Source organism: Leopardus geoffroyi, chromosome B2 (assembly GCF_018350155.1).
Source record: "Leopardus geoffroyi isolate Oge1 chromosome B2, O.geoffroyi_Oge1_pat1.0, whole genome shotgun sequence".
In the NCBI taxonomy this organism is placed as follows: Eukaryota; Metazoa; Chordata; class Mammalia; order Carnivora; family Felidae; genus Leopardus; species Leopardus geoffroyi.
The window spans coordinates 124,342,049-124,414,137 of record NC_059332.1 but is presented as its reverse complement, the minus strand read 5'-3'; the positions used below and the strand labels follow the sequence as shown (position 1 = coordinate 124,414,137).

The following is a 72,089-nucleotide window of genomic DNA, read 5'->3' as shown; positions in this document are numbered from 1 at the left end:
TCCCTGGAGAACTTCCATGTCTGTGCTATTTCAGCACACCCCTCCAATTTGCTATGGTCATTTTCGTTAAAAAGCTGGAAGGCTTAATATTAGAAAGCACACATATTATTAGGGCTGAAAAAGCAAACGTTGTTACCTTCCCAGTTGGGAGTGTCTTGATCATTAACTGATCTTCCCCCTCACCCCCCTCAATTTTATGAAATGCGCTTGGCTGCCTACTTTTTGTCTCACGTCCATCCACATATTCCTGAAAAAACAAACAAGCAAACAAAAATGCCATGTAGTCCTTTCATAACGTCATTTCCTCTCCAAGAATTCATTGGATTGGGGCTCATTTGTACTCCAGTGGAAGATGTCCAAGGAAACTTCCAGAGAATTCAGGAAATGCTGTTTTAGTTACTAAAGAAATACTAATTCAGCATTACGTGTTTTTTGTTTGAAGTGATTTATACATTATTTAGTCACCATAAAAGAGCATGTTTCTTCTCTGACAAGGACACCTCTTTGTGACCCAGAGTAAATCACTTAAGGTATCTCCCTCCAAAGTCCTCAGCTGCAAAAAAAAAAAAAAAAAAAAAAAAAAAAAGAAAAAAGAAAAAAAAAAAAAAAGGTGCCAGGCATGTTGAATTGATTATATGATAAGGAAGGTGACTGAGTTCTTGGGTATAACATATCCTGAATCTCAAAAGCCATATACGTACAACATAATTAGTAATACTCTGTAGCATTTGGTGTAACCTAGCGAATTAATGACCTTGAATTATTATGACTCATCTGCTGCATTGTTTTCAGTAAAGTCATTCTCAAAAATGAAAGTAACATGAAATAAAGCGTTGGCCCAACATTTTGACCACATAGCAAACTGAAAGAGGACTAAAGGAAAAATCTTCTTCAGTGGTGGATGTGGTTTCAGTAGACACAAAATAACCAAAAGGGCAATAGGCAGGGAAGACATTCTAAGTGCCTCCGAGACTCCACTTCCTCGGAGAGCCCCACTTTGCCCAACTTATGCAAGTTCTATGAGGTGGACCAGCTTATCTGCTCGGACACGCAGAAAACCCTGAGGAGGCATGGGTGGGAAATCTTTGGGGGAAGAGAAGTGCCAGGGACCAGGAAAGGAAATGATTTTAGGAATCCAATATGCTGAGGAGAGGAGCTGATGCCTTAGGGCAAAACTTTTGTTTTGTTTTCTTTCTTCAGAGCTTGATGTATCCATCAAGTTCATCCATCAAGTTCATGACGAGCAACCCCTGAACTCAGTCGCGTGCCCCGTGGACCCGAATATCCTGTACTCTTGCGTCTAGGCAACGATTCTTCTTCAAAAAGGAGATTTAAAACCCAGAACGCATTGAGCATGGTGAGTGAAAACAAACAACACAAAGTGTTCTGTAGCAGCCCTGTGACCCACTGTTAAGGGAACCAAAACCCACAAGCACAAGACGCGAGTCATTATGAGGCAAACAACAGTCGGTGACCTCAGAAGCTATTCTTGTGTAGCGGCAGCTGGCCCACTGCCCACTGCTGTGAATGACCCAACGTGTTCAGTGCCTGTTCTTGCTTCTCTAGCTCTTGTCATGAGTGGGGAAAGCATGTGGGTGTGCACATATGTTTGCTTTGTGTATTAATTCCAATTTCTTCCTCATGTTGTACGTCAGGAATGAGAAATAGTCTAGGAAGGGTTCCTGAAACCCAACTCTGCCCCCCGCCCCCCCCCCCCCCCACACACACATACAGAGTAAATCAAGAGAGACATCAAGTATAAAATATTAATACTTGTTAAAATCCAAGAGACTTGTGTGGAGAAGAATATTCATTACCATTTGCACTTTGTTGAGGGTCTAATGTATTCATCTTATTTATTTCAAATTAACTTCTTTGTGTTCTTTTTAGAGAGAGAGAGTGCAAGCGGGGAGAGAATCTTAAGCTCCAGGCTCAGTGCCCAGCCCAAGGCAGGGCTCGAGGCCATGACCCTGGGATAATGACCTGAGTGGAAATCAAGAGTTGGACACTAGCCACTGACAGAGCCACCCAGGTGCCCCTAAAATTAACAAGTAGCATTCCTTTAAATATTCACATACTGGGGCGCCTGGGTGGCTCAGTCGGTTAAGCATCCGACTTCGGCTCAGGTCACAATCTAGCGGTCCGTGAGTTTGAGCCCCGTGTCGGGCACTCTGCCGACAGTTCAGAGCCTGGAGCCTGTTTCGGATTCTGTGTCTCCCTCTCTTTCTGGCTCTCTCCCATTCATGCTCTGTCTCTCTCTGTCTCAAAAATAAATAAACGTTAAAAAAAATTAAAAAAAATATTCACATACTTACTGTCCAAATAAATAAAAATATAACTCCCTCAGCTGTTACACATTGATTATAAGCTTAAATGTATCTAAAATCACACGTCAGGTCTATCAAATTTTCTTAGTAACTCTTTGTAGTAGGCCTATTTTTGACCACCCAAAGATTTCAGGTCCTAATTCCTAGAACCTAAAGGTAACCTTGCAAAGAAAAAGGATCTTTGCTGACTTAGTTGAATGTCTTGATACAGGGAGATTATCATGGATTATCTGGCTGGGACTTAATCCAATCACAAGTGTCCTTATAGGGGAAAGACAGTGGGAGAGCAGACAGACACACAGAAGAGGAGGAGCCCATGTGACCACAGCGGCAGAGATTGGAGTGATGTGGTCACGTGTCAAGGAATGCCTAGAGCCAGCAGAAGCTGGAGGGGGCAAGGGCTACATTGTCTCCTAGAGGTCCTGGAGGCAGCCAGACCTTGATTTCAGACTTCTGTCCTCCTCCAGAACTGTAAGCGAATCCAATTCTATTGTTTTAAGTTTGTGGCGATTTGTCATGTAGACACAGGAAACTAATATACTATTTACCACCTTAGGAAGCAAACAGCACAACGCGAAATGTCACTGTGGTTACAAAACTATTTAAAAACCTTCTCATTATTCCTGATTTAAAAAGTTCAGATTTGATGTTGCTTCTCAATCTTATTATTTAAGATTTTTAAGAAGTCTGCCTTCCTAGGTGTTCAGCTATTGTACTGTCCCAAAGATTTTCAGATCAATGGAAACTTTCTTCACTTGGGTGGGTCCTTGAACTTGGTTGTACAGGCCATGGTGATTCAAACCTGAGCCACTGTTCAGACTGAGATCCTTCTGTGGCAGTGCTCTCTGGTTTCATCCAAGGAGTTTAATCACCTTTCCTACTGAGTTTAGTGGGAGGGGGTTCCTATTCTTTCCTTTCTCTTTCTCTTTTTCTTTCTTTCTTTCTTCCTTCCTTCCTTTCTTTTCTTTCTCTCTTTCTTTTCTTTTCTTTCTTTCTTTCTTTCTTTCTTTCTTTCTTTCTTTTTTTTTTGCAAATTGAGGTCTTTAAATTCTTATTGCCTATAACTATAATATAGTGACATCATCTATAGGATAACTGTATATGTTTTAAAGGTACTTCATTATACTAGTAAGGAAAATCCAGCAGATTCATTTTCTTGGATAGGCAGTTAGCTCTCTTTTTAATGATCTGAGAATGCCCCTGTTTTTTGTTTTTTGCTTTTTGTTTCAACTTTTTTTTAATGTTTATTTATTTTTGAGGGAGAGAGAGACAGCGCGAGCAGGGCAGGGGCAGAGAGAGAGGGAGACACAGAATCCGAAGCAGGCTTCAGGCTTTGAGCTGTCGGCACAGAGCCTGAAATGGGGCTCAAACCCATCAACCGTGAGATCATGACCCGAGCTGAAGCCGGACGCTCAGCCAGCTGAGCCACCAGGCACCCCTTGCCCCCATTGAGATTGCTTCTGAGCTGATTATTATACATGCCTCCTTGCTCTCAACTATTTCTACCTCGTGGTTGGGTGAGACCAGGGGCAGTGAGTGATCCTCCTCCTGCCACTGATACAGCTCCAGGACTCCCTGGAAGGTCTACAGTTTTATCCTCCTGGTCCTCGTTACCCTCCTACGAAGTCACTAAAGATGTAAACATACTCCACTGTATATATGCACCACCCGCAAGGGGCGGGGGGGGGGATTGGGTCTGTGACTGGAGGCCCTTCTCCTGCTCTGCATTCTCAGTGTGTGGACTCTGCTTGTGGGTCTTGCTTCATGGATTACAGATGTCTTGGCCCAGATGTTGTGCAGGAAGAAGCGCAACGATGGGCAACTGTGCCCTGTGGCTACCCTTCCGTCATGAAGGCAAAAGCTTTCCCAAAATGTGCTCCCCCAACACAGCAGACTTCCGTGTACCTCTCACTGGCCAAAAGTTTGTCATATGACCTGCTGGTTTCAAAGGAGACCGGGCACAGGTGTTTAGAGTTTCTAGTCTCTACTTGAGTGAGGTAAGCAAGGAGGGAAGGGTTGGGAAGGGTGATGGGTTAGCCAGCTTCCCACCTGCCGCACAACTTCTCTGCGCATGTTGGCTTTATGCTTCTCTCTATAGACAGACCTCCTTCTTCTGCTTCATCATTTGTTTGGCTAAAAACGTCCACCTTAGCTCTAGCGAAGCCCCCAGCCCAGAGGCCTGCTTCTCACTTTGTGATCTGTGGCATTCCCCTCTTAGACTCACTGGGGATACTTGTTAAAAGTATCCTGTAGGGGCGTCTGGGTGGTTCAGTCGGTTGAGCTTCCGACTCCGGCTCAGGTCATGATCTCGCGGTCCATGAGTTCGAGCCCCGCGTCGGGTTCTGTGCTGACAGCTCAGAGCCTGGAGCCTGCTTCGGATTCTGTGTCTCCCTCTCTCTCTGAACCTCCCCCTCTCATGCTCTGTCTCTCTCTGTCTCAAAAATGAATAAACATTAAAAATAAAAAATTTTTTAAAAAAAGTGTCCTGTGCTTCAAACCTGCTGCAGATACACCCTGAAGATCACAGATCCTGAAGATCAAATATTTTTCAGCTCCAGCCCCAAAGATATGGTTTTGGAGCTTGGGAATCTCACATGATTCTTGTGTACATTAAGCTTTGAGAGCCAATGAACTAGAGTCCTTGTGTCCCAGTTCCAGACCCGTGGGAGAGGGCTCCAGGTTGGCCTGTTTGGGTTCTGTATGTATAACCCTCAGTCCAATCAGTCAAGGGTGCCGTTAGAAGACAGGCAGGCTCAGGGCCCACGGCACCGACCTCCCATCAGTGACCTTAGGAGTAATCTCTCTAGGGAGCATGGTGGGGGGGGGGGCAAGAAAGGTGACTCTGTGAACTTCTCCGCTGTGGGGCTCCCCGTTCCCAGCATGCAATTTCTCCTTTCACAGGAGCCCTCTGCTGACCTCAGGTCTCACCCAGCAGGTTTCTGCTTATGCGGCTCTGGCACTGCCTCTGGCCCAGCGTCCCACCCTCCCCTCTCTGCTGTGGAGGCCAGCTCACCTCCCCTCCTCCCTAACCATTGCCTCATCATTCCTGGCCTCACTCGTTGTCGCCCAACTTTGAAATGCCGTGCAGCTTTCAGCCGGTGTATCGTAACTCAGGCCACGCAGCCATTTCCAAATGTACAGCCGCAAATCAAATATGAAGAAGTGTAACATTTTGAATTCTTGTGTGATTAACCTCAGCTCAGTTCCACTTGTCAACTTCACTTGTCCTGATAACTGATAACCTAAAGCTCTTAATAGTTCCACATTAAGGTAGCTCCTTACTTCCAGTTTAAGATGTTGCCTCTCTTTGTAAGGAGGCAGTCATAGTCAGAGTTTCTCCCCCTTTTATGCCCTAGGAGTGACCTCAGTGTGTAGGGGGCTTAGAAATAATCTGGGTTTGGGGGTGCCTGGGTGGTGCAGTCGGTTAAGCATCTGACTTTGGCTCAGGTCATGATCTCGCGGTCTGTGAGTTCGAGCCCCGTGTCGGGCTCTGTGCTGACAGCTCAGAGCCTGGAGCCTGCTTCGGATTCTGGGTCTCCCTCTCTCTCTGTCTCTCCCCCGCTGCTCATGCTCTCTCTGTCTCTCTCAGTCAAAGATAAATAAACATTAAAAGTAATAATAATAATAATAATAATAATCTGGGATTTTATGCAGTCCTTTGCCTTTGACGGCCACTGTGCAGTCATGCTCTGGGCTCTGGAGAACTATGGCTTGCATCCTTAAGGCATCTCCCCTCCTGCCTGGCCTTTGATGTGGAAGGCTAGCTGTGCTGTTGAGGACTCTGGGCTCTGACCTGACCCCCATCAACCATGAAGCCAACACTGCTGTGTCCTCCTGCCCTGCTCCTAGACCTCTCGTGACTTACCAGCTCCCATACTCCCTCTACACCCTTGCCTGGGTATTCAAAACTCTCAATTGCCTCTCCTTATTCTTCAGTGCCATGCAGGACTTTGCAAGGCTGTGCTAAGGCCTGTCTGCTCAGACACATCCCCCCATCATTGCCAATCTGGATCCAAGAGCCAAACTGCTCCAACGTCTTTCAAATTCAAAGCTTTTCTATGAGACTCCCTGTCCTCTTGGGCTCTGCCTTGGAAGGTGCTGTTAGAAGTCTCCTAAACCTAACGAGTGTCTTTACCACATTCCACATACGGTTTGACTGCCAGAGGGACCAGATTTTGCCATCAGTTACGTTATTCTTTTTAAGTACCCTGTCTTAATCATCTCTGAATCTCTTCCTCTGGCTCACTGGTAAATCTTCATTTCCTTTTCGGATGGACAGGTAGATACATCGACTGGTATTCCTTACTATTCTGTGGAAGTTAGTCCAAACCAAGTGCTCGTTCCACCAAACTTGGTTCTTGATCCCTAAAGCTCAGCTCTTAGAATTCCATGGAACCCATTTGTTTGTTTGTTTGTTTGTTTATTTATTTTGAGAAATCTAGTTCTTATAAGTAAGTAGCTCTTTGGCTTTCAGATGATTGTGCATGCTCTGCATTTAAGAAACCCAGTTAGAAATTTCACAAACTCCTTTGACTTGGGATGATTTGTTCTCCCCTGAGAGTAGTTCACCTAGAAGGTGTCACCAGTGCTGGCAACATGTAGGAGAAAAGCAACCGAGAGCACAGATCAAAACGCACACACACTGTTGTCCCTTTCACGCAGTTACGTTGCCTTTGCCTGTGTCTCATGTGTGTTAAGCGAGTCGCTCATAAACTAGATGCTCCCTGATGGCAGCACCGGGATCCTACCAGAGAAGAACAGAGGAATCTAACTCAAATCAGTTTGTCATGATGCCTGCCAGGCCAGCTTGGATAGCATTGGATGTGTCAAGAAAAATAAAACCCCGTGGGTGTTTCTCTCTCTCTTTTTTTCCTTCCAGAAGAAGGGATTTTAACTACACCTATCCCAAGATGTGAACCAGTGAAGCAGCACTTTATCTAGAATCAAGGACACTGTGCTTGCTCTATGGGTTTTGTCAGTATGGAAACCGTGTTTCTGATACTGCAACGGAATCATTACTTGCTTCTATCACATTTTGCTGACCACAGGCAAATCATAGTTTTCACTGAGCCAACCCTTGTGTGTCAATAAAAGTAGCTTAAGAGTCAGTTAAATAAAAGTTTTCAAGATCTAATTTCCTGAAAACCAGTGAATATCTCTTGTTATTGGGCTCAAACTTTTTTTTCAATTTAGCAAAACTGAATTGGACACTTCACATGATGCACTTTACATTATACCTGATATAAATATTATCTCCCAGGAGTGCTCCTGATCTCCAGCCTGTGTGTCTACCTGTCTCCTTGGCATCTCTACTTATATGTTCGACGATCCTGACATCAACCATGCCAACCCTCCTCTTTACTGTCATAATAATGGCATTACTGTTCAGTCTGTGGCTCAAGTCTAGGATCTGGGAATCAACCCAGGTCTCTTTCATTCCTTCACATCAATTCCTTGGAAGTCATCTCTCCCTCCCAAACAGAGCCTTAATCCAACCACATCTCACCCCCTCTACTGCTACTAGGCTAGTCCAAGAAGCCACTGTGTCTTAACTGAACTGCTCCAATAGCCTCCTAACTGGTCTGCTTGCTTTCACCCTCTCTCCACCCACAGACACTCCCCTTCATTCTTCATACATCACACAGAATCCTCTTTTTAAAGACTTTATTTAATAATATCACTCACCCTCCCATTTAAGTCCCTCCCATAATTTCCTACTATAATTAGAATAAAATACAAACTTTGTTAGGGCCCAAGGACTTCCCTGAGATGGTCCTGCCAATATCTTGGATCTAATCTTGTACCCCTTGTCCCATCACTCATTGGCCTTTAATTTGTCTCTGGAGAATGCAAAATTTGTTCTCGTTTCACAGCTTTTCTTTTTGCCATTTCCTTTGGTTGGAAGGCTTTTTCTCAAGATCTCAACGTACTCTGGCTTCCTTTTTCATCAGAAAAGACTCAGAGACGATGTGACCTCTTTAGAGAATCCTTCCCTGACTACTTAGCTAGACTAACTACACTTTGCTGCAAGATACCCTTTATTACTCTGATATTTTTTTAATAGGAAATATCACTCCCTGAATCTCCCTCCTACCTCTCCTTCTTCCCTCTCTCCCTGTCTTCCTCCCTTCCTTCTTCTCCTACTTCTTCATTGGCTATTTGCCCCCACCACAACGCACATGTCACCAAAACAAAGATCTCTTCCATTCGTCACTGTAATTTTAGCACCTAGAATCGTGTCTGGAGCATTGTAGGTGCTCATTGTAAATACCATTTATTGAGTGACTTCTGTGTACCCGGCACTGTTGTAGTTTCCTTAGACATCTATCCCTATTTCTCAAAGCAAGCTTTCAAAGATTTAAATGTGAGTAAGTTGAAGCACAGAGAGGTGATGTGACACAGCTAGTCAGTGTTAAACTAAGTTGAATCCAAGTCTGTCTGATTTCAAAGTCCACATTTTAAAAACATTTTTTTTTTTTAATTCAACATTGCTTCACTCTACTTGATTTTCAGGTTCCACATTGGTGACCAAGCATCGTTGTGTTTGTTTTTCACATTTGATTTTGCCAAATGATTGCCTTTATACAGCTACTGATATCTGATGTCATTTTGGCTAAGGTTGATATGAATACATTTGTGCATCTTTTGGATTATTTGCCTTCAAAGGTACAAGACAATTTTTAATCAAATACAATGAAACTGATGTTAACTCGTATGGAAATGAATTTTTTTTCCTGAGATATTAGTAGATATTAATAATTGTAATTTATCTTCCTTAATTGATTTCTTTGGGGCTGGCTCTTTTACAGAGAGGATATCAGCTTGTATACTTGCTTCCTCCTTTCTCCACGTAGTTTTTAATTTTCAATTTCAATGCATACAGAGCATCAACTTATAGACGTCAGGTCCTTTTTAAAAAAAAAAAAAATGGGCGTGGGTAGTGAGAGGAGGTAGGAGTATCAACCAAAATGAACACATGCATTTGGAAGCATCCTGGCAATCGAGCGATGTAATTCTGAACATCGTAAAGACAAACTTGGGGTGGGAGAAATGCCTGTGGTGAGTCAGGAGGACAGCGAGCACAGGGCTGACTGGACCGAGGGCAGGCGTTCCTGACTGGGGTTTCGTGTACCAGGTGTACCTTTACATCCCTACGTGGTGGGGCAAATCCAGACGCTGCCGAGAATGACCCGAGATTGGTGGGGCAAAGTGCAGATTTTGGTCCACAGACCTCCTCCTGCCCCTCTCCCTGCCTTCAAATACCCATAGACTCCCCAGTATCTTCTCAGTTTACTGCTTTCTGCCACAAGCCGGGGGATGATACCCGGGACCCCGGGTCCCAGCTGCCCAGTGGTGCCTGAATTAGTTGTTGTTATCTCTTGAGGGGAAGGGGGACCAGAAAACATAGAATGAGGAAATATGCAAGACCTAAGACTCAGTCTTTAGTTTGAATAAAACTATGAGGCCACACCATGGGCTCCCCAGGTACCCCCACTCCAGCTTCTTGACCATACAGCTGACCCATTTCCTTTGCCATCTGTCTTCCTTCTTTAAGGTCATCTTCTTGGGACCAGATCACACTCCTTTCCCTGTGCTTCCTGAGGCTCCTGTGAGCTACCCTCGCCCTGTCCCAACCCACCCACCCATCAGCCTGTCCTGACTCTCTCAGGTTCCTGTCGCTTGGGACCTCGTATCTCCAGCCTTGTCTCTTTCTGTCAGTGCATGAAAGGAAATCAGCCTGCCCATCTGCACTTTTTCAGTGAAGCCCACCTTCCTTTTACACCATGCCACTCCCATCCTCACCATTAGGTTTTAAAAACATAAAAACTAGTTCCCTACCATCAACAACGTTTGCGCACCTCCCCGATCAGCAAATACTGAAGGTCTACTGAAGTGGGGTTTCAGTGCCCTTTGCCAAAGAAATTTTATTTCATGCATAGGGTATGATGCAAAAAGAAAAAAAAAAAAAAGAGTGTGGGTAGTTCCCTATCTCTACTTTACAGTTTCAAAGCCTCAAGAAGTTAAAATTTACATATATTTGGTGCTCAGTCTATACTGACAGAAACTCTGCACCATCGAAAAGTGTTCCAAACCGTGAAATTCTGCTCAAAGAGGTTTTTCTTTTTTCCTCCAGGTAGTTAGGTCAGATAATAACCTAACAAAAATATTTAACTACTTTCATTTTTATCTATTGAAAGTAAACGCCAATGTGTATTGATCTGCTGTGTTAAAGAGTGTATGCGAATAATTATAGTTCCTATGTAGTAACTTTAAATTGTATAATTTTTTAGTTCCAAAAGGAAAAAAAAAAAAACCCAAGTTGTTTAAAAGTTAATAGAAAGGGTAAAATTCACCCTAAGTAAGTTATTTTCAATATTTCTAGACATTTCGGGTGACAGGCTTTTTAAAAAAAAATGTCGTAAAAGTGTTGTGAAAGAATATTTTTATATTTCATGAATCTCAATTATTTTTACAGTGTAACAGTGTATCATATTGCATGATTGGAAGCAATGTATTTGTTATGTAAAACAAGGCTATATTTTCCAGAGTAATATCTCTATTAAGCATAAATGTAATTTCCCTCAGCAAGTCCAGAGAACATTCTGGTAGGTTAGTCTGCTTTTTGTCATACCTTGATGAGTATTTTCCTAGGACAGTAAATATTCCTTGAAAACCTGATGTGTGATGACTGTATACTATGTGATTAAACACTGTTCCTGATTTTGTTGCTGTCTCATGAGATTTGGGTTGTTTCTTATCTTTCCATATTAAAAAAAAATAGCATTATGATTTCTTGAGTTCTTTTTTAACGTTTATATCTTTTTGAGAGACAGAGAGACAGAGCCTGAGCAGGGGGAGGGGCAGAGAGAGGGAGACACAGAATCAGAAGCAGGCTCCAGGCTCTGAGCTGTCAGCGCAGAGAGCGACACGGGGCTCGAAGCCGCAAACTGCAAGATCTTGACATGAGCTGAAGTCAGACGTTCAACCCACTGAGCCACTCAGGCACCCCAAGACCAAGTTTAAATGCTACTGCTGGATGCCTCAGTCCTTTCAGTCAGTGTTTGTCTTCTGGATGGCATGGGGAGTTTGGGGGTTTTAGATTTCCTGACAGATTTAGCCTACTGCTTCTTTTCTTCCTGGCTAAGAGCTGGGCCATCTGACCACAACTGGGTCAGGATGGGTAGAAACAGGAACAGCTGGGCTCTGAGTGGCCAAGGCCAAGCTGGAGGGGAGGTCCAGCTAGTTTCCTTGATTATTCTTCAGCTCTGGGCCTTCTTTTCCCATTGAGTAACGATTCTCCCCCTTCTTCCTTAGATCAGTCCTCATCTGGTACTACCGTTTGATAGTACCAGATGGTTTCTTTTAGTTCCAGTTCTCAAATTTCTCTTCAAGTAGCTGCATAGACAACTGTGGTATTGTGATTTATAATAAGAAATGGACATTTAGTCTTTGACCCCATTCCAGACACAGAGCTCATAAAACTCTAGGAATTTTTAAAGCGTGAAAGTGATAGAGTTGTCGTTTGTTATGTTCATGCGGGGGTGTTTGGCAAGCACCTCAGGATGGGAGCAGGTTGCCTGGGGAACCAACCAACCTAGCAATGAGAAGTTTGGAACTCAGTCCCATTGGCTCTGACCTCCAGGGAGGGGAGAGAGGCTAGAATCAATGGCCAATGATTTAATCAATCATGCCTTTGTAACGAAGCCTCCATAAAAACCCAAAAGGACGTGGCTCAGAAAGTGTCAGTGTTGGTGAACACACATAGATTTGAGGAGAGTGGTGTGCCTGGAGAGTTCACGGAAGCTCTATGCCCTTTCCCCATACCTTGCTTTATGCGTCTGTTCCATCTGGCTGTTCCTGAGTTATATTCTTTCATAAGAAACCAGCAGTCTAGTAAGTAAGATATTTCTGAGTTCTGTGACCTGCTCTAGCAAATTAATTGAACCCAAGGATGAGGTTGTTGGAACCCCCAATCCGTGGCCAGGCAGATGCACAGGCGACAACCTGACTTGCATCTGGCACCCGAGTGGGGATGGGCGGAGTCTTGTAGAACTGAACCTTTAACCTGTGCAATCTGACACCGCTTCCAGGCAGACAGCATCAGACTTGAGTTGAATCGTAGGACACCTAGCTGGTGTCCTACAGAGAACTGCTCGGTGACATGGGGAAGAAAGCCACACGCTAAAATCAGTTGGAATCAGAATCTTAACAACCTAGACTTGTTTCAGCACCACAGTCCATGTTGGGCTTTCACGTTCCACCCCCAGAACTGGATCCTGACCTGGCACCTGGTTCCTGCTCTCTGCCAAGAGCTTCTGGATACCTACTAACCCTGTCTGCCTCCCAGACCTGGGAGTTTCTTCACAGTGCCTCCATCACTGTAATCAACTCCTGTATGCTAGGGTTCCTTCTCCAAATGCCCTTTCTCTGAAAAGCAGAGCTCTCTTCTAGTGTCTGCAACTGTATCCATTCTGTAAGTACTTGCCCCATGCCCGTGATGAGGGCCAGCTCCTCCTGTTAGGAATCATCCCTTCTAATCCTGGTTCCTCTTTACTCTGTTGTCCTGTGACCCTGCCTCTCTGTGCCTCTACTGCATCGTTATGTGGAGATAATAACAGTACTTGCCTCCTAGAGTTAGGAGATGGCAATAAATTAACATGCGCAAACAGCTCAGAAAGTTGCTCTATACTTCAGTGTTTAATGCATCTTAGCTCCATACTTAGTGTTTAATGCATCTTAGCTTTATTATCTTAGCAAATTTCTCTCCAAGCTCTGTTATCACCAGGGATGAAATTCAGGCTGCTCTTTCCTTGAAGTCCCACTACAGGGACAGACAAAGTGAGGCAGGGTAAAGTTCTTGGACTGCTGCTTCTCTTTCTAGGACATCACAAATGGCCCAACAGCCCTCCTGCCAAATTCAGAGCCAGCAGTCAATCGTATTTCCCTTTTATCTTATTTAAAACAAGGTCCTAGGGGAGCCTGGGTGGCTTAGTCGGCTAAACATCCGACTTAGGCTCAGGTCGTGATCTTATCCGTGAGTTCGAGCCCCGCATCGGGCTCTGTTGTTGCCAGCTCAGAGCCTGGAGCCTGCTTCAGATTCTGTGTCTCCCTCTCTCTCTGACCCTCCCCCGTTCACGCTCTGTCTCTCTCTGTCTCAAAAATAAATATTAAAAAAATAATAATAATAAAAAATAAATAAAACAAGGTCCTAAAAAGAAATATTGACTTCTGAATTGTACACAATAGGACTCTAATGGGTGTTTGTTAAAGGGAGCATTCCATGTGTAGAAAGGGCTTGCTTTGAGCTGTATCTCTTTTAGTCTCATGTTCCAGGCTCAATGTGAGGTAAGAAGAGGCTGGGAAAAGTATGTCAAAATTCAGTGTATTATGTAACTCTCAAGAGGTGGACCACAGAAAACTGAATGCTGACAAATTCATAGAAACAGAATAGAATGGTGGTTGCCAGGGCCTGAGGGTGGGGGAAATGGAGAGACATTGGTCAAAGTGTACAAATGTTTAGCTTTAAGATGATTAAGTTCTGGGGCTCAGTATTCATTGTGGTGACTATAGTTAATAATATGTATCGTATACTTGAAAAGTTGCTAAGAGAGATCTTAAATGTTCTTACCACACAGGAAAAAAAATTGTAATACTGTCAGGTGATGGATGTGCTAACTAAATCTTACTATGGTCGTCATTTTGCAGTATACATGGGTATCAAATCATAATACTGAACAGCTTACACTTACACATTATATGTCAATTCTATATCTCACGAAAGCTGGGAGATCGAGGAAGGTGTGCTAAGAATGCTTCACAGGTGGGCCAGCAAGTTGTGATCCAATTTCCGAATTTATTGATTGCAAAATCAGTTTCTTTGTGTAACGTCTTTTAGCGATTGGTTCTCATTTCTGACTTGTTTCACCTTGGTTAGAGCCTATGAATCCTTCATATGTGTGCTTAAAGTCTTGTGCTGAATGAGAAAAAAAAAAAAAAAAAAAAGCTTGCCGCTGGAAGATTCTAAAAATGGGCAGGAGAGATCCTTCAAGTATATATTAAGCATGATTGGAAGTCCCACAACGCAGGTGACACGAATTGGAAATGACAAGGAAGCGTGTCAAGTGGAAAAACCATGGGTTAATTCCAAACTTCCCATTGTGCCAGCTCTGAGGCGTCACCAGAAATAGCTGTGGGTCCTGGAAGCTGTGGTCATAGTCTGAATATGCCATGAACATGGGAGGAAACGGGGATGAGGAGGCCGGTTATGCCTCATTCCCTTCCAGCCCCCCTTACGTACACAGGAAGTAATAGCCAGGACTGTCATCTTTTAGGACAAAGGATGATGATGTAAAAAGAGTCTGAAACATGAAGATCGCAGATGATCATCCATAAGTCATGTAAACTGACCGCTTGACCCTTCATCTGATATACTTTTTAAACCTGAACATCTCATTGTGTGATTTCCTTGCCTGTATATCCCCTTCTGTGCCCTGAGAATGAGACACACTCTTTTTCCCCAGCTAGTCTTCGGGGACCCCGAGTTATTTTTGAATGGTTCTAAATCCAGTTTAAACACAGAAAAAGGGAAGGTCTTAGAAAAGAAGTATTTTTGTTTGGTTTCCTTTTTTACAAAAATAGAATATATCAAGGTAAGCTAAACAATGGACTTAAGAGATCCCTTTCAGATCATGTTCATTCTGATAACGTAAAAGTTGGCGACTCTTATGCCCTCACTTTGATGCTGATGTTTGTACATGTAATACATTTAAATAGTTGGTGTTTGTTAGCTATTCTTATGCATAATTTCATCAACCACTTTTTAAAAACATATTTTCCCTTACATTTGGAACATCTTTCACTAACCATCAAGTTAATAAATTGAAGGTTTTGAAGTTTTCTTCATAAATGTCATTAAATCTTAAATAATTGCTTTCATATATACATCCCTTTAGGATTTTCAGAACACTATTAAAATAGTTGCTTTTGATAGATACCGTATTCAAGGCAGTAGCACCTAACATGTTTTTAACATCTGAATTCTTGAGGAGTAATTTTCTGGGTTATTTCCCTTTCATTCCTTTGAGAATTTATACAGGCAACCCGTGCTTTGCACATGTTGTGCTAACTGAAACTCATTTGTATCGGAACCGTGAGGAGTGAGGGCTGCTTTATGTTTGTTTGTTTGTTTGAACCTCATCAGGGTTCAAACATCACTTTTGGGAGACTAGAACACCTTGGTATTCTGATAGTAGTGTCGTTTTTCTCTAAAATTATTGAGAAATTATTGAGATTGCCTTTTACAGACGTATATTTCCTCTGTTAGTACCAGCCGCTGGTGACGCTTCCAGTGCAGGACAAACACAAAAGGATCTCTGTGCAGCTCAATGTTCCCACCAAGCTGTTCGGCTAGAATTCTGGTCCTTGGTCCAGTTCTTCCCAGCGTTCATGAAAAGAGCAAGGAGAATCCCCTAAGTGACCCTTTGTGTCCCACATGGTCTTGCGGGTTCCCAGCCACTGATGTAGCAGCCAACTATTTTCAAGGAGTCTGGTGAACCTGTACCACTGTCCCCAGACCCTCCTTAGCAGTAACCTGACACCCGTGTCAGCATGTGCCCCAAACTCACCCATGCTCGACTCCCTAGTTCCCCCCCCATCCCTGGCCCTTGGCAATTTATTCATCTGTACTGAGAAAAATGGAAGATACTATTAGTGTGTACCTCGTAGGGTTGTTTCAAGGGGGTAATGAAATGCCTACAGTGCACTTTGTGTTTTGCAATCACACAGTAATTATTCAGTGTTAGCACTTATTATTGTCCCATAGAGGATAATTCTGAGGCTTGAAGCCCTACTCTTAGGAGACATTAACTTTCACTTTTCAAGAGCCTTTGAAGCCTCCATTCTAATCTGACCTGGGCCACTGTATCAGTTTCCTGTAGCTGCTGTAACAAATTACCATAAATTTGGTGGCTTAAATTAGCATGGATTGATTACCTTATAGTCTAGAGGTCAGAAGTCCTACAATCCAGGAGCCAGTAGGGCTGCGTTCCTTCAGAAGGCTCGAGGGGAGAACCCATTTCCCTTCCTTGTTCAGCTTCTAGAAGCTGTGATCTTCCTTGGTTTGTGGCCCCTTCCTTCATCTTCAAAGCCAACAGCACAGCATCTTCACATGTCCTCCTTTGTCTCTGTGCACCTGCTACCATGATCCTATCTCTTGACCTATGACCCTGACACTGCTGCTTTTCTCTTCTCAGGAACACTGGGCCCACCTTGATAGCATGATAATCACCCCATCTCTCCATCACAAGATCACAGGTTTGGAACATGAGGATGTAGCCATAATTGGGGGTCCATTATTCTACCTACTAGTGCCACTTTTCAGATTTAATCTGATTTCTCATTTTTAATATAACCCAAATACTAGGTGACACTGAAGTGTTGAACTCAGCCAACTCAACTCTCAAAGCCATTCCTTGCTAGGGTTGTTTACACATTATCAGGTATCAGAAAGATCCAGACAAGAACTCTGGCAGATGTTGTGAGTTGGCTGATCCATCACCCATTTCTAACACTTTTCTCCTTTTATTTCCTCTACTCAAAAGTCTAGGGGTACCTGGGTGACTCAGTTGGTTAAGCATCCAACTCTTAATCTCAGCTCAGGTCATGATCTCACGGTTTGTGAGTTTGAGCCCTGCATCAGACTCTCTGCTGTCAGTATGGAGCCCACTCCATATACTCTGTCCCATTTCATGCTCTCTCTCTCTCTCTCTCTCTAAAAAATAATAAATAAATATTTTTTAAAAAGTCCATACTTTCTTGGAATGGCCAAGCAGCACAGTTTTTGCCAATCAGATATAAGTAAAAATCTGTTGTGAATTTTGAGAAACTTTGCTTGCATCATTAAAAAGGACATATATCTTCCCTTTTGGGGGATGTAAATCTGATAGTTGGAGCTTCAGCAGCCATCTTGTAATCATGAAGAAAAGGCAGGGCTAGGGAATCACAGAAACATTGGCCCTTCCATTGTTGCATTACTGACACAACTTCAGTAACCACACTAGCAACTTCTGTTATGTAAGAATAAGTCAACTCATATTTTGTCTAGCCACTGTATTTAGGTTCTCTGTTACTCGTGGTTGACCAAACATAATACCAGCTTAAAAACATTACCTAGCCTAACCATAAATGCCTCATCCCGCAGAAGCCATATGGAAACCTGACAACAGTGGGAATAAACACTAATAATATTATAATGGATAATGAACTTATGCTATTATATGATAATTTTTAGACTTATTAATGGAAAACCCCTCTTTTGAGTGAAACGAATAACTTCACAGAACCAAAATCAAATTGTTGGCTAATGTAAGCTGGCCAAGGAGACCTTGCCAAGTATTTTTCTTTTCAAAAACATCTCCCATTCTTGCTTTTAATCTTAGCTCCTGCTTGTCCTTAAACTCCTTATTTCTGTAATAAATAATAATTTTCTGCCTCTGTTTATACTAGACTTGGTTTACTTATTTTCTCACTAGTGTTATTTTGGGGGGTCGTTGAATTTTGTTCCTTTCAGTTCTGAAACGTCAAGGTTCTGTATCACTGCAGAAGAAAAACCTTTGTTTTTAAAGGCTAAAATACTTCTCTCAGAGGGGTTTTCCAGAAGAACTGAGTGGTGTACTCAGGAGTGCAAATTAGAGGGAAACTCCTTAGCTTCTCTCATCCCCCAATGGCAGCCAGTTTCCATGAAGCGTTGATTACAGACTCCATAAAAGTATGTGCCCATCTTCTGACCTCTGAAGACACAGACAATAAGCCAGAAGGATGTGTAATCAGCAGCATGTATGTAGGATTATGTGGAATGTGGGATGCTTAGTGAGAACCAGAAAAAGTAGAGAGAAGGTAAGAGAGAGAGGTTCAGTTGTTAGCCAGTCTTAGCAGAAGATTTAGTCTTTATAGAAAACTCTACAGTCTTATCTAAAACACATTAGTGGTGCATCTGGGTGACTCAGTGGGTCAGGCTCACAACTCTTGATTTCGGCTTGGACCATGGTCCTAGGGTTGTGGGACTGAGTCCCGCATAGTGTGGAGCCCTCTTAAGATTCTCTCTTTCTTCCTCTGCCCCTCTCCTCCACTTGTGCTCGCTCTTTATCTTTAAAAAAAAAAAAATTAAAAGTAAATAAAGTAAAACACATTAGTTAAATTATTAGAACTGTTCCCAATGTAATTCTTTAATGCTAGAAAACTCGTAGAAAATTCTGTAATTTTAGGTATTTCCACCATGAAATACATACATATATACATATACATATACATATGTGTGTGTGTATGTGTGTGTGTGTGTGTGTAATTTTAAGATGCTGTAGATTTTATAAAGCACCATCAATTTAAATGCAGCTTTTGTGTGTGTAAGGAAAAAAAGCAAATCACATTGAATGGACAAACCAATTCTTACACAGACTACTTTCAGAGAGACTTAATGTATGCAAAGCAAAGATTTTGGTCTTTGAAGAAAAGTCATTCTTTTGCCTCCTTCAGGAGAGATCCAAGCTCAGATTCCTCACTTGGAATGTGAGGAATGGTGATGGGGGTGGGGTGTTGGGGGGTTGCTAGGGAGAAAGGCCAGGAGAATTATGAGAAAAAAAGATCAGATCCCAACTTGGTAGATACTTACAACAAATGTAAAACTTGGTTGTCTTCAGAGAACAATAGAATTTCCTGAACAGGTTTTACTTATCCTGGTTCATTTGAAGATGAAACAGGGCCTGCCCTTGGCAATATTGTGAAAAGATGAAGACCTTTTATGGCTCATGGGAAAACACCCAGGATAATCAGGAATGTAAGTTTGGGTTCTAACTTTACAACTAATTTATGGTGTGACAGGAGCACGTTATTTAAGCTTCCTGGCCTACAATATTCTTTTGGAAAGTTAACACAATAGACCTTTGGTCTCCCACAAAATATCGGAGCCACCGGGAGCATAGAGATGGATTTCTTCAGGATTATCCAGTGAGTTATGGGCTGGAGTGAGACGGAGGAGTTCCCCCCATTGCAACAGAGTGTCCTTAGGGCCTTGGTTGGTGAAATGCAACTACTGGGGCCAGTGGGCAGCAGGTGCTGGGGGCAGGAGATGGCACCAGACATCCACCACCAATCTTCGAGCTCCTTAAAGACAGCCCACCAGGCAAAGGGGCTGATGAGGAGGGCAAAACCCCGGGAAGACCATGAAGACTAGCAGAGGCTGGGGGCGCCTGTGCAGCTCAGTCAGTTAAGCATCCGACTCCTGATTTTGGCTCAGGTCACCGTCTCACCATTTGTGAGTTTGAGCCCTGCATGGAGCTCTGCGCTGCCAGCGTGGAGCCTGGACTGTCTCCCTTGCTCTCTGCCCCTCGCTCTCTCTCTCTCTCTCTCTCAAAAATAAGCATTAAAAGAAAGAAAAAACAAACTAGCAGAGGCTGAAAGTAGTGAAGCACTTCCCTTTCCAAACTGTGTGACAAGGACAGGTGGTGAAAGCCAAGTGGTCAGTTTGTCTCTGCCTTTAAGCCTTAGCTTCCTGCCTATCCTGTCTTCACGGTTTGCTCTGAGGCACCAGTAAGCATGTTAACCTCATCCAGTCTGCTATGTGATAGAGCAGTGGGCAAGGAGAGTTTTAAGATTGCAAAGTGGCCAAAATGTGAGAAAATATAACAAACTGAAAGTGGGAGGGGTGTGTGGAATCTACATATGCAAATGGAATGAATCTTAAAATAGCGAAGAGGGGTACGTGTGTGGCTCAGTCCATTAAGCGTCTGACTTTGGCTCAGGTCTGACTTCAGCTCAGATCATGATCTCACAGTTCATGGGTTCGAGCCCTGCATCCGACTATCAGCACAGAGCCTGCTTCAGATCCTCTGTCCCCTTCTCTCTACCCCTTCCCCACTTGCTCTCTCTCTCTCTCTCTCTCTTTCAAAAAATAAATAAACCTTTCAAAATAAAATAGAAGAATTATGGAGAAGAAAGATTTATCATAGAACACAAGCTTATCAGTGTCCCATGCCAAGCAATCAACGGTGATCACATGTTTTCTACTTACAAATAAATAGACTTAAGAAGGATCCTTTAGAACATAATCTAATCATAGAACAGGACCTTTTGTTCTCATTCTAGAATGGTGTTTATTCAAAATATAGGTCACACTCACAAGTGTGTCATAAAATCAATTAGTGGGTCATGCATAGCAACTTTTCTCTCTGATAGAGTAAAGTAGAAAATATTGGGTTATATCACACAAAGTAAGTTCTGTGAACTTGAGTTTCAGGTGGGTGTGTGCTTGCGTGTGCTGGGGCATGATGTAAAATATAGTTTTTACTATGGGAAACTGTCAATAAAAATTTAAAAAAAAAGATCCTCGTGTGACATTACATGAGGCTTCCAGAAATTTAGGGGCAAACTCTGAGTTATGGGTTGAATTGTACTCCTCAAAAATATACATTGAAGCCCTAACCCCCAAGACTTATGAATGTGACCGTATTTATATATAGTGTCTTTGCAGACCTAACATAGGTTGATACAGTAGGGAACAATTTAAACATAATGGGGATTTCACATTTGATTATGTACAATTTATTCTGGAAGAAACACTAAAAAAGTGCATAAAACTGCACTGGCAGAATCAAACTGCGTAAGAAAACTCAAACTACAGGCACGCACCTCAGACACCTACCTGAGCCACATCAGTTCACTGTGTATTAGGATCCATCCTCATTCATGTCTGTCATTGCACCTTACCTGACTGATTTCAGAAAACTTTCTTTCTATAACATGACACTAACTCCCAAGCTACAACCCCTTTCACAAGCAAAGTTCATCTTTGTCAAGGTAAAGTACCGTGTTTATTGTAGTATTCATGCGTGTCTTATCCATTTCACGTGTGTGAAACTGTGCTACTGTTTTTAGCAGGCTCTCCTTTTTGTAAATGCACCAATGACGTGTGTGAGTTTTGTGCCCTAGTCACATTTGTCATTTAAGCCCCGTGGTTGTCACTGTGGGATTTTGCAGGGCACAGTGATTCTTAGGAATGCTATGTTGTGTCATAGCAGAACTGAGTGTATGGTATTTAAAACTGTGATAATGGATGACATCATCCAGTGGGTGAGTAGAGAAGAGGGCAAGGGTTGAGTCCAGGGGCACTCCAGCTTTAACAGATAGAAAGGAGGAGCCAGTGAAGGAACCATTTTGTGAGATAGGAAGAAACTCAAGAGACATGGTGTTCTAGAAGCCAAGTGAAGGCAGTGTTTCAAGGAAAGGTCTAATCAATTGCATCTAGTGCCACAGAGAAATCAAGAAACAAGAGCACTGACTGAGAAGTCACCACTGAATTTAGTAATTTGGTGGCAGAGTGGGGAAAAGCCTAACTGGAGAGAATATATTTTTTGAATAATCATGAAATAAATTTTATTTGATTTTAACACAAGTCTTTTTCAAGTGAGTTCTGCCACTAACATGCACATTTATGTCTTGTATGGTGTCTCATAGATCAAGTTCTGCTTACAATTTTTAGTATCGCTATGGAGTCCCTCCTAAAGGTCTGACAGTGGGGCAGAAGCACTGTTTAAGGGAACAGATTCTACAATTAAGACAGACTTTGTTGTACATTTCAGTGTCACTACTTACTAGTGATCTGACGCAAGCCTTACTTCAGATTTGCAAAGTGAGGTTCATATCCTACCGTGGTCATTGTCAGGACTGGGTAAGGGAAGTGCTTGGCATGGCATCTGACATAAGGATGCCTCATAAATGCTATTATTAATGTGTTTTTTTTTTTACAATGATCTATGTAATGTTTGGCCTTGAATTTACTATGAAGTTGGGGGGATAAGACACAAAAAAATTAAATAAGCATAAATGAATAGAACCAAAGTAACCAGGGAAAGTGATACTTCCAACAGGACTGAAAGGAGGAAGAGTGGTGAGAAGGGTCCCCTGGGCTTGCTGTGCACCTGCTACTCTGTAAAACCATAGCCACATGTCCTTGGTTGGTCCTCATATCACACTGTGATGAGGCATTCTCCCCAGCCCAAGGGTGAGAAGACCAACACTCTAGTAGGCTCATACCTTCCTCCAGGTCCCCGGTTAACAGGAGTGAGTGAGCTCATCTCTCAAATCCACGCTTGCGGAGACAGAGTGGAGCAGCAGAGAGGTACGGGGCTATGTCTCCACTCTCCGCCATATGCAAACACTAACAAGACAACAAAACAAAACCTGCGGCAAGCAAAGCTTCATTTTAGCCTGATATTTCCTCTAAAGAACGACATCTAAGAAACAAACCCAAGGGAAGCCTGTGGCATATTCTTACCCTGGACTTTTTCTTCTTCTGGTAGGGTTAATCACATGGTGGAGCAGAGTTCCAGGGAAGGCACGGAAGGAGGACAGCTGGAAATGAGCAGCAAGTGTGTATAAAGGGGTGCTTACAGGATACAAACACCGTGGTGTCTATTTCCCAACCTGGCTGATCCACACATTTACTCTGCAGTGGACTGTGTACCTGTAGTCTGTGTGGCTCCTGCTGGAGTAACTAATGGTGGGGGGGCAGGTATTTGGATTTGAGGATGTCTCCACACTAGTTGAGCCTCTCAACTCAAGCTGGCAGAACATGGGTGACTGGTGCCCTGCAGGGTATGGTTCAAGGAGTGGCTTATATCTCTCTCCTCTCATTGGCCATTAAGGGTTCTTAAAGTGCTTCCTTAAGCAGAGAGTAGAGTCTAACTGGAAGAGATAGGCTGTGCCCCTGGGCATCATGTTAGCTAATTGTGAACCTAGACGCTCAGTCTCCCCACGTACTCTCAGTGGGTAAAGGCTATGGCCTTGAAGGATAAACCCATGACAGGTATGTTTTGATGGGCCGAGGGAAAATGGAACATGAAACTTTGTAGAGCTCCGTGGGACTTGGAAGGAGAGCGTTGATCAAGGTGTGTACTAGTTTCCCAAGGCTGTCATAACAAATGACCACAACTGGGTGACCTAACCTACAGAAATTTATTCTCTCACAGTTCTGGAGGAGGCTAGAAATGTGAGATCAGGTGTCGGCAGGGTGGGTTCCTTCTGGGCGTTCGGAGAGAGAATCTGTTCCATGCCTCTCTCCTATCTGCTGGTGGATGGCTGGAAATCTTTGGTTTCCCTTGGCTTATAGGCGTATCTCTCTGCCTTCATATTCCAAGGCTGTTTCTCCCGCATCTCTGTGTCTGTGTCGTTTCCTCTCTTCTTACAAGGACAACAGTGATATTGGATTAAAGCCCTGTCCTACTCCATAATGATCTCATCTTAACAATGATCTATATCTGCAAAAAAAACCTATTTCGAAATAGGGTGATATTCTGAGATTCCAAAAAGAATATAAACATTCCAGCCCTTACAAGAGGGGAGCATAAAACCATTAGGAGTTACTGTCTGTGAGAGAACAGAGAGGAAAGGAGAGGAAGGTGTCTCTGAAGGAAGGCTTGAAAGGACACAGAATACCAGTGAAGCAGGACAGGGTTATAACAGGAAGCACATGTACCATATGGGGCAGCGGAGATTTTAAAGAAGGAACCATTTACAGTCAGCAGTGGGGTTAAGTAAAAACAAACAAACAAAACAAGAGGGTGACGAAGAGCTCCAGAGCTAGCACAAGCAGGACGCCATTTCCACTAGCCCTCTTGCCCTCCTCCTTCCTCCCACTACCACAGAGAAGGGTTCCACGCGGGCTTCTACCAGCTTCTCTGCCGCTGACCTGCTCTGCAATGCCTCTCTTATCCTGTGCTGGGGTTTCTCTGATGCAGCGGCTGGGCTGCCTGGCACTCAGGTATGCCCAGCCTGGAGATGGGGAGTTAGTGCCAGGGTGCCACCCTTGAGGAGGGGGGAGTGGAAGCCAGTTGATGCCCACTTCCCTATTTCTTCCCTAGCTGACTGCTCTGGGATACATTCCATAAGACTCCTCAGAAGATTCTGAGGGATTAAGCACCAACTGACGACAGCAGTGGCCAATTCAAGAATTCATCCTTGTGTTGGGGTTTACTTCCTTCGCCTTCACTCGCCCCACCTCTCACAACTGCCTCCTGAGATACATGCCCAAGCAAACACACAGGTACACAGCCTTTATTTCAGGCTCTTCTCTAAGGGAACCCCAGGCTGAGCAACCACTGTCAGCCAGCAAATTCAAGGGGGTTGAGGGATTTCTTGGAAAGAGTGAGAGAAAAGGGGGGTGGGACGGGAGGGAAGGATGGAGAGAGAGAAAGGGAGAACAGAGGAGGAAGAGAGGAAGAGAGAGGGAGGAGGAGGGAGAGGAGAGAGACAGAAAGAGAGCTGAAGCCGAAGAAGGCAAACTGTAGTCCTCTGAGCAGGAATACAGTCTCTGCCAACCCTCAGGCCAGTGGACAGCTGGGAGGAAAAATACAAAGTACAATCGCCTGCCACCCACTGCCCCCTGCCAGAGACTTCTGTGGCTGAACCAATTCCCAGAGGGGGAGGAAGGGTCAGCCTTCATGCAGTTCATAGAGGTCAGCCTCCCAGGGCACAGAATAGGTGAGAAAGATAGGAGATAGAACTGGAAGCAGACAGAACTGCCAGCACAACCACGTCTGCCCACACCCCAGTTTTCTCTCCTGACAGAAGAGAAATTCTTACAGAATTGGCCACAACATCGATATCTTCACAAAGCCATCTTTTCAAAGTGGTAAATGCTTCTAGGATGAGGTTGCTCTTGCAACCACGCAGAAATAACGTGTTGGCTACACATAATTTTGGTTTATCGCCATTGAGCATAATCATCATATAAACGCAGTCATCATCTGGATTTAGCAGCCTCGTTTGTATGAAGACAAGTGTGGACCTGCATTCAGAACATCCCCTGGTTCAAAGCCCAGCGCTGCTACTAACAAAAATTGGGCCCTGGAACGAGTTTCCTTAACCCTCGGAGTCTCGGTGTTCTCATCTGCAAAATAGGATTAAAATATCTACCCCACCTCACAAAATTTTTGTGGGGATTCAGTGAAAGGAGATATTGCAAATGGTGGCAAATGGACTTCGCTTGGGAGCGAAGAAGAAGGGACTTCTTGTCACAGGGCTCATCCTCAGCTGTGTTGAAAAAAACGTTCCGTGAGAAGCTATGACTTACGTGTTAAGGAAAGAATGTACTCTGTCTCAGGTGTAATTCATCTTGTATCTAAAAATGCATGATTCTATGAAATACAGCATACTTATTTCTCTCTCTCTCTTTGGTCCTTTGAGGAAAGTCTACCCATTTCTTCTGAAGTAGCACTACTATATAAAGGAAACGCATCTTTCTTGCCTTGTAAACAATTTTTCCCATTATTTTGTTCCTCTTTCCCAAACAGGACTTTTTTAGTGGGAATGAAGATAGAAGAAAAAGAGTTTAGTGAAAAGACAAACATGGATACAAATTTATGATCATACTCACCTTCTTTTTTTAAAAAAAATGAAAAATAATGAAGTTAAAGCAAATTGGATCACAAAGAAAAAATCAGATGTATTATGAAAATAATAATGTTTATGTTTTCTCTCTGGATTATGTAGTTGTTAAACCATATATTTCATTTGTTGACTATTTTGCGGTTATCACTCTGTTTATAAAAATGATTGCCAATTTCAAGCCTCATTCCGGAGAATGAGCCAGAGGGCATTGGGATAGGTGCGCACTAATCCTAAAATTGTGTTTGAACATGAGAGCTGGTTCTCCTTAGCAGGACTCAGGTGTTACAACCAAGGCTTAAGCCACAACAGAATTAGAAAACTATCCTTACGTGGAAATCTTTTCTCAGAGGGCATATATTTTGAATCTCTGTTTTCAATGAACAGAGCAAGCAGGGGCTGTGAAATGCATTTTCAGTTGGGGAGAGGGAAAGGGGCTTGTGGAAGGTGGCTAGTTAAGGGATGAATTAAATCTTTCTTTTAAAAAAAATAAATCAGAAAATCCATGTTTGGACCAGGCATTAGGAATACTATAGCCTTTGGTTCTTGGTCAACGGGAAATTTTAATCATAGATCCTTGGGAAATTGACCAGACTACTCATTGTCCCACAGTAGATGTCAAGTATCTACCTGTCATAGAATTTCCTCCACCTGTTAGAATTTGGATGCCACTCTTTGGGGAGAGGTGGGTCTCAGGTAGCACTCTCTCAGATGGTGCAAGTGCAGGGTGGGTTCTTGGCAGTGAGCATCTCCTTGTATTTTGCCTCTTATGTGCCTTGCTGTCCTCACCCTAGTGTTAGCCCTGAGAGGCACTCGACAAGGTCTGAGGGGTCTGAGAGTTAGTCAATATAACCATTCGGGCATCTCCCAGGCACGTGCAGATCTGGGAGAGCACACTGGCTTGGGTGCTGCAAGAGCTCCAGTAAAGAGAAAATGCTGGTTGCTATGCCTCAACCTCAGCTGTGTAAAGTGACAGTTTACTCCTCTGACCAAAATGTATCTAGAATGTTAGAAAGCGCCTGTGCCTGATGTGTCTCCCAGAGTCAGTCTACGCTGGTCTGCCTGCCTGCGTGAGCAGCTGAGAATGTATTTTCAAAGCTGTCTAGTGACTATTGCTCAAGTGGCTTACAGATGTCTGGGTTGGTCCTCTGGTAGATTCTCTCTGGAGCATTCTCTCTAATTCTGACCTTCTATCCCTACTCCAGGGATCTTGAGACCCACCTCTCTATTGTTTGGGGATGTGGCAATGATGGTTGATATTCTTCTGGTCAGAATGCCCAGATGCTGGTTCTCAGCTGTGTCTTCTCCATTGTAGGGGATGAAATTGTTCCTGGAAGAGTTTTAGGACCTGATGTCCTCACTTATTGGATTTTGCATATTTAGACAAAGTTTTTCCTTATGATTCCCAGATATGGCTCCTTCTCCTCTACTCCCCAAAGCACCTGGCTAATATCTGTTTATTGCTTTCTCTGCCCTGTATCCACAGTGCCTAGTGTATACATCTTGGCCTCACCAGACTATGGGCCCCACAAGTCCAAGGACAATGTCTTATTTAGCTCTGATTCTCCACAGCAGGTAATCCAGCACCTGAGGGTTGAGATGTGTCCCAGAAAGAATTCTTAAATGAATCAATGGGTAAATAATTGAATTTGTTACTCTGGAAGGGAATTCATCAAAAATTTTGCTTCTTTTTTAAGCATTTTAAAAAATTTATTTATTTTTGAAAGAGAGAATGCGAGCAGAGGAAGAGAGAGAGAGGGAGCCACAGAATCTGAAGCAGGTTCCAGGCTCTGAGTTGTCAGCACAGAGCCTGACACGGGGCTCGAACTCAAGAACTGTGAGATCATGACCTGAGCTGAAGTCAGACCTGAGCCACCCAGGCACCCCCAAAATTTTTGCTCCTAATGGGACAGAAAAGTATTCTTCTTGGTTCTCAAGCTTCTCTGTACTCATCAAAGTACTGCATTTGGAAGGTGTTGTGGTAACTGAGTGATGGCCAGAGGAAGCATGAAAACAGATGCTGGAAAGAAACATTACTGTGAGTCAAGCTTAGGTATTTGTTTAAATAATAAGGGGTAATGCCAGAGTTAGTAATGAGGGAGACTAGACACTTTAAAAAGTACAAAATGAAGAAATAATTGCTAGTTGGGATCCTGCTGCTTTAGAATGTCCCTGAAAATGTTAGCAAATTGTATTTATGTGGGATCAGATCCCTAGACTCTATTATTCCAAATATATTGTAAAATTGTTATGACTCAGGATCGCGTATCCATGTGGTTGATCCAGGAATGTCATGATGTGATAGAATGATTCCTCAACGTGCCCCTCTACCATTGTCTGGTTGGTTGTTTTTGAATGAGGCATTTAAATTATAGATCAATTTTTGTATAGAAAACAAACAGAATAGGCTAAGTGATGCCTATGATCTTTCCAATCTCTAAAATGTTACAATTTTATACTTTTAGGTGGTTTTGAAAAAGACACAATTATTCAGAGTGCTCTTTATGGGGAAAAAAAAAGATCCATACATATTCTTTTCCGTGAATATAATTTAAATATTTCAATGTAATATGGTATATGTTCAATGACTCATTTGAAAATATTAATATTTTAATAAAGAATATGTTAATGAAATCTCAAAATGTATGAACCGTTTAATTAATTTTTAACCTTTTTTTAAGTTTATTTTTGAGACAGAATGGGGAGAGAGGCAGAGAGAGGATCTCAAGCAGTCTCTGTGCTGTCAGTGCAGAGCCCGATGTAGGGCCTGATCCCACTAACGGTGAGATCATGACCTGAGCTGAAACCGAAAGTCGGATGCTTAACTGACTAAGCTACCCAGGTACCCAAAAACATGTTTGTTTGTTTTTTTTAATGTTTACCTACTTTTGAGAAAGAGCAGAGGAGGGGCAGAAAGAGAGAGGGAGACACAGGATCTGAAGTAGGGGCTTTGCTGACAGCAGAGAGCCCAATGAGGGGCTGGAGCCCACGAATTGTGAGACCACGACTTGAGCTGAAGTCAGATGCTTAACCAACTGAGCCACCCAGGCGCCCCTGGACTCTTTCTTAACACAATATCTGCATTTTTCTCAAAAACAAAACAAAAATACTTTCTACTTGAAACTCCACATCATGATGATATTCCCCTTACAGTTTGCTGAATGACATTTTGTTAGGGCTGATAGGAGGGGGTTACTCTCACAGTCCTGGAGTCATAGAAGCTGCCTGATGGGAAAAGTGATACGCACGTCACAGAGCATAAGTAGGGAAGGGATGGGAGGGGAAGAGTCATCCCTCATATTCGACTCCTTCCACAGTAATTTTCTTCCTACCACCACTTCTGTGGAGCCAGAGGAAGCATGAACGAGACAGAGGTGACTTACTTATGTATTACACACAAATTGGAAACCAACGGTTGCCCTATCCTTTCTGGCTCCAATTATTTCCCCAGCGCTCCCAGTTGTGAAATGGGGTGACCTTACATCAGACACAGAAGAATTTTGGCACCAGCTTAAAGAAAAGCTCCTGAAGAAAATAGAATTCTTTTTGCTTTACAAAAGTATATTAATTATGTATATAAAATAATTCTTTATGGTCTGGCTTGAGCATTAAATCCCATTGATGCATCACATGCTACATTCTTTGGTTCAGCAAAAGTGTGTTAAAAAATGAGATTTTGCAACTTTCTAAGTGGGTTTAATAATGAGGAAGGTGGTAAGGGCTGGCTTTTCTCTGGTTTAAATTAAAACAGTTTCTGATAAAGACAAACCAAACTTCCCTCCTCTGTGTTTCTCTTTTTTTTTTTTTTTTTTTAAGTTTATTTATTTTTGAGAGAGACAGAGACAGTGCAAGTGGGGGAGAGGCAGGGAGAGAAAAAGGCAGAATCCCAAGCAGGCTCCCCACTGTCAGCATGGAGCCTGATATGGCGGCTCAAACTCATGAAACCATGAGATTATGACCTGGGCTGAAACCGAGATTTGAACACTTAACTGACTGAGCCACCCAGGTGCCCCCATGTTTCTCCTCTTTCATAGCTTTGGGTCCTTCCAAAATACCTATCATCTCAGAATAGGGTAAGATGTCTTGAGAATGCCCTACACAGAGGAAACCACCTTTTTGGTGGTGCATTCATGATCACCACGCAAAGATATTTCTATGGGGTGAGGTCTCCTTGATTGAAACCATAATCTTATGTTCTTTCCTATCTCTGATTAGCCACAATTCGTTTCCAGGGAATTGTGCAACCGATCCAAGATTTTATTTCAGAGAGAGCCTGGGCTATGCATATATTCTTTGTGGACACATTGGCCCTGAAATCCCAGAAAGTCCAGAGATGAGTCATCGGCAATACGGTTGCCCTGGTACACGAAACTGTGATCAAACTCGTGTTATCTGGTGTGTTATCAGAGTGTAGATGAGGTGTAGGTGGCAGATGGAGGAAGAAGGCGATTTGACGAATGACAGCTATTAAATTGAAACCAGGGAGGAGCAGCTCTCAACTGTGGGCCAATCTATACCGCCATGTGAGGAGGGACGCTGTGTTGGCAGTGACAAGCTGGCAGGGTCAAGGAAATGAATTCCTGTGGAAGTGTCAAGGTTGGCCAGAGTTCCCTCCGAATAATAAAATCTTTACTGCACCATCAGTGCTCACTGGAGACAGAAAGGAGACGTTGAGTCAGTGCCCAGAGAAAAGCAGAATCAATTCTGTACACACTCTTGGCTAACACAGACCATCCCTGAATGCAGAGCCAGCCCCCTGCTTGAGAAAAATCACACCTGCGCCTCTACCTCTCCGACTTACTTGTATCTTCTACCAACTTCATGACAAGTTTGGTTTCTTCGCCTTGTAACACAATGTATTTTTCTCCTTTATTTCTCTGGTGGAGAAAAATATGGAGAATTAGAAAGAAAAGGAGTATCTCCACTTTCCCTTCAGATGCAGTCCTAATGCTGCTCTTGAAAAAGGCAAGCGTGAAAAAAAAAAAAAAAAAGTATCCAGCCTGTGCAAGTTTTTGTTTTAGTTTTGTCGTCTTTGTGGATGTGTTTAATAGTGAGGTACTTTGTGCGGGCTTGCAAAGTCACCGTATTGGGCATAAGGAAACTTGTACTGCTCTTCCCTAGGTTGGTCCTGTCCAGCTGAGGAAGGGCATACTGTTAGGAGAGGCATAATGACACTCACACCTTCTTGTGAGTTCCATTACTGTCACTAGTTGCTACTCCAGCTCTAGGCTATCTTTCAAATGCGTGCTCAAACACAGCCTTCTCAGAAATCCTTCTTTCACACATATTTGCTACTGTCCCACCCTCACCCCCAAGGAATCACTCACTATTTCTAGACTTTGTGCATATCTCACTCTACTGAAACCATTGATCTACCTTGTTTTCATGTCTCTCATACTAGAATGTGAACCCCTATGGAGAATAGATGGTATCTTGCCTAATAGTGAAAGGCAAATAGTAGGGACCAAATAAATGTATGTTTGACTGACTGACTGGCTGCAGTCCTTATCATGGGGCACACAGGCAGGGCAGGAGCTTACTGTTCTCTGAGTACAGGATCTATCACACCAATATTTTATTTATTTTCTGGCTCAGTACATTTCCCTTAAAGCCAGTTCCAGTCTATTGTGAAATGTCTTTCTCATGAGCCGCTTCCCCCTCCATCGTGTTAACACATATACACACATAGTCCAGGCAGAAGGTTTCTTTGTGGATGGGGAAATGAAAATACCATATTGCATTAGTTCTAAAACAGAGATTTTTTTTTCACCTTTTGAATTGAAATTAGGGAGTTTTTGCCAATCGATGGCATCTTACAGCTATGATTGGCAGTGCTTTTTGGAATCAGACCCAAAATGATGCATCTTTCAATGATGGCTTCTTAGATTTGTTAAAATATTGTACTTATGGAAAAAGCTGTACCAGGGGCCAAGCCAGCCAGAATTTATATGGTAAATTCTGGATATGTTCCAAATGCTACATTAAAAACAAACCAAAAACCGACTTTTCCAGAATAAAGTGAGAGGATCGGACTTAAGGATCAGCAAGCAAGGATCATGTGACAGTCATTGTTACACCTCTGGCATCTGATCTAGTACGTGCCTGGAACATATACATACTTACTGCATAAAGTTAATTGATAATAGTTTTTGAGTATTCACTCTGTTTTAGTCAGTGGATTTTAAGTGCTTTTTATGTTTAAGCTCATTTAATACTTAGGATATCACTCTGTGTGGGACTATGATCCCCATTTTTCAGATGCATAGAGTGAGGCTGAGGGCCGGAAGGTAATGTGCCCTATGTGCTATAAAGAGTACGCGGCAAAGCTATGGCTGGACCCCAGCTTCATTTGCCATCAAAAGCCATGCTCTTGTGCTCTATGCAGTGCTTTCGTCCCAGTAAATATTGATTTTGAATAAGTGATATTTCTACTGGTGGTCATTTGCTTGGTCAGTTGTCAGTTCTCAACTTTCTGTCCAAATTGTCCACTTTCCTGGGCCCCATATACTCCACTAGTCATCAAATGACTATCCTGGATCTAACATTTTGATGAATATTGTTTGGTGTAATAAACAGTCCATTGGAAAAATATTTCCTTTATTTAATGATTATAGGCAAAATCCTATCAAAACCCAAATGCTCTAAGAGCCATTTGTGATTATGATGTGGTTGTATTTCACAAACGCAGTATTGCGGAGGTAAGATAAATTCATTTTGGGGGTGCCTGGGTGGCTCAGTGGGTTAAGCATCTGACTCTTGATTTCAGCTCTGGTCATGATCTCATGGTTTGTAAGATCAGGCCCCAAGTTGGGCTCTTCATTGACAGTATGGAGCCTGCTTGGGATTCTCTCTCTCTCTCTCTCTCTCTCTCTCTCCCCCCCCCCCCCCACTCTTGCTCATGCTCACTCTCTCTCTCAAATAAATAAACTTAAAAAATTTTTTCAAGAAAAAGTCATTTTGTAAGTAGTAGGAAAAAAAAAACCCCACAATCTCTCTTTCGTAGGATTGCCATCATTGAGGTCGTGTAGAAAAAAATTAAATTCGGTGGGCTTTGATTGATGTCATCTTTAGGGCCTGAGACCTGTTTTTCTGACACCGAGACACTTAAGCATAATATTAAGAAAATCCTGAGGAAATTCACTTCAGGTACAAAAGATTCTGCTAGACCACCGTTTCCTCTTTGTAGTCATTGCAGAGCTCAGAATGAGGGGTGGTGCCCTGGCCACCATGTTGGGCAATGGAAGAAGCACGGGTCTAGGACCAAGCTCAAATGTGCACCCCAGTTTCCTGGAGGGCTTGTTCAAACACAGATTGCTGGACCCACCCCCACAGTCTCTGATCTATCAGGCCTGTGATGAGCCCTGAGGATTTGCATTTAAACAAGTTCCCAGATGGTGCCCATGCTCCCTATCCAGGCACAACACTCTCTGAACCACTAGCCTCAACATTAGAAGGCCAGAGTCTGGCTCCTGGACTCCTCATTTTCTCAGCTGTGGCTTAGGGAATTTAATGATCTCTTTTGACTCCTTATGAGTAACCTTGACTGAAGGCTACCTGTTGTATCCATTTTGTTTGTTTGTTTTTGAGAAAGAGACAGACAGACAGACAAACAGAGACTGAGCTGGGGAGGGGCAGAGAGAGAGGGAGACACAGAATCCAAAGCAGGCTCCAGGCTCTCAGCTGGCAGCACAGAGCCCAATATGGGCTCGAACCCACTAATCGTGAGATCATGACCTGAGCCCAAGTCGACACTTAACCCACTGAGCCACCCACGTGCCCCTGTTGTACCCATTTTCTAAGACTTGTGTGAAAAGAAATGAAACTAACATGTTTGCAAATTACTTAAAAACCTATTATTGTTGGTATTACTAATATTATTGTGAAAGAAGCTATAGATTTATGTCACCCCAGACAGCAGCTGGCAGAATTTTTGAGTTACACAAGGCCGAGGGGTAAAAGTTCCGATAATTCAAAATGAATGTTGTGCCCTAAAATAGCACATAGGGGCCTTGGGAGCCAGCATGGAATATAAGCGGTAAGGACACGGGCTCTGTTCTACTCATGTGTGTTCAAATCCTGTTTCCCGTCTGGAAAATCGGAATGGGAGCAGTTACCTTGCAGGCTTGCCGAGAGGGCTATTCAAGAGAATGCATTTAAAGAAGCAACACATGGGGCGCCTGGGTGGCTCAGTCGGTTAAGCGTCCGACTTCGGCTCAGGTCATGATCTCACAGTTCATGGGTTCGAGCCCTGCATCCGTCTCTGTGCTGACAGCTCAGGGCCTGGAGCCTGCTTCAGAATCTGTGTCTTCCTCTCTCTGCCCCTCCCCCACTCATGCTCACTCTCTCTCTCAAAAATAAACAAACATATTAAAATAATAATAATAAAGAAAGAAGCAGCACAGTGCCTGCCATACAGTAGGCACTCCGTAAATATTGTAGATTTCAGGTTGGTAACACAGCCATTAAGCTGTTCCATGGAAACAGCCAGTTCCTTGATCCTGAAAGTCTATATTCTAACTACACTGCTTTGAACAAGCAGTTGGACTCACTGACCTCTAAGATTACTTCCACCTAAGACTCTGATGTCAGCACAAAGCAGGCAAATCTGGCCAGTTGCCAGCAACCAGGACTGTTTTCCTGTCTATAACCGACAGCTTTACCACTCATGTCTTGGCCCTGCCCCACCCCATAATCGTCAAGCAGACTTTCTGGAACTCCCTAGCAGGCAAAGCACTAACAATAGAAAACTTAAAATGACACAAAGACTGGTGTTCAGAGCTCTTCACTTCCCCCCCTGGGTTATGTGACAATTGAATCAAGTCTAAACCAGAGAACGTGTGACAGTGCAATGAGCTCTTCACGAACAAATGCCAGATAAGCTTCAGCAATGTGCTCTGGGTGAGTGGAACTTCCAGGCTTGCAAAACCCTGTAGTTGATGGAGGCAACAACTGGAGCACAATTGCTGACCAAGTCGTGGAACCTGATACCATGTCATGGGGCTGGAATGCAGCTCATGGTACCCTGTTGGGCAGACTTTCCTTTTATACCTCATGCAGATTAGAAGTTATTCACTGAGGCTGTGTGTCTTCTTGCACAGCACAGGGACCAACACTCTGCCCATTCAACCTGACATCACAAGTGATGGGGGCGGGTAGGGCGTCCTTGAACATGCAAGCCCATTTCAGTGATGGCAAGTGACTGATTCAACAAACTTGGGAGAGAATTTGCTCAGTTTCCATCACTCTCTTTCTCACTGGGTTTAGGGTGACTGGGTGGGTCACGGGACAGGCAAGGAAAGATGACGGTAAGACATTTCAGTTTGATCTGACAGCATTAGTTGCCTCTTCTGACATTCCTTGACAGCAAATACAAAAAATATAATTCTTTACAGGAATGCCTATTTTAAAATCTTTTTCCTAATTTTAAGTTGGAAGTGAGAGCATTTTTTTTTCTTAAGGAAATATTTCATATGATTGACAGATAATGCACTATCCATTTTTTAGACAATTTTTTTTTCCCGACTCCTGGTAAACCTTTAACTTTTCTGTTTCTCTCTGCATCTGGGTCCCAGTTACCTCCAATTCTGAGAACTTTTTCTCACTTTCTTCAAAGCTCTCAGCCTCTACAGTACTGACTTCCTTTCCATATGATTCATTGCCAGCCTTCACGGTGACTTCCACATTCATAATCTTCCAGTCAGACGAGCACTGTTTTCATTCTATCTCAGCCACACCCCAGCAAGGCCACGTCTTACACTTGGCCACAACTCAGATATGCTTCACTTCCAGGATGGCAAATTCTGAAATCCCTCCTTTTTTCTCAAAGTCCATTCCTTCCTCTCTCCCTCTCCCCCTCTGCTTTTCCTTTCATCTCCGTTGAGACCTCTAGTTCATGACGCTTACCTACTTTACCTATCCATCACCTGGATTTGGTTTCATTGCAGCAACCTGAACCCATTGGCTTATCACATCAATTCAGCATCACCCATGATTCCCTCTGTGATACCCTTTCCATTCTTGCTGGCTCTCTAGAGAGCACTTGCAGGGATCTCCCACCTGGTCTCTCTTCCAATCTGTTCTGCTCTGTTCCATATTAGTTACCCCTTCTAAAATGTTCATCCTGATTTTAAAGCCCTGAGAAAACTTGTGTAACTCTTATCTTCCACAACCTTCTAGTTTTTCTTCCAAATCTTGCTCATGCTTTTTTTCATCTCCACCTGAAAGATACCGTCTATTGTATTAAAGTCCATCTCAAATAACACGTCTGATTCATCCACCTTCATTTGGTCACTTCTTAATGTTAGGTTTCTTTGCTAGCAGCAATGGTCTGCATATTTGTTTTATCTCTTTGCGGTGTGATTCAGGCTAAGGCACATGAGCACTGGATTTAGAGAGAGATCCAGATGAAGACCCTAGCTGTACTATTTACTGTATTAGTTGTAAGATCTTGGGTGAGTCTTTCCATTTGCCAAAGACCACACTTCCTCCTCCAAAAAGGGGATAGTACCACCTACTTGGTGGCATGGTAATAAGGATTCAATTAGAACAAAAGACTGCCATGTAAGAGTCACTCAAGAAATATTATTTCTTCCATTCTTCCCCATTCCTTGTGTCTTTGAAGTAGAAGACCACATCTTACTCATTTTGTTTCCCTTGAAATGTCAACAGAGTTTGGCCTTTCATGGGCCATCAGTAAATAGTCACTGAATTCCCATGTCTATATCATGTGTCCTTTTTTGTTGTGAAGGCTGGAGCTCCAGAGACAATGCATTTTTTTATCTGCATTCCGTTTCCTACTTAATTTTGGTATGTTTGTTTATTTACTTTGTTATTTTTTTAAGTAGGCTCCTTGCCCAGTACGGAGCCCAATGCAGGGCTTGAACTCATGACACTGAGATCAAGACCTGAGCTGAGATCGAGTAGGACGCTTAACTGACTGAGCCACCCAGGCACCCCCATTTTGATAAGTTTAAAGCAGAATATTCTTTTTGTCTTAATTTTTAAATGTTTATTTTTGAGAAAGAGAAACAGAGAGTGAGCAGGGGAGGGGAAAAGAGTGGGAGACACAGAATGTGAAGCAGGTGCCAAGCTCCGAGCTGTCAGCACAGAGCCTGATGCAGGGCTCAAACTCACGAACCGTGAGATCATGACCTGAGCTGAAGTCAGACGCTTAACCAACTGAGCCACCCAGGTGCCCCTAAAGCAGAATATTCCTTATATGCTGAGCACTTAATTATACCAAATTTCCCTACCATGGATAATTCTATCTGCCTTATTGAGAAAGACCTGTGGCTAGGTGCCCTATGTCTGGCCTGGAGTAAGGAGACTTTTGTGTTTGTGTGAAGAAAGTTCAGTCATAATAATGATATCTGAGAATCTTCCTCTTTGGGTGATTGACTCAGCATGATCCAGTATGGTTGTGACCCATCATGCCCTCTCCCACATGTGGAGCTAATATGAAATGAGTTGGGAAAACTGATTCACATCCTTATATGCAGAGGAACCCTGTTACAAAAATCTAATAATACTACAGAATTCCTGGCAAAATAAGTGCTTCCCTGGGGAAAGGCAAGGCTCCCGGCTCAATGCTTATTAAAGGTATTGTGATGTAGTAGAAAGCTCATTGACCTTGGATTGGAAAGGCCTTCACTCGATCTCAGCTCTACCACATATTAGCTGTGGAACCTCATATAGGTTACTTGGGCCTCTCTTGTCTGTAAACGATGATAGCACACTACATCACAAGTTGTCATGACACACCTGGAAGCAAGCACCCAGTGGCATGCACGGCATAACCAGAAAGAACAACTGACAAACGCTAGTAAAAACATCAAAGAGCACAGAGAGATTTTTCATTTAAAAAAGACCTAGCACCATTTGTAGACGTAAGTAGTATCTATTGTGCTGTCAGCGACTACCCATGTGCATGGTTCATGTGTCAACTTGGCTGGGCTTTGATGCCGAGACATTCAGCCAAACACCAGTCTAGATGTCACTGTGAAGGTATATTTTAGCTTTTACATCAGTAGACTTGGAGGAAAGCAGATTTACTCCCCATTGTGTGTAGGCGTTGTCCAATCTGTCAAGACCTTAAGAAGAAAAGATTGAGGAATTCTACTGGCAGGCTGCTTTCAGACTAGAGCTCCAATGTCAGTTCTTCCCTGGTCTCCAGCCTGCTGACCTGCTCTGCAGATTTGGGACTTGCCAGACCTCACAACTGTGTGAGCCAGTTCCTTAAAATAAATCTCTATGTAGATACACCTCCTATCGGTTCTATTTCTCTTACACAGCCTGCCCTGCTCACTAGGTGGTCATTAAGTGTCAGGAACTATATCCAACTCATCTTTATATCCTCAGCACCTAGCCCAGTGCCAGATATATGGTAAATATTCATGCTTATTGAGCTGAAAAAGAATAGCTCGCATTCATATACTATTTTGTAAAAATCGTTTCACTAATCAATGGCTCTACTTAGTTATTCATTCTTCAAACATTTTTCAGATGACCACGTTTAACGCTGATGATGCAGGAAGAAAAGACAGAATGGCTCTTCTCTGGCAGTTGTTTAACGGTGGGTTGGAGTGAATGGGGCTGGTGCATAAATGGAGGGTAAAACTGGACACTTGGGACCCAGCGTATCCAGGCGAGAGTGTGAGTTCCTGGTGCAAAGCAGGGGCAACTGGAAGAAAGAGGAAGGGATGAATTCAAGAGAGAACTAGGATATGGAAATAGTGAGAAACAGGAGAGCAAGGTGTCTCCCATGACTCCCCGGTTTCTGTCTGAGAAGACGTGGGAGGAGCAGAATTTCTCATCAGCTCATCTGATCCTAACATTCCTCAACATCACAAAATACAACCCCTTCCTTTAAGGGATGCAGACACTGAGGCTGAGAGGGAACAGATCAACTGCTCCAAGCCTCATAAATCAGGAGCTGGCAGAGCTGGTATCAGAATCGCAGGCCATACCGTCTGGCTATGATGCCCTCTCTTCAGCTTCCATTATGCAGCCTGGCAAACTCCCTGGACAGTGAGGAGTGAGGAAGGGCCTTGGAGCATCCCTGTGACTTCTCTATGGTGTCACCTCACTCCCTTGAGTGGTCAGATAGCAAACCAGCCTGTCGCCCTATCTGGATATACAACTGAACTTCATAAACGACCCAGGAGTCATTCACTTCCTTTCCAAGAAGCTACAGAGAGTGAAGCAGGTTTGCTGTGCTTTCAGTTGGTTGTCCTAGATGGGAAAAGGAGGGACATTTATTTGCAGTCAGAGAGGGAGAATGTTAATTGGTAAAAACGAAAGTACATTTTCCCCCAAAGCGTGAGGTCATCCTCTTCCTATTTTTAATTCAGAAGTGCCTATATGGAATCAGTGTTCCCTTTCAAGTAAATGACAATGTTTGACTTGTTGTCCTTTAAAGCCTGCCCACCCATCCCCTTCCTGCTCTCTCTGCTGACCACAGTTATTAACCCTGGCAGCATGAATCAAGGAATTCTAGCAACCTGAGCCCTCTCCGTAACCTGGCAGTTGTCCAGCAACTGGTAAGGAGAGAACTGCTTTCTCTTTCTTGCTCTGAGATGGACCTGGAAGCGGGAACCAGGAACCAGGAACCCAAACCCACCTCTGGTCTCCCACATCATTTTCCAAGTCCCTCTTTGTCCGCCTCTCAGCTCTCATTTGTCTTGACTGTCTTAACATGGCCCCTAAGTTGAGGTGACCCACAGACTGCTAACCTGTCTTCGAGGGCACCTGTTCACGTAGCTTGACCTTTGCCTGGGTCTCAGTTTCTCATTTTTTTTTTCTTTTTTGACAATGCTGCTGCCCCCAGACCAGGTGGGCTCATGTTTAATTCATCTCAGGGCTAATTCTAGCCAGGTTAGGGAAGGGGCATGGCAACTTTGGCCTCCCACCCCAGGCCTTCCTGCTGTCATGGTGACTAAGGAATGGTGGGGGACAACGGTTTGTGTCCCCCTCCCTGCCCCAAGTTCGGGGCAGTCATGCCAGCCTCCAGCACCTGTTCCCAAAGAGCATCTTCATAGGACACACTAATGGCAGAAACACAGGTACGAGGCCAGTGGGAAAGAGGCATGGAGATGCCTTGCAAGCAGGCAAGGAGAAACATGCAAGCATCAGGATGCTCCTTTCCCTCACTTGCAAGGGTCAGGATTGATCCTAATACCTGGTATATGCCGGTTATTCCACTATCTTCCAGGTGGGCACACTAAGACTGACGTCCCACAGCACAGAGATCCAGTGCCTCTGAGTCTTCGCTCCTGCTGTTCCCTCTGTGTGACTTGTGCTGCCTTCTTATCATCACCTCAGTTTCTGAATTCTTATCTAAGCCCTCCAGGACACTTATTTTTCTAGCACCTCCCCCCACTCCCTGTCTTGCAGGACTGCCCTCCCGTTAACCACTTAGCACAGTGGCAGAGTGGTTACCAGGTGATTCAAGTGGAATTTAGAGCTCTGCAAAACACAAGTGCTCAACATGTGTCAGGTCTTTTGACTCCTGCTTGACTCTGAGCCTTGCTCATCCTGGAGGTTTACTTCATGCACCATTTGGGACATCTTCAAACTGGGGTTTCAAGCAGCCCTCGCCATCCTAGAATGAGTCTCGGATGGGGGGCTAAATCTGAGGTCGGTTGGGCTCTGACCCAACACCTGACTTATTCCAGTGGGAGGGTAGTTCTAAGGCCAGGCCTCGGCCCCTACCCCCACCCCAGCCAAGTTCAGCTGTGATTTGAGAATCATGACTTCCTGGGTCTCAAGGGGATGGCAATCAGATCTTTGCCAGATGGTGAGGCAGCTGGATGCTACTTTTGCATAAAATCACTACAGAGTCTGTAACCATTAGAACTACCATTTTCATGGAAGCCAGCTCAACCTTGTTAATTGAGCAAATTTGGAGCAGCTCCAAACATCCATCCAGTTGATGAAACTGGTGCTCTCCAAGCATGCCACATCATTTTGAGTCCAAATTCAAAGTTTAATCTCCATTGGTGGTTTCCTGAGAATTGTCGTCCTGAGCATTGGGAGACGGCACAGGAAATATCGACGATCACCCCTTCATCATCAGATTGTGATTTGTGAACTAACATTCCTGGCCAGAAAAAGTTGGAAGAGGCTAAAACTGTCTCTTAGCTCACATTTTTTTTGCAATTTAAAATCAATGATATAATTAGATTTCCGTATCCTACTGCTTAATCCTTTGTTTAGATTTCATGCTTTCAATTATTCGTATCACCTTGGGTTTCCAGTTTGGGCAATTAAGAGTTGCCACCTTGCACGGGAGACTCCCGATGTCCCTGATGGAAGGTCACGGTGATGTCTAGCAGCCTAGGCTGAGTCCCACTCCACTGGCTTCCAGAGCTCTGCTTGCCCTTGGGTGCTTGCTGTCGGCTGGGCTGTGTTGCATAAGGTCAGAGCCTGGAGCTGCCACATCCACAGCTCTGTCCCCAGCACTGACTCAGTGCCTGGCACTCAGAAACTGCAGAATAAATATTTATTGAGTGAATGCCTCGAGAGCAATCAGCGGCTGTGTAATGGAGTTCTTTGTCCTTTTCTACAGCAAATGGATCTCAAAGGTCAGGAATGAGAAGATGAAAACGGAATTGAAGCAGATTAAATCAAGGCACAACATTGTCACCCATGGTACATGTACATCTGCACCCAGGGTTCTGCTCAGAGAACCCTCACAGAGCTTCTTTCTCTCTGCGCCACCTTTTTAAAATCTTTATTTATTTGCGGGGAAGGGGGGCAGAGAGACAAAGGGGGAGACCCAGAATCCAAAGCAGGCTCCAGGCTCTGAGCTGTCAACACAGAGCCTGATGCAGGGCTTAAACTCATGAACCGCGAGATCATGACCTGAGCCAAAGTCGGCCACTTGACCAACCGAGCCACCCAGGTGCCCCTCTCTCTGCTTTTAAAAGAAAACTGGACAGTCTCCTGAAGTTCCAAAGTAGAGTGGAAAAAAAAAAAGAAAAAGCAGTGGAGAGAGGGGAGTTCAGAAGGAAAAGTCCAAACACCCTCTTCCCTATAGTAATATTAAAAACAATAAAAACAATAAGGCTAAATTGTATTCAAGCAATTTCCATGTGTCAGGAACTGTACTGTACATTTATTATTTTATTAATCTTCGCAACAAGCTTATGAGACAGATATTATTATCATGCCTATTTGTGGATGAAAAATAGGAGCTTGAAGAATTTGAATAATTTGCTGAAGCTGGTAGTTAGGGAAGCTGGAATCCACCCCAGGTTTGTCTGAGTTTAGCCACAGCCACATAAGTGTTGTGTCTTTGTCCTTTGCTGGTTTCAGTATTTAAGAACAATGTGCAAATCTCATGAGTTGTTTCACTCAGAACACCTGGCTCAGGGTCATGCATATCATGTGGAGACAGTAAATATTTGTTGATTTGGAAGTAGAGATAGTCAAAAGGCACTAGGATAGGGTTATCACACTTGAAAATAAGCACACATGAAAGGAAATTCCAAGGCCAACCAAGGGAAAGCAGAGTGGTAAGTGGTCTTGCAGCTCACAAAAGACACAATGTATCATTAAAGGTGTTTGGAATTCTTAGCACTAAGTCAAAAGAGTATTTTAAAGTGGCTCCAATGTGTCTCCCTGCTTAAGTTTTCTTTCCATTGGTTGTATGGACTGAATTGTGTCCCCCTGAAATTTATATGTTGAAGTCTCACCCTCAACGTGACTCTATTTGCAAACGGAGAATTCAGGGAGGTAATTCAGGTTCAGTAAGATAGAAGGGTGGGACCCTAATGCAATAAGAAGAGGAAATACACCTCTCTCTCTCTCTCTTTTTAGATTGCTTTTTAAACTGCTTTATTACCTTTACAGCATGTAATAAACATCTTTTCCTGCAAGTTGATGAAACTTCCCTGCTGACAGAAAAACTTCCAGAGTAAGGCAAAATGGAATCTCTAATCAGAAAAATGACATAACACCATAGGTTCACATCAAGAAAATGCAACTTCGGGAAGCAGGGGGGTTATTATTACTAATCTCAGCATTGGAGGCATAAGGCAAAACTCATCATGATGGTCACGGTGAGGGGGATCTCCTATAAGAATGGGCAAACTGTACCTCAACTGAAGCTCCCTGATTTCCTCCTTAGCCGCCTCATGTCATCCGTGAAAAGTTCCGTATCATCTGTGTCTCCATCTGTCATGTCAACGTTATTGACAAGCTTGTTGGGCATATCCTCTCTACCATCATGGGCAGGTGGGGCCAAATCCACTCTAATATTTCCTCCAGGCTCCTGGCCTTCACCACCTCCCAAAGGGTGGGCTTCGTCTTCATTCTGCACTGGAGCCTGCCTTTCTCCTTCTCTTTCCCGGAGGACATTTTCCATGTTGAAACTTTTTTCCTGCTTACTTTTCCTGCAGGGATCCAACAGAGTCTTTCTCTCTTAGCCTTGAAATCTGCTGTGCCAATGGACCTGAATTTCTTGAATGCAAATGGACAACTTGCTGGGCGGGGGAGTCAAAACCACTTGCTGGATGGTGACGTGGTTTATTTATAAGGAATTTCAACATGGCTGGGACCCAACAGCTCACCCTCCTTTCTCTGCCCACCATTTTTATCAACACCTCTCTTTTTCTCTCTGCTTAAACACAGAGAAGGACATGTGAGGAGACAGTAAGAAGATTGGTCATCTACAAGAAAAAGCAAGGTCTCACCAGGAACTGAATTTTCTAGCACCTTGATTTTAGACTTTCAGCCTCCAGAATGGTGACAGAACACATTTATGTTGTTGAAGCCTCCCAGTCAGTGGTACTTATTATGACAGTCTAAGCAGACTAATATAACAGACCACCCTACATTGTATTATCAGAATTATATGCATACAACAATAAATTCATCTCATGCTTTAAAAATCTTCAAGGTCCCCCATTGACTTGTAAGTCCAAACTCTTTAGCTTGGAACCTGAGGCCATCCTCCCTGTCACTCTTGTAGCAGCCTTCCCAGGCTGCAGTCCTTTACCACCTTGGTTTTAGCAAACATTCAGCGATCTTGCTGTCCTCAAGACACATCTGGCATTTTCTGAAGATGCAGTGAAGAAGCCCGGTACCTTGGGGGGCGGGGAGCACATGAGTTGCATGTTAGGGGACAGCAGGATGTGACAGAGAGGAGCCATGTTGCAGACACGGTTACTGCCTGCCTTTCTTCCTTGTCAACAGTCCTCACTGAGTTTGGGAGACATGACAGGCCCAGGTGCTGAGTGAATACTAATGCATAAGCTAGGAGTTAGCAAGCTTGTTTCATAAAGGGCCAGGTGAAGGTAAACATTTTAGGCTTTATGGGCCATCTGGTCTTTGTTACAGCTCAGCCTTTCTAGCATGAAAGAGGTCATACATCCTACATAAACAAATGAGCATGGCTGTGTTCCAATAAAACTTTATTTCTAATAGTCAGTGGGCTAGATTTGGCCTGTGGGCCATGGTTTTTCAGCCAGTTCCCGATGTGCCAATCCCTGAGCACTGACATTGTTGATCTGAGTCAAATCTGGAACTACTTTCAGATTTTCCTGTGATATGAAAGAGGGAAAATTGCATTTTTTAAAAGTCTTGCTGTTGAAATTGTAGGTTTTAAACCAATAGAATCAGCACCACCTGGGAGCTTGTTAGAAATGCAGAATCTGAGCCTGGGTGGCTTAGTCGGTTAAGTGTCCAGCTTCAGCTCAGGTCATGATCTCATGGTTCATGGGTTTGATATCCACATTGGGCTGTGTGCTGACAGCGTAGAGCCTGGAACCTGCTTTGGATTCTGTGTCTCCCTCTCTCTCTCAGCTCCTCCCCCGCTTGTGCCCTGTCTCACACACTCGCTCTCTCTCTCTCAAAAACAAATAAACTTAAAAAAAATGCAGAATCTCAGGCCTCACTTTAGACCTCCTAAATCAGAATGTACATTTTATTTTATTTTATTTTATTTTATTTTATTTTATTTTCAACGTCTATTTATTTTTTTGGGGACAGAGAGAGACAGAGCATGAACGGGGGAGGGGCAGAGAGAGAGGGAGACACAGAATCGGAAACAGGCTCCAGGCTCTGAGCCATCAGCCCAGAGCCTGACGCGGGGCTCGAACTCACGGACCGCGAGATCGTGACCTGGCTGAAGTCGGACGCTTAACCGACTGCGCCACCCAGGCGCCCCAAGAATGTGCATTTTAATAAGAAGCTCCGGTGATTGGAAGATACATCACAGCTTGAGAAGCACTGGTTGAAGCCACTGTTGATGGAACATTCTATTCCTTGCAGCTGAAAGCATTCCTAACTTACACCAACAAGCAGGAACCACATCATGAACAATCTTATATACTTTGCTAAGGACTTTGATGTTTTAAGCAGGGAGTGAGAGGATACATTTTTTGGGCATATGTCTTCTTTCTTACGGAACAATGAACTCCTAAAAGATACAGCGTGTACCAAAGAAACAACTCCTGTAACTGGTTCTACGCTATAAAGCCCACCAAGTAGGCCCTCCACCACTGGCGCACCGTCTGATGGAATTCAAAAGCAGTTTCTTCTGTAAGACCTGTTCTCCTGTCTATAACCCACTGCTCTGGGACCTGGAAGGATGCTCCGCTTCTGGTATATTCTTAGGGCTCAAAAGTGGCTGTGGGCTGTAACTCTGGGATTACAGTTTGGAACCTGAGTCTGTGACCTGCAGTTATTTACATTCAACACTGCCACCACTCAGCTTGGTTCATTTACTTTCTGAATGTGTACTCACCTCTTCCCTAAGACTATAAGCTACTTCACCAGAGGCTATCATATTTTCGGATTTTTGCATTCCTTCCACAAGTGAAAAATGAGAGTCAAAGATCTAAATATTATCAACTCTTCTGCAAGCTAAGTCTTACTTATATTCTTTATGTTGAAGCTCCAGCACAACCCAGGAATTCTTTGATAAAGAATTAAGTACAAACATTTGCTTTTAGGGCTGCCCCATTTATCAAGTCACTACATCCTCCTGTGGTTTATGAAGTGCTACAATCCAAACACACACCACCTACAGCCCACTTGCACAGTATGTGTGCTTGTGCTAACACGTGAATAGCACATCATAGTCAGATTTGTATAAACAGCACCTCACTTCATCCACAAAAGACCCTAGGAATGGGTAAATTAATATCCCCATATTACTGATAAGGAAACTGAGGTACAAAGTATGGATGTACCTAGCGTAAGATCACACAGCTAGAAATCTGGTGGCAGTAGGAGAGGGGTGAGAATCCAAACCCAGAGTCTGTGCTCTGATCTGCTAAGCATTGTTCCCATGAACAGAGCTCTGGTAAGTCAAGGCCAACGTCTCATTGCCTTATTTTCTTTCCACCTGCAGGCATCTTTAGCTAGGATTTACATGTGACAAATAATTTATCCTAAGCCCAGAGACAATGAAAATAAAGTGTTAGAGCCACTGACTCCACAGTCAAGTTCGGTGAATGACAATGTCCATATTTACCCTTCCTCAGTAGGAGCTAGTGAGTTCATCTATCAGTATTAAATCTGAGGAAGTACTTTATTTATTTATTTATTTATTTATTTATTTATTTATTTATATTTTTGAGAGAGAGCAGGGGAGAGTGTGTGAGTGTGAGCAGGGGAAGGGTAGACAGAGGGAGACACAGGATCCAAAGTAGGCCCCGTGCTGTGAGCTCAGAGCCCGATGCGGGGCTCAAACTCACGACCCTGAGATCAGGACCTGAGCCGAAATCAAGAGTCGGCCGCTTAACCAAGTAAGCCAGCCAGGTGCCCCAATCCCCGTAACTGGGGAAATACCTTTAACATCAAGTTAGGAGGGATTACTTTTTCTTTCTCTTAGCAGTTAAGTTAGAGTAGAAAGTTTTTCGCCATCATTTAAGAGTCTACAGGAAAGATTGTGGAAGGAGTGCCTGCAAATACAATCTTATTAATCTGTCTAAATTCCAGAGGCTTTCTGGCAAAGCCTGTGACCACATCCAAACAGTTAAAGTAAAGCACAGAACATGAAGCCTAGAGGTGGTGGTTTATCTCCGGATTATTCTGATCATCGGTCCCAATTCCTGTAAGAATTCAGCTCGTGGTTTCCCCTGGCTCTGCCATTTTCTAAATCAATATGACCTCAGAAAAGGCACGGATCATCTCCAACAAAGGCTTTTCCTCTCCAAGAGATTAGAGCAATGACTTTGTGCCGAGCAAGTTAACACCAAAGGATGTGTGCCTTATGTGTGCCTTAAGATTTCATAATTGTACCTAAAGATTGCTTTCTTCACTCCTGACATCCGTTTTGGCCTCTTCCCCACTCTTTCTCTTGTCTCTCTTCCTTTTCCTGTCTTTTGTTCCTCATCTGCCATCACCCAGTTGCTCAGACTGGGAACCCGGAACTATTTTTTTTCTGAATGCAATGAATAACCAGTCCTGCAGATGAGACCTCCAAAGTAGATTTCACAGCTACTTCCCTTCTTCTTTATGACTTTCCTCCAGTCCAGCCATCGTCATTTCTCCATGTGAATGTCAACCCCTGGAGACACCTGGTGATACCGCCTGGACTGCTGCAGGGCCTTTCATTCAACTCCTGCCGCTCACTCCTGCTCAGCCATCCTTTCCTCATACAAAGTCAAAGTGGCATGCACCGCTCCATTGTCTGGTTGGCCTCAGAATACCATCCAAATCCATGTGGGGTCTGGCTTTTCTCCAGCCTCAATGAGACCTCTCACTGCACACTAGCCAGACCGAGCTCCCAACTATTCTTGCAGTGGGCCAAGTTCTTCTCCATTTCACAGACTTCTCTTCTGTTTTCGGCTCTGCAAGAAATCCTCCCACTTACCTACACACCCATCACATCCTTTAGGCCTTTGCTCAAATATGACTTCCTCAAGAGGCCTTTCTAAACTTACACGCTAGCTTCCTATGCTCTTCACCCTTGTTTCCCTAGAATTCTTCATAGAATTCCTTTGTTTGTACATTTATGTATTTATCTCTGGCCTTTCGCGACAGATTGTAACCACCATGAGGTCATGGACCATAACCTTTTGGTTGATGACTCAGCATTGGGTCAGGTCTATGGTAGGTAAGGCCTTGGTTATTACTTGTCGAGTAAGCAAATCAACATAATCTGCAATACATGCACATCTCATGAACTACAAAATGGGTGTGTCTCTGGAAAACAAAAGAAGTTCATGGGTTCTCAAAGATAAATAATTTAGTGGTGAGCTCTGGTGGGCCACCCACACATTAATACAAGACTTGATTCTGTGAAATGAATAATAGTAATGGAAATATTAGTATGTTTGAGGAAGCATGTGGGAAAATCACTTTAAAAAAGATGTCGAGGGGCACCTGGGTGGCTCAGTTGGTTAAGTGTCTGACTTCAACTCAGGTCATGATCTCACAGTTCGTGGGTTCGAGCCCCGTGCTGGGCTCTGTGCTGACAGCTCATAGCCTAGAGCCTGCTTCAGATTCTGTCTCTCCTTGTCTCTCTGCCCCTCTCTCTCTCTCTCAAAAATAAATAATAAAACATTTTTGAAAAAAGAAAAGAAGATGTTGATGTATATACCAACATCTAGCACAAACACAAACATTTTTATGATGATTTGCTCCAGCAATGTCACATGTGTACATTCCAGTGACATAATCCAACTTCCTCCATGCTACTAGTGGAGCAGAAGCAAGTATGAGATATCGACCCTCCCAGACCTACGACATGAGATTTTTCTAGCCTAGGAAAATTGCCCACGTGTCAGGGGTACTCTTATATACGCAGCCATTATAGCCAGAACATTGGACATCTCTTCCTCTGGGTACCAGTGTCTGGAACAAAACAGTTTAAGGCACGAAGCTAACGTTAATTTTACCTACTTGTTCACATATAGACATGTTAGTGGTTAAAGAGAAGAATATGAAAATCCTAGACTTAAAATTAACCCCTTACTACCAAGTAACATTTCCCATAGCATTCCTCAATAATGTTATTTTTCAATGCATAGCCCATTTTCTAAGTACTTTTATATCTAATGTAATCTGATTCTGGCCGGAGACTCTGGAAACCCTATTTTCCCTGTGCCACCTCCCTGTAGGGCTCTGCACAAAGGGATCCTGGAGAGAGGCGGGAAGGCAGGAGCGGGGCGAAGGGACTTGCCCGCCCCCCCCGCCAGTTTGCTTCTTGCCCCTGGCAGCACCAGTGGCTCTTCACTCAGGCAGTGGCCCTTGGTTCCAGCCTCCAGCATCTTCCACTGCCCCACGCAGCCTCGTTGCTCCCACCCAGGAACGTCAGCAGGGTACGGGCAGTGCTCCCTCTTCGAGGGTTTTAAATGCCACTTTATAACCCCACAAAGCTGTCTTACTCACTTGAAGATAGGGTCATACTGCAGTAATTTCGCGAGGTGTAGCGAGCGGGTATCTAATCCAGTGACTGCTAGAAGCAGGAACGAAACATGGTTTCCAACTGCGCAATGCGCATGCGCAGAGAGGGCCCCGCGACGCCCTTCCGCCCGCAACGTGGCCACGGAGAGGCGTTTCCAACTACGCAATGCGCATGCGCAGAGATGGACGCGCGACGCCAGTCCGCCCGCAACGTGACCACGGAGCAGCTGCAGCGTTTTCCCACTACGTAATGCGCATGCGCAGAGATGGACCGGCGATGCCAGTCTGCCCGCAACGTGACCACGGAGCTGCCTGGGGAGCTGCCTGCCTGCCAGACGCGGCTTCGGAGCCCAGCGCGCCTGTCCCACGGTGAGCTGCAGGTGCCATAAATCTCCCGCCGCGCTTCTCCGCAAAAACTACTGGGAGATTTTGCAAGTGCAGCACACGAGTGTGCGTGAGGGTACCGGACTAGCATAACCGTAGTCAGTTTTTAAGGCGGTTATCCCGATGATTCCAGATGAACTGACAAGAGCACGGAGTTCAGGGGGAGATTTCAAAGACAATTGTGGATTCTGGGAAATAGGGCCATAGGACCTCTAAGGGTTTGTGAACCCCAATTGTATTTATTAAGTGCTTGTGCAGTGCTTACCCTGTCAGCATTGCTCTGAGCACTTTACAACTCTCGGCTTAGTTATCCTCCTAAGCATGTCATGAGGTAGGTACCCGCTGGCATCCCCCTCCCCACATGTCCTTCCGCCCACTCCTCGTGCAGCCCAATCCCCACACCCCCTCTTCACACACTCTTCCCCGTGCGCCCCCACCCGGTGTACCCCCCTTTCCCATGCCCTCTTCTCCCTGCACCGCCTCCCTCTGCGCGCCCCCCTCCCTATATACTCCTCTCTGTAAATTCTTCTCAGGGGGTGAAAGAAACAGCGTCAGCTTAGAAACATGACCTAGCTTCAAGTGATTCCTGGCTGGAACAGCTCACTTCCCGTGTGACTTCGGGCAGGTTATTGAAGTTTCAGCCCCTTCCTTAGTAAAATGATACTACTCCCCAGTTTTCTGCTCCCACAGCTAATGGCATCTCCATCCCAGGGACCGAGGCCTAAAGCCTGGGATTCAAGAAGGACTCCTCTCTTTCTCACTCCCACCCCCAATCCAGTACCAAACCCTGTCGGTTCTACTTCCAAAACGTCTAGAATCTCGTCACTTCTCATTACCTCTGCTGCTACCTCCTTGTGGGAGCCACCGTCATTTTTGCCTGGGTCACTGCAGTTCTCTCCCAGCCGGCCGCCACGCTCTGTCCCTGTTCCTGTCCACTCGGTGCAGCCAGACTGACCCTGTGAAAATGTTCATTGAACCACTCCCGTATCCAAAAATCTCCAATGGAAAGCATTTTAGAGTGAAAGCCAACGGTGTTACAAGGACATGGCGGGCCTTGTAGGGATGCCCCTGCGACCTGTCACCTTGTCTCCCACAGGCCAGCTCACTCCTGGCTGGCCACACCTGCCTCCTTGCTGTTTGGCTGCTCCTGTTTCCAGAGCTTGCCAGTAAAGCTTGCGGCTGGACTCCTTGCACGTCTGGTTCCCATGTCTGCAGTCTGCTTCCTCAGGATTTCTGCCTGTCTTGCTCTCCTGAGTCCTTCAAGTCTTTGCTCCGCTGTCGCATTCTCACTCAGACCTTTCCTGATCACTCTATTTGAAGTCCTCCCCCTCCCCTCTTTGCTCTATTTCTGATGCTGTAGCACTTTTCATCCTTGTCACATGGGAAATTATTTCATGGCCACGACAGCCTCTAAATCCACAACTAGGCAAGCTCTCCTGGAAAGGCTCGCAGATCCAATTAGGATGATTGAATCACATGGTTTATTAAATCGGTTGAAACTCACACAAAGAATGATGGTATTCCTTCACATGCTTCACACAGCACATGGTTAGAAAAACCATAGTACCTGGGTCCACAGCGACACCGATACTCAAGATGTCTGTTTCTCTCTCTCTCCCACACTACCGTACCCTGATAGTTACCAGGACCAGAGTTGACTTTGATCATGGGGTCTCAGCAGACAGACCGGGTGTTTGGAAGTATTACATGGCCCTGGCTGTTGCTTGTCAACCAGCCTTCTGAGCAGCAAGGATTTTGTGTTCTTTGGGCAAAGGTCACTTAGGGCCAGAACACATTACCTAGCTGTGTGGCCAAATTAAGAACTCACGAATACTGAGTATCGTTCGCGTATTTTAGTATCGTGACTTTCAGGTGTCCTGGCCCTGCTGTTTCTTCCTATCTATGTTCTGCTTCATCTTTCTAACGCACCTCGCTTACCACTAATTTTCTTATTTATATATGCTCACACATGAGTTCCCTCCGTATCAGTTGTTTTCTTCTACTGTTGAATTGAATATCCTAAACAACATGGCAGATGCACCTTACAGCCTTCTAATGGGTTTCATGGGTTGGCTCTTTATTTTGTTTATCGTCTGTCTCACCCAACTGGGACAGACGTGCCATGAACAGAGAATTTGTCATCTGTGTTTCTCAACCAATGTGTCTCAGCACCTGCACGTGCACCTGGTACAAAGTAAAGACTTAAAAACTAAAGGTGGAAATACGGATACAATTCTGAAAACCATGACGATAAAGTGAAACAAGGTGTGAACTGCACTAGAACGGGAGGGACAGTGAGTTGGAAAAGGAAGAGATGAAGAAAGTGAAAGCCAGGTCCCGCAGCCCCTGTCCTGCCGGATGCCAATCCCTCTCCCGGCCGGGGTGTGGGCGTCGTCGTGCTTATTCTGAAACTGGGGACATCGCCTCCCCTGGAAACGGTCACATTTATTTCTTTGCTCTCCAAGTGGCTTTTCCTTTGCCCACCTCATTCTCAGTCACACTAGCTGTAATCATGCATCTTGAAGTAATTCAATGAAGCAACTGTCCCGGTTGTCCTGAGACTTCAAAGCCATTGTGAGGACTGGTACTTAAAGCGACTTCAGGTATCGCAGCCTCGAGCGCCCAGGGCCATAGGCCTCGTATTAGAATGTTCTGCCGTTATAACAAAATACTACAGACGGGGTGGCTTAAGCAAGAGACATTTGTTCTTTTTCAACGTTTATTTATTTTTGGGACAGAGAGAGACAGAGCATGAACGGGGGAGGGGCAGAGAGAGAGGGAGACACAGAATCGGAAACAGGCTCCAGGCTCTGAGCCATCAGCCCAGAGCCCGACGCGGGGCTCGAACTCACGGACCGCGAGATCGTGACCTGGCTGAAGTCGGACGCTTAACCGACTGCGCCACCCAGGCGCCCCAAGAGACATTTGTTCTTCACGGTTCTGGAGGCTGGGAGGTTCAAGATCAGGGTGCTGACTGATATGGTTCTGGTGAGGACTCTCTTCCCGGCGTGTGCTCCTTGCTGTGTGCTCACATGGTCTTTCCTGTGTGTGCGCAGGGGGGAGCTCTCTCCCTCTGCCTATAAGGCCATCAGCCCTGTTGGATTAGGGCCCCACCCATATCACCTCATTTCATCTTAGTCACCTCCTAAAGACTCTGTCTCCAAATACAGTCACATTGGGAGTCAAGACTTCAACATAGGAATTTGTGGGGGCACTGAGTTCAGGCCATAGAAGGCCTGATTTCTGCTGAGCAAAATATCTTTTTTGATGTTACTTATCAACTTAAAAATTATGCATTTCCTATGAAATCCACAGTTAATCCTTTGCAACTCCTGTCCTGCTTCACCCATTTCATTGCCTACCTCCTTTAGAGATTTAAGTTTTGATCCTTGGCCTATAGGTTTAGCCAGCAGCTAGATTTTCCCAGAATGAAATTTAGGACATACGACATCACGAGTATGAATGTGCTTATGGATGAATACGACAAAATGCCTGAGGTTAGGATTGTTCTGGAAAAGCATGGATATATGTATAACAGTGATGATAAATAATAAATGACAATTCTCTGTTTCTATACCTCAGTGGTTTGGGGAGAGCTTAATTTAGCTTGCTGTTTAATGCCTCTCACATTCAACCAAAATCTACTTGTTAAATTAAATTTTTGGATAGCGAGGAGCTTATCGGTGTTGGACTATAGAAAATACACAGGGTGACAGCTGACACAGCTTTCCGCGGCAGAATTTGGCAAGTTTTCTTTAGCCATGATCCAAAGCAAGAAATTTAACCTTAGAACTCTGTACACAGAGATGCACCCTGATCTATTCTAATTCTAATTCTCTTCTCTTTTCTATTCTATTCTTCTACAATGCCTGTTATGGCTTACCTAGTTGGTTTCCAAAACAGGAGTCAATTGCAACTGATATTTTAAAAAACACTGTCTTAGTGGACCAGTCCACTAGGCTTTGGTTTCCTTTTTGCTAAGAAATATTTTGGTTAACCTGAAGGTTTTTTCTGTTTTTGTTTGTTTTGTTTTGTTTTGTTTTTTGCTGTTGTTGTTGTTGTTAAAATACATATAGATACTAGTCTTGGCTAGAATCTGGAGAAAATGATTTCATCCTCTTGGACACTTATCTCCTGAAACTTTTTTGGCCACAGATCAGAAATTTTCGGAACTGGAAGTGGTCAGGTCAGTATGCATCACTCGAATTCTTGTGCTCATGTGAAAGCTCCCAGTGTCTGGTAATAGGGACCCTAGAGAGGTAAATCACAAAAATGGGTTTTTCTGACTTTTGACTTTTCTGAACATAACTAGTCTTCAACTTAGTTTGCTAACAGCCTACTTGCCAAGATCTCATTCTCCCTTAAAAAGCTCACAGTGTGGTTTTTGTTTTATTTTGTCTCTCATTTCCTCCCCGTTTTTTCCAGGTCACAGTACCACCGTTGACTTGGTGATTGTGGTTTGAGGTCACCAAGAAGCTTAATCTAGTGAGGGAGGACAAAAACCCCAAGATTTTATTGCACACTCAAATCTCCATCTGATGACAAGCAAAGCTTCAGAGGAGCTCAAGAACTAGTAGAATTTTCAGTGGACTTACCTAGAGAAAATTAAGGTTGAATCCGCTAGTTGGTGAAGAAAGGTGGATCACGTGCTGCCATCTATGGGCGATACTGTGAAACAGCAGAGTTTAAGTGTTGGCAATTTTTAATGCCACTTGTTTGTACAAAATCCTGTTTTGGAGGGGACTATAATTAGTTTCACTTATTTTCCAATATTTTATTTCCCAGGCAGCTTGGCTTCAAGCTAAAGCATCTGTAGATGGGAATGACCCATCTTTCACCCTCATGAAGCTCGCCTGTAAAATAGACCAAAGGGAAGGGGGAGTTCCCAGTCCGTCTCGTTACTGTCCAAGTCGCCACACTTCCCCTTCAGGACGGTTTGAGGGGAGGCGAGACTGTCTGCTTCTGTCAGAGAGATTTCAAAGAACATACTGTTCCCGTGCTTTAGATCTTTCTGATTGCTTCATGGGTCTCCTGAGATGACCAAATGTTATGTGCAAAAGGCAGCTTTAAAGCAAAACACAATATTCCCGCCCTCTTTGGAAGCATGTTGATTCTAAACACTGCACCATTGTGAATAGGTTTATTTATTAGTGAGGGAAACCAGACATCAGGGCCCTGCTGCTTCCATAAAGGGTCCCTGTTCATTAAAAAAAAAAAAAAAAAAAAAAAAAAAATGAAGACATACCTAAGTAGAGTTAACAAAATTGTACATCCGGAATGTTTACACTGGAATATCATTATCATTCTTACGGAAAAACGCAATGCAATTTGTGTTAACCATTACGTAAGTGTAAGATTTATTTCCAATATTAATTCATAAAGCACTATAGCAATAGAATGAATTGCTATTGCCATGGAATGCAAATTTAAAGCAGGGGGCTAAGCCCTTAAGTCAATACAAGGATACATCAGTGAACAAAGCACACTAAAATCCCTGGCTCTAGAGCATACGTTCTAGTGGAGAGGGAGGGGATACACAGTGGGTAGATTAAGTTAATTGTGTATATAGCATGGGAAATAAGTGCTATAGAAAAAATAGGGTGCAAGGAATGGAGATCGGGAATGTGTGTGGGGTTGAAGGTGGTAGTTTTGAGTTGGGCGGTCATGGTACACCTTGTGGAGCTGGCATCTGAGCAGGGACTTACAGTTCCTGATGAGTTAGCCTTGTGAGTATAAGAAGGAGCATTCCAGACAGGGGAAACAAGCAGCTTGTGCAAAGGCCCTGAGGCAGTATTCTGAGGTGTGTGTGTGGGGTGGGGGAATGGGGACTAAGAGGAAATGGAGTTGGAGAGAAATGCTGGGAGGGTGGCTTGGGGTGGCTCGTGGGCTTTTACTTTTTTACTTTGGTTTTTATTCGTGAGTGCAATGGGGAAATCATTGAAGGCTTTGAGCAAATGAGGAATATAATCTGATACAGCTTTTAGAAGAATTATGCTAGCTGCTAGTTTGGAAACAAGCCATTGGGAGTGAGGGCAGACACCAGGCATGGTTAAGAGATGAGTGGAGTAGCCCAGGAGGGGGATTCTGGGGCTCGCACTGGGCTCACAGGGGAGGTGATAAGAAGACACCTGATTCTGGATATAATCTGAAGATGGAACCAGCAAGGTTTATGGATGTAGATCTGTTGTGAGAAGTGAGAAAGGGAGGGGCAAGGATGACCCGAGGCTGTGGGCCTGAGCACTGGAAGTTTGAGCTGGTGTCAACGAAAATGGGGAGGACTGAGCATAAAGTAAGTTTCCGGGAACATATCACAGCTTCTCTTGGTCTTTTCAGGGGGTTTTGGGGATATATGAACAGCCTCACTGGGTCATACAATCAAGAGTCTAAATTTACAGCTTTTTGGGACACCTAGATGGCTTAGTAGGTTACGTGGCTGACTCCTGATTGCAGCTTAGGTCATGATTTCACCGTTCCTAAGAGCCAGCCCCCTGTCCGTGAGATCGTGCCCCGCGTCAGACTCTGTGCTGACAGCATGGAGTCTCCCTGGGATTATCTCTCTCTCTGCCCCTCCTCCTGCTCCTGCATGAGCTCTCTCTCTCTCTCAAAATAAATAAATAAACATTTTTTTAAGTTTTATTTATTTATTTATTTATTTATTTATTTATTTTTAAAAATTTTTTTCAACGTTTATTTATTTTTGGGACAGAGAGAGACAGAGCATGAATGGGGGAAGGGCAGAGAGAGAGGGAGACACAGAATCGGAAACAGGCTCCAGGCTCTGAGCCATCAGCCCAGAGCCTGACGCGGGGCTCGAACTCACGGACCGTGAGATCGTGACCTGGCTGAAGTCGGACGCTTAACCGACTGCGCCACCCAGGCGCCCCAAGTTTTTTTTTTTTAAATAAATAAATCGACAGCTTTTTGGCTGCAAAGCTTCCTCTGTGAGAAGGCCTTCCTAACCCCATCTTCACAGAAAGTCTCCCCGGTTCCATCATGACTAGCAGGTGTCCTTCGTAGACTCCTTCACACTTTGTACTTCTTCACACTGTACACTGTAGTTATGATTTTATATTTGTGTGATTATTTGCTTAATTTCTCCTTCCCTTACAAGGCTATAAGTGCCATGCATATGGGGAGTGTGTCTGTTTCTCCTTCCAATCCCATTCCCACCTGCTCAACAGGCCTGGCACATGATAATCTTCCAAGAAATATTAGTTGAAGAAAGGATAGATCACAGTGAGATTTTAGGGGCCTTACAAGACCCTCAGGAGTCCAGAATTTTTAAGCGCTGGGAACTGTCCAACTACCCTCAGTTTATTTAACTACCCAGACTGCTTTAGGTCATGGACTTTTAGGTGCTAAACACAGGCAGTAGTGGAGTGGGCCCTGTTCTAAGAGGCGGCTGTTCTGGGAGGGGGAAGGCACAGGGCCTGGGTACGTGCATCCTGAAGGAACAAATTTGCTTTGCCTACCTTGCCTCTGTGCCCCAGCCATTTGCTCTCATTCCTTCTCCCGCGGCATGGTCTGGATAGTTTGCTCACCAACGATTCCACTGTTGGAGGTGTCAAGGGGGAAGGGCATGAGCTGACTCTGCCCCCCACCCCCACTCCATGGTCCTGCTCCCAGGGCAACATGGACCTGGCCTGGGCTCCGGGTCACTTATGCTTCTTCCCATGGATTTTGGAGCCAGAGAGAAGATGGGAGGTCCATAGACTCCCAATAAGGAACATACCTCCTCGCTCTCCTCTGTCTCAAAGTTCACACCTTCCTTATTTTCCACACTGTATGTTACAGGTCCTCTGGCTCTTAATTTCCTTCTCACTCCCAGATTTACTCTAAGGCAGGGTTTTTGAACTTCAACACTATCAACATCTGGGGCTGGATAAGTCTTTATTGTGGCTTGGGGGACAGTTGTGTGGTGTACAATGTTTAGCAGCATCTCTGGCCTTTATGCTACAGGTGTCAACAACACTTTCTTTCTCAGTTGTGACAGCCAAAAATGTCTCCAAACATTGCTAACTGTCACCTGGGGGGTAACATTAACCCCAGTAGACAGCACCAGTCTAATGTGTGGCTATATTTTGTAGAATGCCTTGTGACCCCCTGCTCTGGAAGGCCTCGCTGCTCTTGCCCTCCCTTGACCCATCTCCTCAAGTAATCCTGTTCTGTCGATGATGCTCGATCAGAAGGGTGGTTCTGGCCTCTCTCTCCACCAACCACTTCAACCTGCAGCCCTCAGAGCTGCCCTTATAATCTTCCACATCCCAGCTTTCTGATGGGTTTTGGAAGCGAGGGTAGTGCTGCTCTTTTAGACGTTGTCTGAACCTTCACCCCTGTAATAATCATGTTTTTATTGTCTGTATTCAGTATTTCCCTTGTTAACTTAAGAAATGCTTTTTTGTTGATTATAATACTGATGATGGAAAGCTCACAAAAGTTGTTAGATGCCAAAATAATCTTTGGCAGAAAAGCCTGGGAAACTCCCGAGTCAATGGGAAAATTACTGGGTTTTGTACGATATGACAAGCCATCACGAATCCTGGGAAGGGGGTTGTTAGCTGGTCTGCAAATGGGGAAACTGATGAAACACAATTTGTTATGAACAGTTACATGAAATGTGTGGTTCAGTAGAGATAGAAACAGATCTCAGCTTTCCAGACTATAATCGGAGAAAGAGGAGCTCGGAGAAACTTAGAGCCCAAGGGCCCTCCAGAAATCAACAAAAGTCCCTCATTCAGGAAATAACAGAACATCGGGCCAAGAGAATAATTGCTTTGCCCAAGGGATGTAAATAGCACTGGAGTCTAGATTTGAACTCAGATCTCTCAGTTCTCTGTTCTGAATTGTTGTGATGTTTCCTCAATCCACAGCAAAATGGGAAAAATCAGGACAATTTAGAAAGGTTTTTGTAAATGTAAATTACTTAGATTCTAAAAACTGTCCTTTATCTCAAGATGTATGCCTTTTAGGCCCTTCTACTTGTGTGTGTGTGTGTGTGTGTGTGAGAGAGAGAGAGAGAGAGAGAGAAAGAGAGAGAGAGAGGGAGAGAATGTTGTCTCTACTAATAAATAGTGGCTCTAGATGTATTTGGAGTTTTGGGGGTTTTCTTAATTCCCTTATTTTGGCAATTCCAAAGCAATTTACCATACCACCCCTTTAAAACAACAACAACAAAAATCTGGGAAGCACTGACATAGAGTCCTTGTATCCAGAGAACAGTAGAGTTTCTTAGGTTTCCCTAGAGTGCAGGGCAGGGTATACAGGCCTACTGGGTGAAAGAAGATGAAGCCCCCCAGGTGGGCAATCCCTATAAACAATGCTGTCCAACAACCCAGACCTGACCTTCTCTGGAATCACCCTTCTTCCTTCCCTTCACCCCCTCTCAGTGAATCAGAAATTTCTGGAGTCCTTCAGCAAGACTCCTGACATGGCGCCCCTCTGGGCCACCAAGATGGCTGTATCAGGTCTGACCAGACTCTTCCGTGTATCTGGCTGGAGTGTGTGTGCTTTGGACTCTGGGCCACCCCTTGTTCTTTCTGGCTGTGACTTCCTCTAGAATGCAAAAGGTTTAGGATATTAGTTCTCCAATTTTCTTAAGCCCTCTGCTTGAGAAAAGACTACCAAAATCCAGGGAAAAACTTTGTGATCCTTCTAGAAGTCGTACAATAACTGCTCCTTTGTATCCATCGCCTCTAGCTCGTTCCTGCCCCCGGGAAATGGGGTGGGGGGGGCGGGGAAAGTTACCAGAAAAGCTTCATCAGGCTTGACTCCCCACCAAAATGTCCTGGCGTACCAGGTTGACCCGACTATTCAGATTCCACATTTACATCTTAACAGAGGTTTCTGAAAATGCCAAACAATTATTCTCAAGAGGTGAATGAAATGGCAGGCTGGCCGCCCACCCCCCACCAGGCCTCAGTTAGCTGGGGGTCAGCGCACCATAAGCTGTGAGTGTCCTTCAGATCATGCGGCCTCAGCCGCTGCCAACCAGCACAGAAGGAAGGATATGAAGGGTTTTAAAAGAGGAAGGTGAAGGCGGCATGTCTCTGAGATCTGCAAGTTTTCAAAGGAAAAGGAAACCGAAAAAGGAAAGAAATACGTGGTCACCATTTATCTCTATAGCCTCATCGTCGAGTTGAATTTCTATCCACCCATCCCACTGTGTAAGGGGCCAGATAGCTCTTCCCTGGGTAGACTGTTCTAGTAAAGTGACATCTGGGCAAGGATGAAGCTGCCTTTATAGATCGGCTATTACTTAGACTGTTGCAGGTGGTCTCACATGCCCCCCCCCCCCCCCCCCCCCGGAAAACGATTGCAAACCCCAGGAAGCAGCAGCTGCAAGAGGCGAGAAGGGAGCTAGCAATTATGGAGCAGCTTCGTGAGGGAGGCCACACTGAGGAGCTGTGCATGTGCTTTTCTCATTTTATCTTCCTGGCAATCTCACGGCGGGAGTATGATTACCCTCACTTCACACATGAGGGGATGGCTGCATAGAGAAGTTAGGTAACTTGCCTCGTCACAGGGCTCAAGGAGGACAGAATCCACGGGCAGACCCAGACCTTCCTGTCTCCAATCTTCCCACAAGATGCAGGGCATCTGGTCATCCAATGCATTGGAGAAATGGGGAAGGGGACTGTGGTTTCTGAGCCATGTTGGGACACAGAGAGATTCAGGATGGAAATGCTCCACTGGAGCCCATGCAAAGGTGGACGTTTGATGAGAGTGTATTTCTAACAGTTCCTGGAGTCAAGAAACATGTAAAATTGTTTGCATGATGTCTTTGTTACAGAACTACTCCCCAGTTGCCTCATAATTCCATTTCAGATCGTTAATATCAACTAGTGTCAGAGATATACACGTTGAAAGGTAGAAAAAAGTAATCTTGACATTTTTAAAAAGACATCAAATCTTCGGGAGCCAACATGGGCCATTTTGTGACAGCTCAGGAAATCCGCTGGCTTCTGCTTCGGATCTGAAGATTGTTTACATTCCAGTGGAATTCCTGGGAAAGTCCAGACCTCTCGGTGTTTTGAAAACAATGGCTTATGGAGATCAACCTCCCAGCTGCAGCCTCTGGGCAGGAGGGAAGGGCCAAGAGGGTCCCTCTGGGCGGTGGATGGCAGGTTTGCCTCTGGTAGGCAGACTCCTGCCCGATGAGCCACAGCTGGGTTCAGAAGATCATTGCTACACCCCTGGTCCCCAATGGCCATAAGTGCTGATAATTCCTACACGTTTCCAGAGTCGCAGCCTTTTCCTGGACAGACTAAATACTTCTAAGGTGCAGCTACCTTTTGTTCCCTAAGTGGTCCTGGAATTGGAACCAACCGTAGTTTGCCTTCAGCGGCACTAAATCCTTCCTTCTACAGAAGAGGAAACTGAGGCCCTGAGGAATGTAATACATTTGTTAAAAATTATATCGTTGGAGCCTAGCTTTATTTGTTTATTCGCCACATATTAATCAAACTCTGTACTATGCGTAGGGAAAGAGCATCATCTAAACTCACAGTGTCTGTTAGTAAAGGAGGGATGGTGAAGGTCTATGCTGCAGTTTTGTTTAGTTATTCTATATTTATATAGTGAAGGGAACCTGATCATCCATGTCATGTTAATTGTAACTATGAGAGGCCAAATAGGAAATACCGCCCTTGTGCCAGGGTTGATTTACGGATGGTCTGGTCAAGCGGATGTGAAGGGAAATTTGCTGTGCGGCTTGGAAATATTTCTGGGAACGATTTTTCTTCCCCAAAGGTTGTCATCTGTGGATGCAAAGCATTGAACCAGGGGCCAGCCTCTTGACACACGGTGGCCAGCAGAGAAGAGAGGTGGAGAAAAAAAAAACCTAAGACCCTGAGGACATCATGGGGCTACTGAAAAACAAACTGGGAGGCCCCACAACGTTTGGTGATGTGTGAGCTAATAAAATTATTGATGAAAACTGTTGAGTTGGATTTTCTCCTACTTGCAGCTGAAAGCATCCTTCAACAATACTTGAAGTTTTAGGGGCCAGGTCATGACTAGAGTTTCCATCTAAGGAGTTTTGTTTTCTCTTAAGGCAGTGGGGGGATGGGAGATTTGAAGACGGTGAAGAATCTGAAAGCAGCACCTTAAGGAAAATCAGAAGGACTCTAAGGGACCTGAGACATGATGGCAGCAACCTCGCCACTCAGGTCACCTCTCCCCAGCTGTGCTCAGCAGCCCCAAAACAGCCTGGGAGAAGACAAGTCATTACAGGCAGCAAGGTTTGGGGTTTTTCCAGGTGGGTGCTTCTCCTTGCCTTCCTCTTTATTATCTTCCAGACATGAGTTCAGCTCAATATTAACACATGTCTACCATGTACGAGTCACTCCTAAGTTTCCATAAAACTAGAAGAATATTCTTGTGACTTCCAGGTTGGCCCAGATAAATTCAGAAGCTCTCACCCCAGATCTCTGACTTCATGGCATTAAATGATCTTCAACTGGGGCGTCTGGGTGGCTCAGTCGGTTGAGCATCCATCTTCAGCTCAGGTCATGGTCTCATGGTCCATGAGTTCGAACCCTACATCGGGCTCTGTGCTGACAACTCAGAGCCTGGAGCCTGCTTCAGATTCTGTGTCTCCTCTCTCTGCACCTCCCCTGCTCACACTCTGTCTCTCTCTCTCTCAAAAATAAATAAACATTAAAACAAGTTTTTTTAAATTATCTTTGTGAGATTATATATTGTCAAAATGGAAAAAAAAAGAAAAAAGTCACATGAAAAATAAAATGTCTCTGCAGGCTATTTTTAAATGTCTTTGGGTTAAAAGCAAAGGCAAATGGTGATCAGATGCTTTAGGTTTACTTTAAAAACACAAGACTGCCCAGTGTGGATACACTCATTCATTTATTCCGTACTCCAGCACTGAGTGTCCCCCAGGAGATGAGTTCGGGTGTTACGAACACGGGCTTGCTTTTTTGGAAGTCAATGGAGGAAACAGTTAAAAGCTAATATTTACAGCAAAATCCAGAATTTACTCATGGCAAAGGGAGTCGTAAGGGGAGTGCCAGCTCCTCTTTGGATTAGAGGTGGGATAGGTCTGGTATATGGCCAGGGAGGTTTGTACAGGAGTCCTAGTAGACATTCTATAGGTGGGAAGGGTCAGCGGCACATTTTGTGCATCAGAAGCCTGCCTGAAGGCCCGGGACCCAGAGAAGCCTGGCCTGTTTGGGGGCTGCTAGTAGTGTTCTGGTGCTGGAACCGGGAGGGGAGTTTAGGAGGACGAAGATCAGGGTCATTTGAGAAGCTTAGATTCTGCTGGAAAGAGGGAGCCACTGAGGGCCTAAGGAAGTCAGGTAATGCCGTCAGATTTATTTCTGGGAAAAGCAACCTGTGATAGCACAGAGGCTGAAGGGGGCACAGGGTCTGAAGAATAAGGGAAAAACAGGCAAGTGTTTCGACTCGTGAGATAGGCATTATAACAGGAATAGAATTCAAATTTTAAAACAGAATAGAGCCTGGCGTTTAAGGAACAGAGTCTATAGACCATCACATTTGGATTTACAAGTTCAAAGCTTATTTCTGAATCCTTTGTCAAGTTGGAATAGGCCTTGTGCTTTCTTGGACTGCTGATGCCTGGCAGACATACAGTCCAGTGACCAAAAGAAATTTTTGAATAAGATTACGTTAATTCTTGAGTTAAGTGATTTAAGCCACGCACCCTCCCCCCCCAACAACAACAAAAAACCTGTGAAAAGGATCCAAATGCACAACCAAAACCACTCATAACAACAGTTGCCTTTCGTCTGAAACATGCTTCCCACACACTCCGTCTGCCTCCAGCATGTGCTAAATCTCTCCGTCCTCAGCCCCAAGTGGCTCGTCTCTCTGGACCATTCCACGCCCTCCCTCTGCATCTGCTTCTATCACGTCTCCTATCAGAGAGACCCCATCTTTGAGGGGTTGGGAAAGCTGGAGAGGGAGGGGATAGCATCGGTGATGAATAGGTCCTGGGAGAACAGGAGAAGGCTGGGGTTACTCCCACGTTAATGATTTTCGAGCCAGCATGGTACTTTCTGTCTTTAAACTTGTATTGTTTAGTCAGGCTTCAGTCGTCAATATGAAATAAAAATTGAGACAATTATCTGAGTAATTCTGAAAAAGGGAAGAGAGTTCAGTTTGAATCATTCATTGATATTTTTCTTCTTCTTTTTAATAGACTGTATTTTCTAGAGCAGCTTTAAGTTCACAGCACATTTATTTTAACAGAGCGGAAACGAGCACTCAACGTTCAGGAAAGTTCTGACTTAAGCAGAACCTTGCTACAAAAGATTTTACGGGTCACAAAATTTCCTTGGAAACAAACTGTGAAATGGCCTTAATGCTACCCTATGGGCTTCATTGGATTCATTGACATGATGATTATAGTGCAGCTTGAAGCTAAGATTCATTGAGCTTTAAGTCTGTGCCAGGCCAGTTCTGAGGGCTCTACTTGTATTAATTCACTTCCTTCTCACAACCACCCAAGTATTGTCATTTTGTAGCTGAAAACCTAGGGAACTCAGCTAGTAAGTGGTAGAGCGAGTGAGGGCTCAAATCCAAGGCTCTGAGCTGTCAGCACAGAGCCCGATGCGGGGCTCGAACTCAGAAACCGCGAGATCATGACCTGAGCCGAGGTTAGACGCTTAACCGACTTAGCCACCCAGGTGCCCCCAAAGCCCAATTTTAACCACTAATTTCGCTGGTCTTGTGCAGGAATGTTGAACTTGTATTTATCCCTGGGACATGCTCTCTTGGGTAGAAGCATAAGGAATATGGGGTCTGCGTGCTGAGGTGCTGTGTATCTCAGGAGGTTAAGCCATGAGATATGAAGGGAAGGAGACTAGAGGTCCTGGATGGTAAATGCAGCTTATGAATCCCGTTATCTAGAGTCAGAGCGTTTCTGTCTTATATTACTTCTGTTAAGTACTCTTCTAGGAGAGTTTGAGGCACTAGGCCCCGTTTTCTGCATAGACAAGGATGTAAAGGAGAGAACAATGCTGCCAGAGGCTATTGCTGCCAGAGGCTATTGTGGTGATCCAGTGAGGATTAAAAGAAACTTCCCAAGAAGAGGAACAAGTCAGAGCTGGAGCCCAGTTGTGTCTTTGGATGTAGGATGTTTATTCCATTGCTAATATCAGAACGTCTGGATATATTCTTATAACATGACTGGGGATGGGGGATGGGGGGTAAGCAAGTTGGTTTTTTTTTGTTTTTTGATTTTTTTCAAAGGGCACAGTATAGCCACCAGAAACTAAAAAGGGTTTTGTGCAAAGAAAAACAAGGCCTAAAGCTTCTAAGCTATGAGACTCTGTATTTCTTCCACTCACTACCTATCTCTCTTCAGCGCTCTCATGTTAATATTAATATTCACATTAATGCTCTCAATGTCTTCTGTTTGTCTTTCCTTTCCTGAGTCACTGGTCCCATGCATCACTAAACTCTCCAGTTTAGTGGCCCTTGGGTATGCACGGCTGGTCATAAACTTCCCATCAGCCTGATATAAAGTAAATACTCCATAAAAGTCAATAAATTCATAAGCAACATCAAAACGACATGAGAAAGAAAGAATGAACATTGAACAATCAGCTCAAAATGGCTTTCCCAAAGTTTTTCTAAGTATCCTAAAAAGATCAGGGGGTGGGGAAAATTGTTTCCTGTCTTTCTCATCGCCAAGGGATTTTCTCTCATACGCAGCTCATTGGCAGCGGCTTCCCCGACTTTCTGAGACCAAGTAGCAGCAAGAGTAGACCAAAGAGCACACACTGAAGGTAAGAGACAACTTTAATCAGGCGTAGGCAGTCCCAGAGTCTTCCCTCAGTGGGGATAAAGAGACTGAAAGCATCTCCGCTCCAACTCCAAGGCATTCCCCTCTGCCTTCATATTTCTTGGAGCGGAGTTTCTCAGGCATATTTTCACCCACACAAAGATACTGACGTTTGTTCTTGACCTTTCTACTTCAGTTCTTTCCAAGTGAGTTTCCACATTTTTACTGCTGTGAGATACTGGGCTTATCATTCTGCTTCCATCTATTCTGGTCACCACTTGGCATGGGATGGTGGGGAGTTCCATGCCCGTTTCCTACAAGGCTCTGGTGTGTTGCCACCTCAGTTCAACTGATGTAGCCCTTGAACAAAACATTCCATCCAGCTTTGACCTTTGTCCACTGATTCAGTGTGCCTTCCTCTACCTCCTAAAATTTGAGCATGGAACTATTTCCTTGTTTTGTAGACATTCGAGCCACCACAGATGAAAGGTCTGTCTCCACATCTGTGCTGCCGAATAAATACGGAGTTCTAATATGCCGTTATTGATACCTTCCAAACAACATATGAGCTTGGCCGTCTAGTGTTGTGGGGGAAAAGCCCCCCAAACACAAAATATGACTCAAAGAGACTGAAGAGTGAATGAAAACGAGGAAGGCACTCTGATGTGGGAGATAGGTTCATCAGTAGAAATGGAATTCACACTTTAAAAATACAATGGACCCTGGTATTTTGGAAACAGAACGTATAGAGCATTACATTTCAAATTGCAAACTTGAGAAGTCACTTCTGGATCCTTGACCAAACTGGAGTCCATTTTGTGTCTTCTGGGAAGGGTGACATTGTTGCCGAAATACAGTCTAGTGACCAAGACTTTTTGAAACTTTGCTTAAAACTGTAAATTGAGGGGGCGCCTGGGTGGCTCAGTCGGTTAAGCGGCTGACTTCGGCTCAGGTCATGATCTCGCAGTCCGTGAGTTCGAGCCCCGCGTCGGGCTGTGTGCTGACAGCTCAGAGCCTGGAGCCTGTTTCAGATTCTGTGTCTCCCTCTCTCTGACCCTCCCCGTTCATGCTCTGTCTCTCTCTGTCTCAAAAATAAATAAACGTTAAAAAAAAAATTAAAAAAAAAAACCTGTAAATTGAGGGGCACCTGGGTGGCTCAGTCAGTTAAGCATCTGACTCCTAATTTCTGCTCAGGTCATGATCTCATGGTTCCTGAATTCAAACCCAGTACAGAGCCTGTGTGGGATTCTGTCTCTCTCCCTCTCTCTCTACCCCTTCCTTGCTCATTCTCTCTCTATATATATATCTCAAAATAAATATAAATAAACTTTTAAAAAGCATGTAAATTGTGTGGGGCTGGCATGCAGAGACTTGCCTTAAAGATATTTGATAGAGAATCTGCAAACAAAAAAAGCTCATTAAAAATCTCATCTTTCTTCAAAGGTGACTTTACATTGGCACTTAATCAGGCAAAACCAAGCATCCCTCCTCTTGGAATGACCAGAAAGGATATATAGGAGATATCTATCTATCTATCTATCTATCTATCTATCTATCTATCTATCTCATCTATCATCATATATATAGATATACATATATGATGGATATAATATGTCCAGCAGTGGATAAGGCCTGACTTAAAAAAAAAATATCCAGGGGTGCCTGGGTGGCTCAGTCGGTTGAGCGTCTGACTTCAGCTCAGGTCATGAACTCACGGTCCATGAGTTCGAGCCCCACGTCGGGCTCTGTGCTGACAGCTCAGAGCCTGGACCCTGTTTCAGATTCTGTGTCTCCCTCTCTCTCTGACCCTCCCCCACTCATGCTCTGTTTCTCTCTGTCTCAAAAATAAATACACGTTAAAAAAATTTTTTTTAATAAATAAATAAAAATATTAAAAAAATTCCAGAGAAACAAACTTGGGTTAATAATGAAGTTTAGAGTGGCCTTATTTCAACAGGCTGTCCCTCAAGACTGAAGAACTTGCTGAGTGATGGGAGCATGTGCTCCCTACCTGTATTTCCTACTTCCTTCCCTGTCACCTGGGTGAGGCACACTCAGGCCAGAAATGGATAAGAATATTTTGCCCAATGGGGAGGTTTAGTTCAAGGCATCTTAGGAGAGGTGGCCTAAGCTGTCCAGATCAGCCCCACCTTAAAGAAGACACAGCAGTAGGTAGAAAATGAACCAGAGAATGAGTAAAGACAAAGTGAGATATGTAGTAATGGATATTTAACGCAAATGGTTATCCCCATTCAAACCCAAAAGTATAGACATTTTTAACTGGAGGAAGCAAGGAAAGTTAAAGAAGCATTTGAGGAAGCGAAAGGTTTCGGTTTAGCCCTGAATCTGGAAATGAAGGAGCACTAGTGATTATGAGGAGTGCAACCCAAAGTTGCTGACCTCAAATTGGTCCCTCTTTATTCCAGACATTGTTGAAGGAACCCTGGTTTAGCTTCTCCATTACAGTTTTCCATCCAGATTCCTCAGAGTTCTCCAGAATGAGAAAAAAATCATGCCTGTCGCATAAAAGATGATGTTGCAGCACGGGAAGATAAACATAAGTAGAGCTAAATCCAAGGAGCTGAAAGTGTTCTCCATTTTCTTTTTTTTAAGTGTTAATAGTGATGAACACCTGACCAGATGGAGAAAATGACCCGGGTGGCAAAAGCAGCCGAGGCAAGATGTGGCAAGGATGGGGGATTTCTGCTATACAGACAGCTAGATTCAACCAAGCTAAAAGCCAAGCCTGGTAAGTCTTTGACTTACCTGGCTGGACGTTGAGTCCAAGCCAAAGGAACAGAAAACTAGGAGAGGAACTTCTACCTTGAATGAATTATGAAAAACGAGTGAGAACAGGTTAGTGAACTGAAGTAAGAAGGGTAAGAGCAAAGAGCATACACATCTTCTGAGTTCACAAGACACTTAAAATACATCATCTCATTTACCCATCTTGCTGACTGTAAGATGTAATGTGGCCTCATGAGGTAAGGCGTGAGTGTCTCCACTTGGCCTCAGAGAGATTAAGGAACTGGCCCGTGGTCACCCAGTTAGTTTGAGTGGGTGCAAGCATGGAGTAGAGCCCCGACTCAGAGTTCAAGCCTCCTCCACTATCACACTGCTTCCTTGAGAACCTTGAGAAAAAATATCCAAGTCCCCTGAAGAGTGTCAGGCATCTGAACTACATCTGGGAAAACACTTCAGAAAGAAGTCAGTTAAAGGCTGGTGTGGGCCTATGACTTCAATCACAAACACGAAGTGACATAAAATGTTTGGGTGACAAACAATCTCTGCAAATAACCCAGCCTGAGTAAAGCTGGAGAGGTCAGCAAAGGGATTGATGTGACTCTCAAGGAGCTCAGCTCAGATTTTAGAAAGATACAAAGAAAAGGTAGAAAAGCTCCCAGTTAGGGAGAAACACACAAGTGAGGTTACATCCAGCATCTGGAATACCGAAGTTTGGCAAGAACTTAGTCTGGCGAAAAGTGATGAATTGCAAAGTGGGGGGGCATCTGGGGCTGTACTCAAGCAGGAAGTAGGACAAGGAAGGCAAAGACCTGTTCCAGAAGCAGATGGTGCAGTGTCAATAGGAAACTTGGAGAAAAACAAACTGTTCTACTCCTATTTCACTTCCATTGTCTTCATCAACGAGAATAATCTTCAGACCTGCAATGTTGAACCAAACTCTGGTAAAAGACTTGAAACCCAGCTGCCTTAAGTAAACTTAAGTCTCTTGGCTTAGATTAAAGAACTGCCTGAGAGAAGTCGCCAGAAAGATCACACTGCTATATTAATCTGAGACAGTGAAGAAATAGCACAGGCCTCACAAAAGTGAGGTTCAGCATATGCAATTTTGATCTTCAAAAGGAGGAAGGTGAAGTCCATGAACCATTATCTGGAAAGCTTGCCCAGGACAGATCAGGAATCAGTGTAGATTCACCACAAATGAGCCATGCTGGACTCACTTCATTTATTCGTAGAGTTCTTACTTGAATAGACCAATTGAAGGCTGTTGGCAAAGAATATTAATAGTCTTTAATACCCTTGAAGATGAAAAGGAAAGTTGGGGGCTAGAATATTATCAATTAAGTACATTTCTAACTGATAAGGGGCCATAGCCAGGGAAATGCTGCTCATAAAACCGTGTAATCCTGGAGAGAGGTCTCCAGGAGCTTTCATCCACCACCTTATCCTATTATGCATTTCTGTTTCAATTAATATGGGTTCAGCTGTCCTCTTAAGTAAAGTTTCAGATGACTGAAGATTGAGAAGGATGACAAACACTAGATGTCAGATTAGAGTTCAAAAAGAACTTGACGGGCTAGAACAATGAATCCAACAAAGAAACATGCAAATATGGTTAACACTTGGATTCCAAGGTGAGCTTCACAGATGTGCAAGTCCAAACAGTAGCATATGCAAAGAATACCTCTGGGGATTTTGTCGACTCAAAATGAATGAAGAGTATGAAGGAGGTGCCAAAACTTAGACTGTCATCTTTGGTTGCATTAATAGAATACAGTCCCTAGGACGATGAAGTTAATAGTCTCTCTGTTCTGCTCAGGTTTGACTGCACTTCACGAAGGGTGTTCAGTTCTGGGTGCACTCTCCAAAAAAGATAGCGACTATTGGGAGCATGGCCAGAAAAGAGGAATGGAGATAGGAAATGAGAAACAATTAAAGGAACTGAAAATTGGGCCTGGAGAAGAAAAGGTGATAAAGAATAGGGTTTCTTCTCTATAGTCCTAGAAGGTAGAACCAAGGCCAGCTACGTAGACTTTGGGCAAATTGTCAGAAAAATGTTCTAATAACTATAGATACTCAGCACACAAGTGGTCTGGCTCACAAAGCTGGGTGCTTCCCCTCACTCTTACTCTTGAAATACAGGTTGGACAATCACTTGCCGAGGAGGAGGAGACAAGAGATTCTTGTCTGAAGGTTACATCAGCCCTGGTGGCTGCTCATCTAGCTTTTATCTTGAACACTTCTTGGGAGAGATCACCACCCAATGATATCGCCTAAACATTTAAATAAAAGCTTATTAAATATCGCTTTCACTTTTTAGATTACTACAGATCCTCAGTAACTGCTATAATGCTTTTCAGAACTTGGAAATGTCCCTTGGATTGGATCTAGGATGAATTCCTCCCTCCATTTTTTGCTGCAGCTCCTCACTCACCCCATCATCTCTTGCCCAGAATACAGCAATTCTTTCCTGAATATACTCTCCCAGACTTTATTTTTATGTCCCCTTCAATGTTCACTCCCCACGCTGTCCACCGTATTCTTTCTTAAAAATGTATTTTTTCAAGTCAGTACCATCTGTAAGATCTTTCATGACGCATTTTCTTCAACAAATTCCTGGCATAATAAGGTGAGGTAGAAGGGAAGGGAGATGATTGGCTACTGTGCAATCAAAGAGACTTAAAAGGCCTAACCACAAAATGCAGGATTTGGACCTTGCTTAGAAATTGATTGGTACACAACTACTCCAGATGTTTTTATACATCATGATAGAAATCTTTGGATTCATTTCTTAAGCTCCCCCCACCACTACCACCACACAAGAAACCATCCCATTTTACCTTTCCCAATAAGCAATCTAACACACATAGTCCCTATCTTTATAAAAAGATGCAGACTGGAAGCACTAATCGAACTCATCCATCTGACTGATCACTTGAGAACACAGTGGAAGAGGTGACCATCTGCATGGGACATTGCTCTATAGTGATCTATCCCAATTAAGACACAGTCTTTTAGTAGAGAAGTGGTATGGTCCACTCTTGGTTATCTGCTAATAGATGGAAGCTGATGCAAATGTAATTAATTGATGAATACTTTGCCTAGTGTGTTCTACTCTCTTAACAATGTCTAAAGACCTGGCTATTAAAGAGTCTTAAACAGCAGAGAGGTAAGAAGCAGGCTTTGAGAAATGTCTGGGAGAAGATTTGGTGGTGAACTTGGAATCTTGAATTCTTTTTCTTTTGACAACTGTTCCTAAATTACTTCTTTTAAATTATTTATCCTGAGCTAATAGCTTTATCTCCCCCCCCCCCAGGAAGGTTTATATTGGAATTTTCTCTCTACAGGTGACTGAAATTATGATGTTTAAGTTCTGGAGCTGTGGGATGGTTCTCCAAGTACCCAAGAGGCAGAAGAGACTATAAAGCAGGTGGCTTGAGAGAAGCAGAGGGAGATATGGAAAGGGAAGCCTTGGGGCTTTCCTAACCTTGTTATGGTGGCTTCCAGAAGCCTGGTTGCCTCTTGGAGTTCTTAAGATACACCTTTATTCTTATAATAAACTCTCCCTTATTGGCAATAGAAACTAAAAGAAAAACTAAAATGAGACCCGATCATTAACATCTTCCAAGCTCTTACTTCTATGAAAACTCTCCTGATTACGGTAGCCTGAGCAAAGCTATCTTCCCAATCCATATGGATATTTATCATCTCCTCCACTCACTGAACTTTTCCGTGAACTGCTTGAATTGTAAGTTATACTTCTATATCTGCAAGTAGGATAGACATTATTTGAGCGAAGGAATTAATGTCTTTTGCTCTTTTGTATTCCCCACTGCACTAAGCAAAGCATATGGTAGACCCCCCAATAAGTATTTATTGATTTATGAGACTCATTCATCCCCAGCAGTTCAAACTCTCCTGTTGTCAAGTAATTGAAATCACCCTGACTTGGGATAAAACAATAGAGCTTACATAGGCAAAAAAAATTTTTTAAATGGGACACTTAGTAATAACTGCAGGGGGGATCCTAGATTACATGCCATTTTAGGAACAGTTTTAAAAGACCCCCAAAAGAGTGTGTA

At 44.0% G+C, this 72,089-nt stretch overlaps 2 long non-coding RNA genes and 1 pseudogene across 2 annotated transcripts; 1 reads left to right on the top strand and 2 right to left on the bottom strand.

Moving 5' to 3' along the window:
- Window positions 1-23,314: 23,314 nt before the first annotated feature.
- On the bottom strand, window positions 23,315-49,220 carry LOC123609072. The gene is made up of 3 exons (XR_006717599.1): window positions 49,107-49,220; window positions 30,565-30,640; window positions 23,315-23,635 (listed from the first exon to the last, which is right to left on the bottom strand). It is a non-coding gene; the product is annotated as an uncharacterized LOC123609072 (long non-coding RNA).
- LOC123609073 lies at window positions 36,921-41,542 on the top strand. The gene is made up of 3 exons (XR_006717600.1): window positions 36,921-38,145; window positions 38,265-38,334; window positions 41,329-41,542. It is a non-coding gene; the product is annotated as an uncharacterized LOC123609073 (long non-coding RNA).
- On the bottom strand, window positions 42,712-43,281 carry LOC123609070 (annotated as a pseudogene).
- Window positions 49,221-72,089: the final 22,869 nt, after the last annotated feature.